Raw genomic sequence first — 72,089 nt, 5'->3', positions numbered from 1 at the left:
TCCGGTTGCTCGGAGGACATTCACAATGTACCAGTGACATCTTCAAGCCATCATCCTCTATCACTGTCAGTTCTCTTGATTTTGGGGAAATGCACACAGGTTCAATGACATTCAGATATACCAGTTCCTCTGTTGTTGCATTGAAAGAATCATCATGCGACGGGCAAATGCATAAGGGTTCTACATCATCCGTTTTGAGCTCTACATTTTCATAAGCATGTGCGTAAGTTAATTCTTCTGAAAAAGAAGAAAAGCTTGCATTTTTGTTTTTAGGTTTGACTTGTTTGGTCAAGTCAGATGGATTATGCACAGGGGAATGACACATATGTACAATATCTGTTTTAATGTCTGAATATATTTCAGCACTTTTATTAATTGATCTTTCTTGTGTTAAAGAAAGGCACAAAGGTTTGAGCTCTATTCCAATGTCTGGACATATTTCAGCTACTGAATTATTTACTTTGTCTTGCAAAAGAGAAAGACAAACAGGAACATTTTCTGTATTTACACTTTGACAAACATGTAATTCAGTTTCTGTGTTAGGCAGTTTTTCTTGCATGGAAGAGCAAACATGTGTGATTTCCATATTGAGATCTGATTGCGATGCATCAGGTAAATCAATGAATCCTTCATGCACCCCCTCAACAAAAGCTTGTATTGGAGGTAGTGGTATGCTGTTCTTGTTTTGCGTAGCAAACACTTTATCAACATCCGAGCTATCATTTTCATTCAGTTGGTCTGCATGTTCGAACAGCTTTTCCCTCTGTGAATGCAGCAAATTGAATGGCAAAGTGCAGGAGCTATATTCACCAGATGTTGGTTCTCCCATAATGTCACTGATATCCATGACAACCTCGATTCTACGTCCACCCTGGTAATGTGTCAGATCTGGATGTTTCAGAAATAGACACATCATGATCTTCTGGGTCTGCACTGTAATCAGAGAGTGAAAGACACTGCTTAAGTTGGTTGTCTTGGATAAGGCCCTTTTTGAAAAAGGAGCTACATTCACCAGATGTTGGTTCTCCCATAATGTCACGGATATCCATGACAACCTTGATTCTACGTCCACCCGGTAATGTGTCAGATCTGGATGTTTCAGAAATAGACACATCATGATCTTCTGGGTCTGCACTGTAATCAGAGAGTGAAAGACACTGCTTAAATTGTTTGTCTTGGATAAAGCCCTTTTTGAAAAAAAAATCTACTTTTTTGACAGAATTCTAAAAATTGTATACCTAGATAAACAGTCGTAACCCAATACAAAAAATGGTCAAGGGAGATACAGAATTATTATGTGTATCGCAATAATTCATAGAATCTAATCTTTCACATATTGAAGTATTTTGTGTGCAACATAACATAATCTTGCTACATAAGTGTCATGATACATCTCTTGCATGGTTTGTTAAAATACTAAATGTGATCATTTTAAAACAAGAAATACGTGTATGTGCAAAAATACAGACAATTAATTTTCTATAGTTATAAATGTGATTAATGTTGGATGACAGCTTATTATAAAACCACAAAATCAGGGGTCTCGCTAGTGGGCGAAGTGGGCGATTTGCTCGCCAAGGGAATATTTATGTCGCTAATTAATTTCATGAAGGCGACATAACTTCTCCACCTTTTAATTATTTGTTTGTGCCACACATTGACCATTAAAATCAACTTGATGTGGAGAATTGGAAACAGGAGAATTCTCAGCCAGAAGTTGCCCTATTTACAGGTCATGCAAAGTTGAACATTCAAATGCACAGGCGGGAGCTATTAGAGTTCTTAAAATTGTTCATAGGTGAAGCCTTGATTAATTGCCTTGTGCTGGCTACCAGTAACTATACTTCAGCAAAGCTAAATGGCCCATTATAACAATACAAAGGAATGATCAAATGGAAAGAGTTAACTAGCACTGGCAATAAATATAGGGCTCACTCACAGGTAAGATTTGGAATCTGTGCTGTAAAATGAGATTTTAAATGAATTTTTATTCAAAAAAAATTGTAGCACAATATAACATACATGTAAAATGAAGACCTATGACGCAACTGTACAGAAGTGACATCTCCTGAAACTTTCAGCTAAGCTTGACTCCAGGATGCAAAAGTACTACCATTTCTCCCTGAAAAGTTGCCACTTCTCCCTATTTTGGTCTTTGAGAGAAGTGACTTCTCCCTAAATTTTGAACCTAGCTAGACCCCTGAAAATAGGCATAAATTAATTAGCTTTTTATTTTTCACTCCGTTGACAATTAGCTAATTACATTTTACAGATAATTATATCTACTTAACATTCTAATGTCAATCCCAGCTAGGACATCAGCCTTGTTCTAGATTTATTTCATAAGGAGAGACAGCTCCCACAGAACATTATATCAGTTATGTGAAAAGGGTCTCTTACGTTACATGCGAAGCTATTACTAATTGATTAATTTAGTCATTAAAATGCATGTCTTTGTAATTAACATGCATGTATTTAACTTTTTATTTGACAACTGATATCTAAACCAAAATATGTTGCAACAATTTCAGATCTATATTTAATGTTGTTTGTTGTTGTTGATTTTTCACTCGTGTATTTATGTACCTTCACCTCATGAAATTAACTAATAGTATTAAATGTGTTGTTACAAAAATTGTGTCCCATATGTTTAATCCATTTGGCAAACAGCAGTGGGTAAAGATACATGTACAGATAGAGTGTCTGTGGTTATCGGCTAAATATATGTTGCAAAAACTATAGTAAAAAACTTCATAAAACTGCTTTTGTATGCTTAAAATGACCTTGAAATACCTTGTTGTTCAAACTGTTGTGTTTCCTAAAAATAAGTTCAAGTAAACATCTATCTTAATTTTGATGACAAAAATCTCTGCCAGCTCAAAAACTAGACCTTGTGGTAACAAAACCTAGACAAGCCAACACCAATGTGGTGTCTATGCTTATATATATTATGTAATATTCTTGACATTTTCTTCTGTGCTTATAACACTAGTGATAGCGTTTTATTTTAATTGTTAATTATTAGTTTTTACATAAAATTAGCTATCGATTAAAGGTGTTTCAGTAAGTTTAACACCATCTCAGACCCTTACCAGGTACAGATATCCTCAATATAACTAAGGATAACAGAAGTACAAGTTAAAAAAGAACACTTCTACAATGGTATTTACTAATAATATTTACAAAAATATCAGACACAAAACTATCAGACTGTAACTTGAATTTCAGTAAGTAACACTTTCCAGTTTCCAATGCCAAGTGGGTACTGAAATACCCCATCTTATTACTGGTGTACCAGGATGTTCACTAGGCAAAAATTCCATGGGTCATTGAAGCTTTGCTAGTAAGACTCTGCCATTTTGATGTGTATTGTTTACAGAGCTTTAACAAGTTTCCACCTCTTACTTTCGCCAAATTCAACAAGAGCTGTGTTTGTGAAACACAATGCCCCCTACTGCGCTATGAAGCCATATATTTGACCTTTGACCTTGAAGGATGACCTTGACCTTGACACCACTCAAAATGTGCAGCTCCATGAGATACACATGCATGCCAAATATCAAGTTGCTATCTTCAATATTGCAAAAGTTATGACCAAGGTTAAATTTTGGGACAGACACACACAATGACAGACAGGCCAAAAACAATTATACCCCCGATCATTCCATCCAGGGGCATAAAAAGTTGTCGCCACACTGGGGCTACATGTGGCAATGAAGATCATGTTATTATAATACAAACAAAAACTGAGCATTTTACAGTATGTTTAATAAATTGATATAATAGCAGTATTATTAATAATAACAACACATTTAACAAGTTCATTTAATAATAGCACAATAAATAAGTTGCAAGTCTGGTTGATTGACATATTCTTAGCAACCTGCATATGTTGCCACAGTTTGGGTGCTTCAGCAGCTTTCTAGTAATCTGAAAGTACAAAAATGGTATAATATTAAAGGGGCCTTTTTCTGTTTTGGTAAGTTGACAAAATTGAAAAAAGTTGTTTCATATTCGCAAATTTCTGTTTTAGTTATGATATTTGTGAGGAAACCTTAATACTGCACATTTACCATTCTCTAAAATAGCCTTTATATGCATCTTTTGACAATTTAAAAACCTGAAAATTATAAAGTGTTGCAACGAGAAACGAATGAATAATTTGGAGAGTTCTGTTGTTGTCGTTATATTTTGTGAAACTTTGAGAATCGCTTATATGAAGTATAAAAAACATCTTTCATTGATGAGGAAGGATGGCTGAGTGGTCTAATGCGTAGACTTTTTACCCCAGGACTCCAGGGGTCAGTGGTTCGAGTCCTGCTGAGGGTTACCTTTTTTTCTTTCTTTTAATTTTATTCTTGATTTTTTACTGGAGCTTATTAGATCCAATGTTTACATTTATCAATATAACGCATTAAATAAAAAAACTTCAAAACATGCCAAAATCTGTGAAAAAGCCCCTTTAATATAATACCAATAGTAATCACTTGATTTGTTTCTAATAATAATCAATTGATTTGTAGCATATAAATAGTGTAAATGTGTCCTCGCATATGACCTACTAGATAGAGCCCATAAAACAACACAGTCAAATAAAATAAGCATTTGTATACATCAAATGTCAAATTAATTTTCATGTTCTTAACCATGTTCTCCTTTTTTAACTCTTTCAGTGCTGGAACCGAATTTTGAAGGCCTTTTCAAACAGTTTGGATCCAGATGAGACGCCACAGAACGTTGTGTCTCATCAGGATCCAAACTGTTTGCTATTCTGAAAAAATGCTAATTTTAGAAATTCAGCAGGCGACATTTAGCAGACAACAAATTTCCCAGCATGCAAAGGGTTAAAACAGTACATCCTATAGTGAATGAATTGACTAGTCTTGAGGATATATAGAGTTCACACAGCATAGATTTTGTGTTGGAAATTATATTGAAGGAAAAGAAATTCTGCATAACAACTGTCTTCTTTTGTTAGCTGGTGAATGTATAGTGGTTTGCATTTTTGAAGGAGTCTAAACATTATCAGAATCTAAAGTTCACTTTCTTCAAGGCGTTATACACTCTGAACTTGCCATTTTGACGAATGAAACAGAGATCATGGCACGTTTATAGAGAAGCAAAAAAGCCAATATATGTAAAATGTTTAATTATTTCCTATAATTATACCAATTTTGCTAAAAAAAATATATACTTACTTTTTTTTGTTATGGTTGTCAACATAACAGTCTTGAATCTGCTTCATACACTGTGACAAACACTTCACATTTAAGCGCAAAGTCGGAATATTTCAATGTTGCCTTATCACTGAATCAATAAAACTGACTGCAATCAATTACATAACGACTGCCATAAAGTGGCTGGTAAACAGTGCGTCTTATGTCATTTTAAGGAAATACTAAGCAGAAAAGTGGGGATTTTCGAAAAATCCCCATTTGGGGAAATTTGTTGCCAAATTTTTTATTTAGTCGCCATGGCGATCAACAGCAGGAACCCTGGTTTAAATATATTTTACTGAAAGTTTTGTTATGATATTTATTATGGTTAAAGTGAGATTATACGATTTTTGTATATGTCTTAAATTGTAATTAATTGATAAAATATGTTACAATAACACAAAATAGGCAAGAAAAACTATACATTGAAGACGAATTTCATAAAATGCAGCAAAGACAAATAAGCGCCTCGAGCCGATTGTGATTGTGACGAAGATATTTCATACATATTTTCCTACAATAACCGAAGCATTCGTCTTTTTAGTTTGTGTGTTGTATGAATAGAAATTGTTGCAGGAATTTGAAATGAATCGTTAAACTAAATTTAGATTCACATCATACATGCATGATTTACATGCTGGCGAATTCGACTGTACAGACATTTTCGATTTTAGAATTAAATATCTGGCTTATTTCACATTTTTCGACACATATTCTTTTTAAAAAAAAATTAATTTATATTGACATCAAATATGTTTAATAAGTTTTTTACACATTTTAATGAAGTATGAATAATATTCGTGGAACTTGAATGTATTGCTTTCATATTATTACTAAATTTAAAAGTGCACATTTAAATGTAAAAATCACAAATAAATCAGGCCTCGACACTAACGGTGTCCCGGGAACCCGAGGACGCCAGATTTTGGCGAGGGTCACCAGTTCTTTCAAGCTGGTTGATCCTCCGGGACCCCTAAATTTATAGAACCACTTTGTATTGATTGACCATTTAAATACAGACTGGTTTTCTATATTTTTCTCTTTGTTTCAATGAAAGTGTTCGCACTTTGAACAAAAAACGAAAACCGGTCTGCACCAGAGCATGAGACATCGCTTGACCTTATTGTTATTGAAGCACACATGGCAGCTGGCCAATCAGCATTGAGTTTGCTCACACATAATATTGGGTCATTCATGCGCAGACACTCTATACTTGGAATACACAGTTGATATTGTCGTCCGCCAACAATATAGCGGCCGACGGCAAACGTTGTATTTAAAGAGAACCAAATGAAACTTAAACGTAACAGTAAATAAATTATTTCAAACTGATCACTGTACACCTTTCTGGGACTATTGATCTGAATTAAAGGATGATAATTAAATAATTAGTTCTATGTCGATGATGTTACACCTTTCTGCCGATTATCGTTTGAAATTAAAAGGTGATATTTAAGTTGTTTTTTTACCCACAAAATATGCTATTGTAAAGCAATTTGTCAACCAAATTGTATATTTGCTAGGTTACTGGTTTTCATTTTCTGCAGTCAAACGATATACAGAGCTCCAGATAAGGTTTTGTGAAATTCTTAAATTACTACTAGCTTTTCAAAAAGAATTCTTAATTCTGAAATTTTATTCTTAAAGTTACTACTAAGTTTTGGAAAATAATTCTTATTTTTTCTAAATGACCTAAACATAAATAATAATGGTTATTTTCATGCAAAAAAAAATCAAAATAAACATACTAGCTACTTTATTTATACGAGTTCAACAGTGTCTTTTCAGTATTATACAATTTTATTTTTCAAATACCTTCATATGCCCAAACTGTGCTTAGATTGCATGCCTTAGATGAATTTTTACATATTTCACAATTAAAACTGGTCTCCCCTTCAATCTTTTCAACGATTAGCCACGGAACTTGTCCCTTCCACTTGTTCAATGTTTTTGTGTGTTTAAGTTTGGACCCGTCGTGTCGCGTTTTTGTTTAGCTTTTTCGACTGTGTCGGCAACTGAACATACAACATCGTATAAGATCTTTTCTATAATGTCTCTCTAAACATTTAACTTCGGCTCACTTTGCATACAATATGTTAAAAGCGTGTTTTTGGACGTTTTGCAGTTTTTTAGGACGCTCTCTTGGCGCCGCCATTGTTTTATGACAGATAGACTGTATACGCCCCCCTTATATTGGAAAAAAATGCACTTTGTTAAACAAACCCAATAACCATTCTATATAAGCACCGCAACGATCTTTAATACGCGAAAAGAACTCAATAAAAATCGATACGAACCGATGTAAAAATAATATTCGTAACTTGATTTTGTAATTCTTAATGGTACGACAAGATTTTAAAATAAATTCGTAACGGACTTGAAAATAATTCGTAATTACGAAAATACGACCCTTATCTGGAGCTCTGGATATACATTATTTTTCGTCGATTATAATTTATTTTCGAAGTTCTTTGTAGAAGAAATAGAAGGACTGTGTGGTTTATAATATTTCGAATGGTATTCACTGCTGAAGATGATAATGCTGAAGATGATTATGACCAAAATGACCATGATGTTGATGAAAGACATGATATCCAAAGTTTACAAAACAAGGCTTATAAGCTATTAACCCTTAAAGCGCTGGAGCTGAATTTTAAAGGCCTTTGCAAACAGTTTGGATCCAGATGAGACGCCACAGAACGTGGCGTCTCATCTGGATCCAAACTGTTTGCTATTCTGATAGTATTCTTTGAAAAAAATTCGAAGAAAATGCTAATTTTAGAAATTCTGCAGACAACATTTTAGCAGACGACAAATTACCCAGCATGCAAAGGGTTAATGGGTCTACTTTAAATGGCAACTGAATTGAATATTGGAAATAAAAATGTGTACTAGTATGTTTCTTGTTCTTCTTTGCCCTTACGCTGTGCGTTGAAACAGGAGGGGACCCTAGTTTGGGTGAGGGTCACCAAAAGTTGAAAGTAGGGTTCCCTCTGGGAACCCTGTCAAAAAAGTTAGTGTCAAGACCTGTAAATAGTTCAGATTCAAATTGAATGACACTGAAACCTTCAATTAAACAATTATCAGTGGAAAAAAATAAATATCCATAAAAGTCATCCAACAAAAAGTTGCATGGATATGTTTTCACATAGTCCATCCGTTTGTCACATAAATTTCAGGGCTAGACCTCAGAAACATTACAAGATTTCAACATGAAATTTCACAGGTGTATAGATATCATACATGCCAGACGTCCTGATCTTGTCGTAATGTTGCCGACTTAAAGTGTCGCTATTTGTTAGGTTGCAGTACACCAATCTTTTGCACATTGTTATATTTAATGTAACCTAAGTGTATAACAATGTCAAACATTTACACTGTTAAAAATTATAATATAAAAATGTCAGCACGAAAAGTGTGTAGAAACATCTTCGTGTTTTATCAGGTTACATGCATCAGAAGGCTGCCATTCAGGTAAATTTAATGTGTTTTTGACGATTAATTACATGTATTTCTTTTCTTAATTGGTAATGAATGAAGTCTGTTTAGTGATGAGAATGAAATCTGTGAGCAGAAATGCGATTGTGTTTATGATGTTTATGAAGGGGTGCATATGTACTCCCAGAGCTGCCATAGCAAAAATTATCAAAAGCTTTTGATAACATTTATATATGCACTATTGCATAGTGCACTTGTGTGTTTACTTCCTGAAAATGGAGAATGTTTTTGTTCATGAAATTGTTTAACACATTTTTCATCCACAGGTTCTTCATTAAAAAAATTGTTGGTCCTTATATATATATATATAATAAGAGTAAAGGTATCCAACGATGTTTTCACAGGTGTATTGAATAACACAATCCAACAGCATGAAAGTTTAAGATCAAACAATACACACATATGTCATTGTGGTTGCCAGCAGGAGCGTTCATTTATGATAAAACACCTTTTATTTGATGAAAATCCACCAAGTATGTCCAAAACAGCTAAAAGTTTCAAAAATATGACCCCAAAATCGAAGTGTGTAATTCCCGACGTCCATATGGTCAGTAATAACGGAAGGCGATTTTCGGTCAATTTTTCACAATTAAACAAGAGATTTGCTATAAACTCCACGTACGTTTTTCATTTACTAAGTTTGCCTTCGAACTACATCGTACGTTAGTCCCAGTTGAATGGTAAAAAGATGGAAATTCAGAAGAAACAACACATTTAGCGTACTTTCACGACCATGATTTTGAGGCAGAAATCGGTGTTACGGAAAGAAGACCTTTCCATTGGTTGAAAATAAATTTGGTAAACTTGTTCTATAATTTACGACTCATTCAACCAATTGACAACAAGATAAAATTTACCGCTTTCCATCAATATAATGGCTACTGTTTGAACATTTAATATAATATTTGGTGTATTTTCTACTTTTTCTGAGTATTTTCGTTGTGCCATTACTAATGAATGACGTAGTTCGAAGGCAAACTTCGAAGGCAAACTTAGTTAACAAAAAACATATGTGGAGTTTGTAGCAAATTTCTTGTTTTATTGTGAAATATCGACCGAATATCGCCTTCATTCATTACTGACAGCTGGACGTCGGGAATTACACACTTCGATTTTGGGGTCATATTTGTGAAACTTTTAGCTGTTTTGGACATACTTGGTGGATTTTCATCAAATAAAAGGTGTTTTATCATAGATGGACGCTTCCTGCTGGCAACCACAACGAAATGTGTGCATTGTTTGATCTTTCATGATGTTGCATTGTGTTATTCAATACATCTGTGAAAACATCGTTGGATACCTTAACTCTTATTATATATAAAAGGACCAAACAATTTTTTTTCAATTACCTGACATGTGTTTTTCATCAATATTTGCCAGAAGTTATTAGTTTTTGTAAGTAATATACCAATTACTGACTACAGTAAAGGTGGCATGATTGATCGTTAGAACCTGAACAATTCTGGTATGCATGATAGATATCAATGAGGAGAAGATCCATGCACAGATCCACTACTCCCAAAACCCGGAAGCTAGGAATTTGAATGTTCCAACATTACAAATCAGTACACTATTTAGCACTTGGTTTTTCGCTATTGTAAACAGTTTGTTTCAGCAAACTAAAATAATTATATCATAAACCAAAAAGTATATTACCTGTTAGGACAATGCATGGCACATGACATCAACGCACATTGTCAGGTGATTAATCTTGATAAGAAAGTGTTTTGTTTATGCATGCAACGGCGGCCATTGTTTCTACAGATCCTGTACCCTACAGTGCGAGTCTGGTCAAAACGGTTTACTTGACCAAATGCCAGCCTCTCTTAATATTAATAATATGTATGTTTCTTCACTAAATAGGGGCCAGTCTACGCTTTACCTTTGATATAAAACGAAAGAAATAATTGAAGATTTCATCACCGTTTTGAGTAAATCAAGATATCGAATCTTTATTTGTATTCAATGTTTGAGCACACTTTGATTTAATTATATACATGCATTGACTGTTTTAGATTTATGTCAGTGACGGGTTATATAGATTATGAGGATTTTGCCTAGAAAATAAATTAAAATACAAATCATGTTGTTTACATTAATATGTATGAGTGATTATTTCTTTAAAAGCTTTCATTTTTATAGGCATTATATAACATTTAAAATGTATTTTCTGTGCTGTGTAAATTAGAAGGGAAATTCAGTGTACCAGAGGTTTGTCGATATTTTCTCCCTGTAGAGTACGCATATATGCAATATAAAATAATGGCGTTTCAGAAGTAATTGATATTATAAACACGGTGTCTAATATGAACCATGAAACATGTTTATGGAATAACGTTTCATTCTGTCAAAACATACTTCAGTAAAACAATCCCCAATCATGCGAATGCTAGCACTCTGTCTAACGTACAGGAACAGTAGGTTTACACTACTATTTTGTACGCATGGAAACTGAAAGCTCTAATAATTTACAATTCAACAATCTCTTTTAAAATGAAACCTTCAAACATATTGATATTAAGATGTATTCATTTCAAGATAATGTCAGTGTGTGTTATGTTTCATTTAGATCATAGACAAAGCTCTCATGGTAAAGCATCATTTCTAGACATAACAAACCATAAATTAAGCGCTGATCCCTCGTGAAATAAATTTCCTTTTCACACTGTTTTGTACTCCACCATATGGATTGATATAAAAATATTCATCGCATTTTCGTTGTAATCCGTTTGACCAACACTGCCAAATAATTTATAAGGGATTTTTAGTTGTTCGCTTGCTGACTTTGAAATAAAGTTTAAAAATCTACGTGTCTAAATAATTAAATTGAAAACAAAAGTTTAACTATTGTGTGTCTTCACTTGTTAGTTGCATATTCACCGCATGAAATGTGTGTTATCATTGTCAGACCACACATTAGTGTACGAAAGTAGATAAAAATTATATTAAGGGATTGCACATCATATGTGTCCTGGTTACGCATGCGCAATTAATTTACCGGTACTTCTATATTACATATAAAATAGTTGATGTTCGATATCAATTTTTACCTTGATCAAGCACATACCCACTATATCATCATAATCATTGGAAAGATAAATGCATAATCTTTTGACAAAATCCATGTCATTAAATTCTATACGCCGTAACTAAAAATATTTACCTTAGAATAGGCACACCGGCATTGACAGCTCTGCAGACGGCCATTTCGGGCTCAAATAGTATGACCTACTTTTACAAATATACCTTCAAGTTGATACCAAAACCAACCATTTGCAATGTATTTTACAAATCTAAGGCAGCATGCACTCAACAATGTGTGCTAAGTATCAAGTTGACTGCATGTAACCCTGCAAACAGGAGTTCCGGTTTGTGGTTATGTGACCTGCTCCCATGCCTTATTATGAGTGTATTTCTTCACATTCGAAATATATCGTAGGTTAATATTTGATTTAAATGTAGTTTTCTTTCGACACATTTAAATGACACTTACATAGCCGCGTCATGCGAAAAATGGGTCTTATGCGTTCGGCCAGCGTATCTTAAGCCCAACCTATGCATTTACGCAGTCTGGCCAGAGGCGATGTTGTTCGCCATAAAAATCAATGTGTTATGTATCTCCTGACCAGACTGAGAGGGCTATATATATATGATTGGCGCATATGAATAAGACCCATTTTCGCATTACGAGGGTCATTAAAATCTTATTGCGAATTATAAATACAAAATTGAATTCAAAATAGCAAACTGGTAAAAAAAGGGAAGCCTATCCAGGCGTTCAGGAATGATTTCCAGACGTTATGACAGAGTACGGCAAACATTTGTGGTTTGATAATTAAACGATTTTCCTTTTATGTTTGCATTATCTTATTTCGGTAATGTTTGTTTTCTCATCTTGAAAGCAAAACTGTGTTGAACGATGGTCCCGGAAGATTAAGTGAATGAGTACTGATTCTGAAATCCTGCGAGATGGATTTTAACGCGTAATTGTAACTGGGCCACAATTTTTATCGCTTGATTATACAGAGAGTAGTCCGGAAATTCTTACACTGAACAGTGCTACATCCTTTACGCTGAGCACAGACACAGTGATGTAGCCAAAGTTTAGAGGTTTTATTTCTCATCAGCCTATGAAATACTCGATTATATGTATACGTATCTGCTGGCGTTATGTAAAAGTCATTTCATGTGAAAAGCTGGGTAAAACAGCTATGCCGAAAAAGCGCATTAGTGCTCTATGCGAAGGTTATTGTCAGAGTTGTTGACACCGTGTTAACTGCTAGGGTAACAAGTAAAGCATAAACAACAAAGGACGGGTAAACAGGGCTGTCTTTATGACTACCTAATTCGTGTGTAAAGTGTATTGCTCGCAGATTTATTATTTATGTATTTTTATCAATTATCTTCGCAATATAAAGAAGTTAAACTCTAGCTGCGAGAGCAGTATTGCATTCTCAGTATAAACAACTAGTTCTATTTAAGACAAATGACCATTGCCAAAACAGTTTGCAACAGCAAAAAATGCGAAACGACATACACACATAGAAGAATAAAGCCGGGGTCATCGCATTGGAACTGACAATACAAGCTTTGGGGGTTTAAATCGGTTTTAGAGCGCTCAACCTCACGTTTGGCCCAGCAATATTCAAGTGTAAATAAAATTTAACCTCATAGCATTGAAACTCGAATTAAACAATAATAAAAGAGAATTAAACGCATTCAATTTAATTACCATTTAATCAATGGTAAGAATGAGACCAGAGTAACTGAGTTACAAACTTTTTGAGGAACGATGAAATGAAATCAAACATCAAAAGTTTTGTACAGGGAATTTCCATTATGAAATTATATTCTTAGTGAGATAGGTATTCGATATTCCAACAATATTTATTTAGTATGATGTTGATTGCATATTTTCTTTATATTCAGTTCTCATTACCATCTTCGTCATACATTCTATGCTTTCAGAACGTCAAAAAGGGCAATGTTGTTGTATTTTGTCTAAGTTATCTCTGTAAAATAAATAGAAGGATAAAAAGTGCACACACATCTCGACCCGTGCGGTAAGATACACTCGTTATAAATTTGAATGGCTTGCTTTCATTTCAAACTTGCGATTCATTTTGGAAAATGAGTTGCGTCTTAAATTATGCAATAGCGAACATCTTCAGTGCCTTCAGCGCTTTGATTTCCAGTTTTATCAGTTGTCGGTTAATTAATCATTCTAATAATCGATTCTTCCATTCTTGATGGCTTATTTGCATGCAACATTTAACATTGTCTGCGACTTTGTGTATCTGTTAAATGATTTATTTTCATTTATGATCATGCCTCGTTCACCGTCAAGTCAAGTCAAGTAATATTTATTTATAAAGTCGGGTATATCAAAACATGTTAACACAAGCTCTGATCGAAGAGCTTTTAGAGCCGACTTCTAAACTAAACATTTACATGATAACAACATAGCACATACAATTACATAACTTAAAACACGTTATTAAAATGTTAAACATTAATATTATTAAAATGTTAAACATGACAAAATGTTTAACATGACACAATGAACAAAACATGGCAACACAGTATTTTATAACACAATTGATTATTTATCTAACAAATCAGTTACTTAATTATGTAGATAATTAAATAATTATACAATCACCCAAGCAATCAGCTAAAATTGAAACTATACTCAAGCACGGATATCTACATGTAGATAAAGATTATGAAACAGCATAATAATTATTATAGTAGATTAACATACAAAATAAACTAACTAAAGTTATAGGGCATGGATATTTAAACAGGTTTAGCACATATAGGTTAAATATCACTTATTTCAATGTGTATTCTATGAAAATATAGAGCAATTATAAACGCATGTAGTATATTTCCATCCTCTGGAGAGGGAGGAGACTAAATTATAACAAGTTACATATAAATGCATATCACATTATTGTATGAGCTTGAAAGAACTTGGAGATAAATAAATTAAAATAAATAACACATAATTAGAAATTTAACTTAAGACGTGTTGGGTATCTGCTGATCTTGACCATGAAGGCCTAAAAACTGCTCTAAAAGGAAATGGACTAAGACGCTGAAGATTGAATATAAACACATAAGTGTGACCAATAAAAGGATTTTAAAACACTTATCCCGCCAAATCAGATTTGGAGAAAACTAATCAGCAGCTTCCCCACAGGAAGCTCAAATACATGACATTGCAGCTTAGGATTGGCTACCTAGCAGAATACCGTTTAGACTTGCCCTGACCGTCGTAGACCGTCTTGCCTTTTCTTTGAGGTAAATTGTGTTGGTGATTTTTTGTTGAATTGAGAAAAATGAAGACCAAAATACATCATCATTACTGAAACGATATTGGAAAGCATTATCAAAGAGCAATGATTATATATTTAACTAGCTGTAACACTTGAAATGCCATGTCATAAATGGTGTTTGGTTTTGTAAAGCTTTGTCGAGTTATTTGTTATTGTGTCCGGATACTCGTTTGTCCGATTTGTGTAGCATGCCCGAAGAGTCTTCTCAAAAACCCGAGGTTTTTAGCAGTTTGATTTACACAAAGATATTAAATATGTATTTATAGTGTGTTTCTCTAGTAGGTTATTAAGCTGTCAATCGATATCTTCACTGCCTCTATAGTCACTGTAGCTCGATTGGTCATTGTTGGCTCGGGTACTACAGTTTGTCAACCAGTTTTGGATAATCAGCAGTTCCGATTAATTTGTAATTAATTTTCCACAATGCCCCAATAAAAACAAAATGATAAGGGTCTTAGGAATGCATTAGGTAAAGGAATAAATTAACAAAGTTTTAGCAAGACAGCTTTTGTGCTTACAGGAAGATAAATGCTGCAAAAAGTTAACCGGAACTGATTGAATGAGTTATGTTTTGAAAGGTGCATATGCAGGGCTTTTCATCCTTATATAACAGAGGCCGATATTCGACTCCTTCCCAATTCTAAAAAGCCTTATTTTTTCCCAACTCTGGCTGAAAGACTTCCCAAAAAAAACGATTGAAATTCCCCTGAAAATAAAAAAAATAAACACAGCGGATAGTGTTTTGTAGCCAAGTTACTATTCGGTATAGTTTTACTGGTCTTGTAGATGATTGTAATTTCATTGAAAGCTTCCACGAGCGATAAACAAAGATGAAGGTTTATTTTGCGTAATTGTTGTCTGGTATCGATTTTTTCGCTACCAGTTCAGTTCAGGTATTTCCCCACTACCGCTAAGCCGAATTTTAATTGTATTTGTGTACCAGTCTAGAACAGAATATTGCGTAGTACGGGTTTTATTGTCGGTTTTTGCACGAGGGCCGCAAGGGAGGTCACCAGTGTCATCGCTGAATTTTCAGTTTGAAAATGTCACATAATGGTAAATATTACTGTTCAAAAACTGCTGTTACCTGTCGAAAAGTTTATCTGTTTGAAAATATACTGGCCAATCTTTGAAAAGAACATTTCCAGGTCATTAATTCATAACAAAAATAAAGTTCAAACCATTATTGTGACTGTTTAAAATTGATTAAATGATTTACCTGTGATGAAATGCTTTTAAAGTTTTTTTCCCAAAATGGCCATTTATCGCGCTTAAATTTCCCAATTTGCAAGGTTAGGGCTTCTTCCCAATTTCCAGATGAAAAGCCCTGATATGGATATAGAAGGCTTTATTATTTTCAAATTAACTATTTGCTGATTGAAAACAAATACCATGACAATGTTTCAAAATACTTATTCTGTAAGTTGAATGATTTTTAATAATTTTCCGAAGGTTGAACTTGTATGGCTTTTTTTGACAAAAAACTGTATATGCTGTCTGGCCTAACCTGTTATCATAGAAAATAAATTTAACCCTTTATTTTTACATCTTCTCACATTGACAATAAATCCTGAAAGAAATTATTGTGGTCAAAAGAATTAACGTTTTTTGCCGGGTTATTCTAAACTGGTTGAGTGACTGTACTTCACATGTGCTTAACTTACATGTACCCCGGGTAGAGCAAATATACTAAAGCATACCCGGAAATTTTAATGCTAAATCGTTAGTTGTCTGCTTTTTATTTTTTTTTATTATGTTCACATTTATGTCGATTTTCTGTTAAATTGCCTCTATATTATTGAAACTCATACTCAAAAAGCATGTTCATGCAGCTTTTTTAAGAGAAGCTTGTTTAAGATAAACAATATCGTTTTACTGTAATTGGTAGCACGTTTTATGACGTCGGATTTGGGCCGGGAATACAACTCGGGCACATTCTAATATCGACCAGGTACGTTTAAGTATATTTAGTATTTTTCGTACCCGGGATACATGTACTTAGTAGTACCCGAGCCGACAATGACCTACCAAAGTCACTCTATGCTCCTTGAAAGTTAAATGTTGTAACTAGCTAGGTGTTATACCACTATGCAATCTTATGCATAAGCATTTTCTTGTTTAAAGGTAAATTTGACATTTGTATAAACATTCATTAAATACTCTGTTACAAATACTAAATAATATTAGGCTCCAAAGTATCTTGAGGAAAATATCTGGTAATATTTACAAAAACACCTCTCGCTTGGTCCATTTTTGTCCAAATTGTGTCATTTTATTTTCATTATGACACCAACCCTGAGAGAATATGATCAGGCTTTTCCAGGGTGAAACTTATGTATGTATCTTTTGAATGGGGCCAATATGGGTTCCAATATATCACTAAAAATAACTTTGCAGTGCACTATTACAGTTTTAAAATTTTCATTTAGTTATAATAAAATCTTGGGTAATATAACAAAACTAATAATTGTTACCTGGTCGGCTACTCCATTTTCAACTTTAATTCCAGGGCAAAAAAAATAGTGAAATGAGTGATCAGTACCAAGGAGAAACCTTAACAGAAAACTATCCAGAAGTTAGTCCTGCACAGTCTCCATGCAATGGCCTCCTTCCATCTGGTAAGCTGTAATAATGTATACTTGATATCTGTAGGCAGCTACAGGGATAATATTTAAATTTGTATAGTTCTTACATGTATTTCAAAAGTTAAGTTAGAAAATCTTTAAAAACTCATTTTACTGTTTTACAAAGCCGGACAATGTTGATTGTTAGTTCTGTCAATTGTGTATGAAAGGTTTTGTAAAATATATTAATTGCCCTTTAAAATATTTCATGACAGGATCTGTTCATCGACCACATAGACAGTCCATTAGACGTGGCTCACCTTCCAAAATTAACCAGAACAACAACAACAAACTGGGTACTACAGATGTTGCTGTTTCACCAGTACTCCAGCAAGAATCAAGGGAATCCCCTGGTTTAGGTAAGATTTTTAGGGGTTGAAATTCCGGAATAAACCAGAAATCTGATTTGGAGGCTCCAAAACCATGAGTTTTGAGTTAGTAAATCCAATGATATTTTTCAGGGAGTCAAGGCGGTTAGGGTGTGTGTTTGCTTGTTCAAAGGCAATAACTGATTGTTTAATAATGCATTTGTTTAATAATGATGTGGTGTATATGGAATAAGTGACAACATGGAAAAATGCTTTTAATAATTGAATGTGTCAAAAGCTTGATCAAGTTTTAGTCTGTCAGTCAATGTATTTACTTCAACAATAAAACAAAATTTGACATAGAAATGTAACATTACAGGGGCCTTCATACAATGAGTGATGTATTTTGAGCTCACCTGAGCACAATGTGCTCATGGTGAGCTTTTGTGATCGCCTTTTGTCTGTCATGCATTGTGCTTCGTGCGGCGTCAACATTTGCCTTGTTAACACTCCAGAGGCCACATTTATTTCCAATCTTCATGAAATTTGGTCAGAGGATTGGTCTCAATGATCTCTTGGATGAGTTTGAAAATGGTTACGTTTGCTTGAAAACAATGGCTTCCAAGGGGTGGGGCATTTTTCCTTATATGGCTATAGTAAAACCTTGTTAACACTCTAGAGGCCACATTTATTGTCCAATCTTCATGAAACTTGTTAAGAAGATTCATCCTAATAATATGTTGGACAAGTACAAAAATGATGCCAGTTGGTTAAAAAAACATGGCCGCCAGGGGGTGCGGCATTTTTCCTTATATGGCTAAAGTAAAACCTTGTTAACACTCTAGAGGCCACATTTATTATCCAATCTTCATGAAATGTGGTCGAAGTTTGGTCTAAATGATATCTTGGATGAGTTCGAAAATGGTTACGTTTGCTTGAAAAACATAGCTGCCAAGGGGCGGGGCATTTTTCCTTATATGGCTATATATGGCTATAGTAAAACCTTGTTAACACTCTAGAAGCCAAATTTATTGTCCAATCTTAATGAAACTTGGTCAGAAGATTCATCCCAATAATATCTTGGACGAGTTCGAAAATGATGCCAGTTGGTTGAAAAACATGGCCGCTAGAGGGCGGGGCATTTTTCCTTATATGGCTATAGTAAAACCTTGTTAAAACTCTAGAGGCCACATATAGTGTCCAATCTACATGAAACTTGGTCAGAAGATTCATCCCAATAATATGTTGGACGAGTTCGAAAATGATGCCAGTTGGTTGAAAAACATGGCTGCCAAGGGGCGGGGCATTTTTCCTTATATGGCTATACCGGTATATGGCTATAGTAAAACCTTGTTAACACTCTAGAGGCCACATTTATTGTCTGATCTACATGAAACTTGGTCAGAAGATTCATCCCATTAATATATTGGACGAGTTCCATAATGATGCCAGTTGGTTGAAAAACATGGCCACCAGGGTGCGGGGCATTTTTCCTTATATGGCTTACCGCTATAGTAAAACCTTGTTAACACTCTAGAGGCCACATTTATTTTCCGATCTTCAGACCTGTTTACTTCTACGGATTCGCCGTAGTTACTATGGATTCTTTTGCTAAACTACGCACTACGGATTTGTACTGAAAACTACAGATCGGTCAATCAAAATGGTCAAATTTCAGTTTTTAATCGTACTTTCGCTTATTTTCGGTTATTGCGGGTAATTTGTCAATCATAATAATTTTAGCGCTTGCGTAGTAAGAAACGTAAAAATTTAAGCCTCCCGGGGACAATGCAGAATACCAGTGACCCCGCTGTTGGCATTTTAAATTCCAATATTGACACTCCAAAGAAAAAAGTTGCTAAAACAAACTCTCAAAAGTACAAAGAAGGCTATAGATGATACTGGCCATGCCTCGGGCCTTCTTAAAAGGAAAAACGAAAGTTCACTGTTCAACATGTAATATTGACTTTTCGTGCGCTCATGGAGGCAAAACAAAAATGACTGTAAGAGACACATTCATTTGCAGAGCCACATTAATTGGAAGAAGATCAAATCTTCAAATAAAGACATTTCCCCTATGATGCGAGGATCTAGCTTGGAGAAGGACTTGAAAACCACTAATGCGCAGGTCAATATGTGTGAGTTCATTGCACAGAACAACTTGTTTCTATCAACGGCAAAGACCTTGAATGAAACACTGAAAGTTATGTTTCCTGATTTGGAAATCGCTCAAAGAAGGTTATAGTTTAAAAAACGTGCATAAAGTTTATTTTATGAGGTACAGCTCTTTTTGAAATCGTTAATAAGCTGTATGAAACAAACTACAGCTTCGATCTCTATCATCCATGTTCATGTCGTACCCAGTCTTTTTTGGTACCAATTAATTTGGTATCTTAATGCCTCTAAAAAATGGTGTCAAAATGTACATGTATGTAGTGGTAATGGTTTGAACTTGTTTCCAATCAGAGAAAGCTGATACATGTTAGAGGAACAGTCAATTTGATCTCATCAACTTATCATTTGAGACAGTTCTTCAACAATTATAAAAGATTATTACTATCACTGAGATAGGGCAATCCTCTGACAACCCTGGGACTAACAAACTAAACACAGGTGAAACCTTTTGTTATAGTGTTGTTTAGAAGGGCAGTGTGCACATCCAATAAATAATAACAGTATAACGTGCTTAACAGATTAAATTATGAGGAAGTAAATTCATCTAATTCTTTATATACCGTTTAACTGATATGTGAACCAGTCATGCTGTTTTAATACTCTAAATGATTGAAAAAGGTAAAACTACTGACAACAGCCCAAAACTACTGACAGATGCCCTCCAAACTACTGAGAAGCAATTGGTAGGGTAAACAAGCCTGGATCTTCATGAAACTTGGTCAGAAGATTTGTCCCAATGATATCTTGGATGAGTTCGAAAATGGTTTCGGTTGCTTTAAAAACATGGACGCCAGGGGGCGGGGCATTTTTCCTAATATGGCTTTACTAAAACCTTGTTAACACTCTAGAGGCCACATTTATTGTCTAATCTTCATGAAATTTGGATAGAAGATTGGTCTCAATGATATCTTGGATGAGTTCAAAAATGGTTACGTTTGCTTGAAAAATGTGGCTGTTAAGAGGCAGGGCATTTTTCCATATATGGCTATAGTAAAATCTTGTTAACACTCTAGAGGCCACATTTATTGTCCAATCTTCATGAAACTTGGTCAGAAGATTCATCCCAATAATATCTTGGACGAGTTTAAAAATGATGCCAGTTGGTTGAAAAACATGGCTGCCAGGGGGCGGGGCATTTGTCCTTATATGGCTCTAGTAAAACCATGTTTACACTCTAGAGGCCACAGTTATTTTCCAATCTTCATTAAAATTGGTCAGAAGATTTGCTCCAATGATATCTAAAATGGAGTTCGAAAATGGTTTCAGTTGCTTTAAAAACATGGCCACCAGGGGGCGGGGCATTTTTTCCTAATATGGCTATATATGGCTTTGGTAAAACCTTATTAACACTCTAAAGGCAACATTTACTGTCCGATCATCATGAAACTTAGTCAGACGATTTGTCCCAATAATATCTTGAGTTCGAAAATGGTTCCGGTAGGTGGAAAAACATGGCTGCAAAGAGGGGGTGGCATTTTTCCTTATATAGCTGAATTAAAACCTTGTTAACACTCTAGAAGCCACATTTATTGTCCAATCATCATAAAACTTGGTAAGAAAATTTGTTCCAATGATATCTTGAGTAAGTTCGAAAATGGTTCCAGTTGCTTGAAAAACATGGCCACTTGGCGGGGCATTTTCCTTATATGGCTTCATGAATCTTCATGAAACTTTGTCAGAATATTTGTTTAAATGATATCTTGTATGTGTATGAAAATGGTTCTGGTCTGTTGAAAAACGTGGCTGCCAGGGTGTTCACTAGTCATGGAAGTTGGTTAGAATAATTGTTCTAATGACATCTTGGGCTGCACAGAACAGGTCAGTTCCTTTGAATCTCAGGTGAGCAACTTTGGGCCTTTCAGGCCCTCTTGTATACTTTATACAGTCTTGGCCGTAACCCGCTCGACTGTCGACCGGGTCGAGTGATTTTTGCGTCGGTCGAGTGAAAATTCCAAGCCGGTAGCCCGATGGGTCGAGTGCTTTTTTTTCATGTCCGAACTTAGTAACAAGTCCGAAATAGCTTCATATAGACGCTTATTCAAAACTGCATTGGTTGTTTCCCTTGTGCACTTATTGATTAGACGCTTATCGAACAGTGTTGTAAGACGATCTCGTGAGACGCTATAACAATTATTACTACTGGGTGTAGAACTTGCGGCATTCATTTATTTTACAGGGAATAATCTACATGTGCGTCCAGCGTCTATGACGCACAAATATGGAAATAGACGCATCCTTTTTATACGCCCGTATAAAATACGGGACGTATTATGTGAAACCCCTTGGCGGCGGGCGGCGGGCGGCGGGCGGCGGGCGGAAGGCATCACTTTGTCCGGACTCTAATTCAAATTGTATTCATCCGATCTTCACCAAACTTGGTCAGCAGTTGCATCTAGTTGATATCTAGGCCAAGTTCGAATATGGGTCATGCCGGGTCAAAAACTAGGTCATAGGGTCAATAAGTGCATTTTCAAAGGGGCCACTTTGTCCGGACTCTATTTCAAATTGTATTCATCCGATCTTCACCAAACTTGGTCAGCAGTTGCATCTAGTTGATATATAGGCCAAGTTCGAATATGGGTCATGCCGGGTCAAAAACTAGGTCATAGGGTCAATTAGTGCATTTTCAACGGCGCCACTTTGTCCGGACTCTAATTCAAATTGTATTCATCCGATCTTCACCAAACTTGGTCAGAAGTTGTATCTAGACAATATCTAGGTCAAGTTCGAATATGGGTCATGCCGGGTCAAAAACTAGGTCACAGGGTCACTTAGTGTATTTCAAGCATTTAGCATGGTGTCCGCTCTCTAATTGAAGTAGTTTTCATCCGATCTTCACCAAACTTGGTCAGAAGTTGTATCTAGACAATGTTTAGGTCAAGTTCAAATATGGGTCATGCCGGGTCAAAAACTAGGTCACAGGGTCACTTAAACCATTTCAAGCATTTAGCATGGTGTCCGCTCTCTAATTGAAGTAGTTATCATCCGATCTTCACCAAATTTGGTCAGAAGTTGTGTCTAGACAATATCTACATGTAGGTCAAGTTCAAATATGGGTCATGCAAGGTTAAAAACTAGGTCACGAGGTCACTTAGTGCATTTCAATCATTTAGCATGGTGTCCGCTCTCTAATTGAAGTAGTTTTCATCAGATCTTCATCAACTTTGGTCAGAAGTTGTGTCTAGATGATATGTAGGTCAAGTTCAAAAATGGGTCATTTTAAAGTTATCAAGTTGTCCAAAGCCTTAAAACGGGCGTATCTTGTGACAGTTTGGCACTCTTGTTAAATATGTGTGTCCATTCGGACGCATTGCTGAACTGTATCCGTTAACGCATACGCGAATCACGATAAGTACGAATCATCTTGTGTATGAGTCAAGAGTGTAGCAATGAACGCTGAGTTTAACCGAATGAGGCTTGAAGACTCCAACAAGTCTTTCCATTGGCTCTAGTCGAGCCGCTGCTGTATAATACAAATCAATTAGAATTGATCTTTTAAATAGAATGTGTTATGATATTTTTAGAGTCCTCGGATGAAAACCTGCTTTAACTTTGTGTAACTTAGTCATAAATAATACAGAAAAAAATGCCTCCGAAATAAGGTGTTGAAGCTAAATCCAAAACAAACAAATCTAAACTTTAATAAAGGTAGGTCAACAGCTCGCAATTCGGACGTAAACATAATATTATCAAGCTCGCAATTCGGATGTTAACAATAATATTATCATCGATTTGAATCAAGTTGAAATGTTGTAACAGGTCACATTCATGTAACAGATAATGTTAAAGCCTATGTGAAGGCAAACAAGATAGTGATAACTCAGAATTTGTTTTTTGGTTTCAACAAGTTTTTGAGATAATTAAAAGTGTAATGCAATTATAGTTATTGAGCTAGTGTGATTTAGACATATTTTCTTCACTACTTGGTATCTTGCAAAATTTGGGACCCATTCTTTTTCAAGGTGGACTCATTAATTTTGGCCTGTGACTCATTGGTCTAAAATCTGCGAGTTCAGGGACCCATAGATAGTAAATTCTAGATTATTCCCTGACTTTAATGTATTTTCTGTGTTATTTTGAGCGCACATCGCACAAACTTCAACCGCAAAATGAGAATGAAGGAAGCAACACAAAATATGAACAACTTAACGAAAATAATTCCAAACGTCATGGAAAAATAATCGGTCTTTGCTTCGTTTTGATGTCTCCAAGGAATTTGATTATGCGCCTGCATCGCTCACTTGCTGGTATGTGCATGTCATACATAATGTTAAAAAACAAATTAAATATCATGCACTTTGCAAGTATAGTTTTTTTGTACATATAAAGTTTATCTGTCAAGGTACAAATCCTGAAAGTAAATTCAAAGGTGTATTATACTGCATTTTAGATGCTGGTAAAATCGGCAAATCAGCGATAAACCATATGTGGCGATAGAACTACTGCTACAAATGTCGTTTTAGATTTAGAATACTCAGAAGTTTGGGAAGAAAAGTTGCACAGATATTATTGCTAGTTTGACATTTTATTTGCTTTATTCAGATATTTGTTTTGAAAACTTATATCATGTTATAACATTGTTTGTTTTTTTCAGGTCGCCTTAAGGAGCATACATAATATGTCAGACCTGGATGTCGGAGACTCAGACAATGACCATGATTGAATGGAGATGTCTGTTGACATTGTTTTATTTTTTTTGTCAGACATTAACTGTGAATAAAAACAGAATCAAGTGTGTATTTGTTTAATCTTTATTGTTCTACATGTATTTTTCTTCAATACAAACATACATGTTGTTATAAATGTAACAGAATTGTAACTTTTAATTCGGGCTAGTTAAAATTGATTAGGGCTAGTGAAATTTCAAAGCTGGTAGCCCAACCAGGCTAGTGCCTTAAAAAAATTAATGCCAAGACTGTTTATATAAGCAATTCTCGTAGTATCACAAAATATAACGACAACAACACAACTCTCCAAATTATTCAATTGTTTCGTGTTGCAGCGCTTTATAATATTCATGTTTTTAAATTGTCAAAAACTGCATATAATGGATATTTTAGAGCATGGTTAATGTTCAGTATTGCTTTTTTCTCACAAATATCATAACTACAACGAAAATGTGCGAATCTGAAACAATTTTTTTTTTATTTTGTCAATTTACCAAAACATGAAAAGGCCCCTTTAATAAAGATTAAAATATTTATTGACAACATCTTATACAGCTCTGTTGCATTCATTTTCTTCATTATGGTTGTTTTTGGAAAAAACATATTAAGGTATAAGGCTATAGGTGTGTGATTGGAAATTATAAGTTTTTGTTTGGTAGAATTCTGTTTAGGAATGATAATAAATCATTTTGATCAATATATTCTTTTTTCCCATTCTTACATTTGATATTTAGGAATTAAACAGCATTTATCTGACTTACCACTGTATGATCTGTTGGGCTAAAATTTAGCCTTATTTGCAGAAATGCCAACTATTATAATGCATTAATTAGTCATACGTTTTCAGACAATTCATACACTTATAAAATGCAGATAATTTGTTTTAAATCCAAAATGTTGATTTGGTGTTACTTTAAAAGGCTTCAGTTTCATAACGTTCTTTTCTTTGCAGTCATAAAATCTCATTACATTTGTCTCTTTTTTTATCAGCTTGATCAGCATAACAAAAAACATTAGTATCTAACAATGATGTCATTTCACTATAGTCTATTTAGTATAGAAAAAAAGGCAAATTATTTAAATTAATTTTTAGTTCGGCGTTTTCGGAGAAACCCCGCAGTATTGTCAAGGCCAGCTCGTCATCCGCGTCGTGCTAAACATTTTGTTAAGGTTTTGAACATTGGCTCTAGAATCAAATTGCTTCAACCTTGAAACTTCATATGTAGATGCATCTTGATGAGTTTTACACGCCACTTTTTTTTTGTCGCTAGGTCAAAGGTCAAGGACAGTGTGACCTTTAAAAGAAAAAAATTCTGACAAGCTTTCATTTATTCACGCCTGCACACGTAGCCGAGCTTGGCACCCGTTATGCGGTGCTCTTGTTATATTTTAATTTTCATACATTGTATACTCAACACAATTTATAATACTACAAATGGTAAATGTTTTATTTTCTTTCTTTATTATCCAACAAAAATATTTTTTAAGTTTTGTAATTTATAAAAACCTCCACTTGAAATATAAGCTATGATGGTTTGAGCTCTAAAATGCATGTATTCATACCAAAATAGTGGTAAATACCAAATAATTTTATGTTAAACCATTTTCCTTTGAAAATGCACAACTGAAAAGTACATTTTATTTGTGGTGGGTAATAAATTGTGCCTAGTTTATACCAGACCATACTTGTAGGTGATGAAGCAGCAGACGCTGTGGAGAAAGTGAAGTTTGTAAAGGAGTATGCATGGGTGAAGAATGAAATGTCCAGACCTGGAGCCCGCTCTGTAGCTGGTCACCTGTACCAGAAGAAACCCATAATGCTTTCCAGGCTAGACTATGAGACCATATGCCACTGCAAATGGAGACGTGAGGCTGTGGAAAAACTGCTGAAGAAGGTACTTTTCAAGGGAATATTCATTTTGAGCAGTTTTTACTCACTTTTTTAGCTCACCTGAGTACAATGTGCTTATGGTGAGCTTTTGTGATCCCCTTTCGTCTGTTGGCGTTGTTCGTTGTGAGGCGTCCACATTTTCCTTGTTAACGCTATATAGGCCATATTTATTTTCCAATCTTCATGAAATTAGGGTAGAAGATTTGTGCCAATCATATCTTGGACAAGTTTCAAAATGTTTGCGGTTGGTTGAAACACATGGCCGTTGGGGGGGGGGGGGGCATTTTTCGTTATATGGCTATAGTAGGAACTTAGACAATCAAAAAGTCACATTTATTGTCCAATCTTCATGAAACTTGGTCAGAACATTTGTTCTAATGATATCTTATATGTGTTCGAAAATGGTTCTGGTCTGTTGGTAGACATGGCCGCCAGGGGCGCAGCATTTTTCCTTATATGGCTTTATATGGCTATAGTAAAACCTTGTTAACACTTTAAAGGCCACATTTATTGTCTGATTTATGAAACTTGGTCAGAAGATTTGACCCAATCATATCTTGCGAAGAATTTCGAAAATGACACTGGTTGGTTGAAAAACATAGCGGCCAGGGGGCAGGGCATTTTTTCATATATGGCTATAGAAAAAACTTGTTACCGTAATAAGTCTATGTTTTCGGACACTTAAAAATAATAAAAAAAATTTGTGTCCGAAAACTTAGATACAAAAAATATTCACAAAATACAGGTGTCTGAAAACTTAGAGTTGAAAATTGAAATGTCTGAAAATAGCGTAAATTGTATCAACAACTACCGGTAATAGCACGCGCTTGTAAAATACCATGCCGTATTGTATAAATTACAGTGATATATGTTTTCACTGCATTTTAAATAATTTTAAATGCTTAATTTATTTGACAGAAAGTTACTACAAGGTTGTTCTTTGACCAACGAGTTCAAAGATGAGCATGTGATGTACCGATACTCGCTATAAGAAACTCGCTATAAGAACCTGTAATTAACAAAATAAAACTATGAATTCTTTGTTTGTTCATTTCCGATAGTTGTTGTCTAACACCTTCCTTTGTTAGTAAAACTTGCAATAGGGTGCATCACACTTTGAAGCTTTTAGTATTTGTCACAGTTATTTTACTGAGAAGGGGTACCGGTAGCACCATTGCGGTATATAAATTAACTGTTAATTGGCACTACCCCTGGTAATTGTCATAACGCTTAAGCTATCGGGCGAAACCAGTGTTTAATACCGGTTTATAAGGTTATTTACCCAATAACGCAAATGTAATGGTCCGTTGCCCTTATGCATGCACCTGCCATGTTTTATGATGTTAATCTGGTTGTAAAACCCCATGATCGAAGTGTCATTAGATATTGAAAACAGGACCGAAATTTGGTAAAATAGCGCAGTAAAATATACTGTCCGAAAACTTAGATACATTAATTATGGACGAAAACTCGTGTGTCCGAAAATTTAGAGTCACGAAAAATAATTATTTTTGCTAAAAAATGGGGTGTCCAAAAACTTAGAGTGTCCGAAAACATAGAGTAATTACGGTAACTCTTGAAGTTACATTAATTGTCCAATCTTCATGAAACTTGGTCAGAACATTTTTTTAGATGATATCTTGGATGAGTTCGAAAATAAAAAGGTTTCGGTCTGTTGAAAAACATGGCTGCCAAGGGTTAGGGAATGTATCTTTATATGGCTATAGTAAAACCTTGTAAGCATTCTAAAAGCTACATAAATAGTTCACTCTTCATGAAACTTGGTTAGAACATTTGTTCTAATGATATTCTTAGGCTGCAAAGAACAGGTTAGTTCCTTTGTATCTCAGGTGATTGACGTTGGGCCTTTCAGGCCTCCGTTGGGCCTTTCAGGTCTCCTGTTGACGATAAGCTAAGAGATTTGTAACAATGTTTACTTATGCAAACTGTAAGTTGGAAATTAAATTTTAGCTTAAATGCATTGAAAGCTTTTGCTGAAAAAGAGAATTTTGAGTTTTCTGAGAAGAGCCAATAGTTGGTCTTTTCAGAAAAATCTTGAGAATTCTCCCCAATTGGAGATAGATTCTGGGACCTCCTGGACACCAAGTCAAAATCACCATTGCAGATTGTTATCCACTCCCCCATTTGAAGAAGAAGGGGTACATTGTTTTGCTGGATGTGGGTCTGTCTGTCCGTCTGTCTGTCTGTCTGTCTGTAGACCTTTTTTCAAATCAATAACTTGTCAACAAATTAACCGATTGGCTTGATACTTCGCATGTACATTGGCATTGAACAGTAAATGACTCCTGTTGAAATAAGGGTCACTAGGTCAAAGGTCACTGTCACAATAAGTGTGAAAATCGTTTTGGATCAATAACTCAACAAAGAATTGACTGATTGGCTTGATACTTCCCATGTTCATTGATCTTAGACAGTAGATGACCCCTATTGAAAATGGGGTCACTAGGTCAAAGGTCATGGTCACTGTCACAATAAGTGGGAAAATCGTTTCTGATCAATAACTCGTCAAAGAATTGACTGATTGGCTAGGTACTTCCCATTCGCATCAGCCTGGGACAGTAGATGACCCCTATTGAAATTGGGGTCACTAGGTCAAAGGTTAAGGTCACTGTAACAATAAGTGGCTTGATACTTCATATGTGCATTGGCCTTGGACAGTAGATGACCCCTATTGAAATTTGGGTCACTAGTTCCAAGCCCTGTTTAGATGTCTCCGACCACGGAACTCTTGTTACATTGAATTTTTATAAAATAATAAACTGTGATAGTGATAGGTAACAAATTTATTGTGTATGCTCTGGTTTTAAAGCAGTTAATGCTTGTTTTTCAGAATCTGTGAACACATAGTCAATCTTAATTTGGTGTATGGTCGTTTATGTTTGCCTTCTTCTTTCATATGTGCCTCGCACTGGACAAAAATGGCTTAATGCATGTGCATAAAGTGTCACCACAGATTAACCTGTGTAGTCAGCACAGGCTAATCAGGGGTGACACATAGTCAGCACAGGCTTATCAGGGGTGACACTTTCTGCTTTTATGGAAGTTTTTTTTTGTTTTAAAGAAGAATCTTCTAAACAAAAATCCAGTCTAGGTGGTAAGTGGCATCCCTGATGAGCCTGTGGTCTAGGTGGTAAGTGGCATCCCTGATTAGCCTGTGGTCTAGGTGGTTAGTGGCATCCCTGATTAGCCTGTGGTCTAGGTGGTAAGTGGCATCCCTGATTAGCCTGTGGTCTAGGTGGTTAGTGGCATCCCTGATTAGCCTGTGGTCTAGGTGGTAAGTGGCATCCCTGATTAGCCTGTGGTCTAGGTGGTAAGTGGCATCCCTGATTAGCCTGTGGTCTAGGTGGTAAGTGGCATCCCTGATTAGCCTGTGGTCTAGGTGGTAAGTGGCATCCCTGATTAGCCTGTGGTCTAGGTGGTAAGTGGCATCCCTGATTAGCCTGTGCAGTCTAGGTGGTAAGTGGCATGTCTGATTAGCCTGTGCATATCTAGATGGTAAGTGGCATCCCTGATTAGCCTGTGCAGACTTTACAGGCTTATCTGGGATGAAACTGTACACTTATGAATTAAGACCCCTTTACCTAGAGCTAAATTCATTTCTCTTCTATCTCAGGTCCTTATGGGGTCAGTGGATTTAAAGAAGGCCTTTCTGGCTGCGCTACACAAGGAAGGTGAAAAACATATAGCTGAGAAACTGCAGACATGTTGTGTGACTGAAACAGAAGTTGAAGGTATACAGTTGTACAGTTACATGGCTAGAACCATGAAGAGATGTGAAGCTGAGATTTATGTTTCTTTTATCGTTATTGGTTTAAGTCCTAATAGATTTTACTCATACCTGTGGTTAAGACTTAAATTGCTTCTCTATTCTGGCATATCATATCATACCAATATTTCATTCACTGTACTTTGTTGATTGCTTAGTTGACCATTGTATTTACATGCATTGATTATTAACACATTTGTTTAGGCCCTATAGGGATGTATAGTAATAGTCAAGGTGGCGACGTCAATGCAGGTACAGTTATTTTTCGCCGTTTTACACCCATAACTACTTTTTTTTAATGCCGCTCATATTCCAGCCATATAAATAAGTGTTTATTTCGCATTAAAATTTGCTTTTAATCAAGACTTTACTCCCCATTAATTTTGTTAGTGGAGCTGTAATTAGTTTATTCGCTCAATTTTTTTACAGTGAGACCAATATTATTCATTGGATTCTAACTTTCATGCGTTTTTTGTTGGTCTGCTTCAGCATCAAAATCTGATATTAAATGGCAAAACTCTAATATAAGACATAATAAAAAGTCCACACATTTAAGATCCAGAGAAAATGCATGATTAAATGAATCCACAAAATTTCTTAGGCCAAAAAAAAAATAGTCTTGGTTCAGGGAACCCGACCGACCCTATATTTTGCCCCCGACCCTAACGATTTTTTGGTCCATGGAAAAAAATCTGATGGCGAAAATGCTAAAATCTCGTAAAATTTCATTGAAAACAGCCACCATTTAAACCTGGATTGGTTTTCTATATTTTTCTCTTTGTTTCAATGAAAGTGTTCGCAATTTGAACAGTGAACAAAAACCGGTCTGCACCTGTATACGAGACATTGCTTGACCTTATTGTTATTGAAGTGCGCATGCTAGCTGGCCAATCAACATTGAGCTCGCTTACACATGAAATAACGTTGTTGAATGAAATGTAAAAATGGGTGGAGCTATGGAGTAATATTCGGTAATTCATGCGCAGACACTGTGCACTTTGAATACACAGTTAAAATTGTCGTCTGCAAACAAAATAGCGGCCGGTCGCAAATGTCGTATTATTAAAGATTAAAAATGAAAAGAAGCGTGACAATAATTTAATTATTTCCAAGCTGTCTATTGATCTGAATTTAAAAGTGATAATTAAATAATTAGTTCTATGTCGATGATGTTACAACTTTCTGTCAATTTCCGATCAAATGAAAAGATGATAATTAATTAATTTGTTTGTTTTACTCGCACACTATGCTAACTGACATCAGCGTATTTTAATCAAATGAAAATGTGAAAAACACGCGCGGTTTAATTGTAATTAAAGTTTCGTATTTTTAACACATAGGAAGAGTCATTCATCTAGTTTACTATAAAATGGAATTAACCACTTTGTCTCTACAGTCGCTAACATGGCGTCTTTAACCTTAAAGCGTCGTTGGACGAAAAAGAGTCATAAAAAAAAATTAAAACACAAAACACTAGAGCATTCCAAGAGTCATGGAAACTTGACAACAATTGGCTTCGCTTTGATAATGAATCAAAATCAATGTACTGTGACACCCTTAGCCTGTACAAACCAATAGCAACATTCAAATTTATGTACACTGCTCACTTCCTGTGCGATGCGCTCAAACCCATTGCCATTTTATAAAAAAATGTACCAGAAGAAAGACTTGTGCTATTCTGAGGTTACCCTCCTTTTGACAGCCACTATTCAGACTCTTGAGCACCTGTCGGAGACTAGGTCAGGTCTCATGATGAAAAAAATTCTGAAGGTCACACCCCAAACACCAGAGACTGATAAAGATGGCTTGTTCACTTTTGAATATGAAGGTCACACTATTACAGACAGACAAACAAAAAATGGTTGGCTCAAAGAAATTTTGGGCCAGCGCTAGCCCTGAAGAAGTGCATAAAGAGCTAGGAATATTGAATAATATACAACGACTAAATACCACATGTGCAATGTTAATCATTTGGTAAGTGTTTAAACAATCATGGGTGCATTAACTGACCCTTTTTCACCCTGAAATCAGTCCACTGGTAAAAAAAAAAAAAAAAAAAAAAAAAAAAAGATAAACCTACCTACCCTCCTACATTTTTCTGGCCATGTTCCCTGAACCAAGACTATTTTTTTATTTGGCCTTATCAACAAAATAAAAAAATCCACATATATATTAGGCTGCAAAGTTTCACCTTTGCTTGTTATTATCCGCATCCATAGGCGGAGGGATATTGTTTTGGCGATGTCTGTCTGTCCTTCAGTCCGTCTTTCCGTCCATCCGTGCGGCACTTTTGTGTCTGGAGCCATATCTTGGAAGTGCTTTCGAGAATTTCCTTGAAACTTGGTATGAGTATATATATGGATAAGAGGATGATGTACGCCAAATGGCATTGTACACCATTTCTTAATAATGGAGTTATGGCCCTTTGTATCTTAAAAAAATGCTTTTTTAGCTGAGTGTCAAATATAACACTTTTGTGTCCAGAAGCATATTGGCGGGGGATATCAATTCACTGAATTTGCTGGTTTCATTTCAGTTTTTACAAAGTTGGAGAGATCAGCTCTAGAGCTCTGTGATAGACCAAATAACAACGAGCCTCCGCTCAAACTCTCAGAAAGCGACACTCAGACACTTCTCTTCCATCTATACGAAAAAAACTTCATTGATATCCTGAATGACAGTTTCCTGTCCATGTTCTACTTTAGTATTCGTGATCATAACAAGGTCTTAAACACGTCCATGGATGACGAAAACAGGGCAAAAACACTGATAAACACCATGAAGCAATGCCCTGATAGGATATTTCAGGACTTATGTAAAGTGTGTGTACAGCATGAGTATCCAGAGGTGGTGCAGAAACTAGAGCGGCGAGCGAGTAGGCCAGATTGCAGGCAGCGTCAGAAGAGAGCCATTATACATGCAGACAGTAAGGCCAAACAAAATACTTGTATACATGTACATTGTGAGAGCTTCTCTCTGTAAAAACGGGGTTAAATGTTTTTGGGTAAAGTGGCCTCCCAGATGAGCCTTTGCAGTCGTCACAGGCTAATCCGGGACGACACTTTTCTCGAAACTGTTTGCTTTTCTTGATTTTTACATTAAAAGAAGTCTTTGGAGAGCAAAACTCAAGTTAAGGTTGGAAGTGCACTGGCTTTTCAACATCTGGGACAAAACTTTACCCACATGTATTAAAAACCCTGTTTTGATAGTGAACAGCTCATTGTGTTTTGGACATATAAAAAAAAAACAGGTATATAAGGGATTAAGTGTTTTTGTAGTGTAAGACTTCACAAAATATGTGGAACAAATCAGGTGCCAATATGACATATAATGGAAGCTGTCATGCAACTTTCTCACTCTGTGTGCAGGGTTTTCATTAGGATTCTTTGTAGCAGGCTTTTTAGTTATTTGAGGAGGCCAACCTGCTAGGGGGGTCCGGGGGCATGCCCCCCTCCTTTTGAAATAAAGGTGCCAAATTGTTGCTTTTGAGCGATTTTACATGATTTTCCTCAGTTAAAATAGAGGATATAAATGTGAATTATTAAGTCCTCAGGTTACATCAACTCTCAGGGGTGTCAATTGTCCCAAATTTGAAATCCTGAAAATAAAATCTGGGTGCCGATAGGGCCCACGGCAGGTTCAGGGCACACCCTGGACAGGGGTCCAGAGGCCCTCGGAAGCACCTGCAATTTAGCTTCTTTGAAACAAAGAAATCACTTCTCCTGAGCTTTAAGACACCTGTATTTTTAAGAGATTCAAAACAGAAAAAAAATACTTTGGCTAGCAAATATCGCAATCTATTTCTTTAAATTTTCATGTAGATGCATGGGTCTGAGGTGGAATGTCTCCGTCGGGGGCGAAGGGCCCGGGCCCTAGCTTAATGTATAATTTCTGTGCAGTACAAAACATGTATTCTTTACAGTATTAATGAAAATCTGAATTAAACAAACACTGGAAATGTTAACATTTTAATAAGTTGTAACTTCCAATAATGACAATGACATTTCAAAATATATAATTAAAGCAATTTAAATGACTAGTCCACAAGTAGTTATTCATTGCAAATAAGAAGAAACAGTACAAACTGTAAACATCTTTATCACCTGTCAAACAATAACATTCAATATAATTAACCTCTACTTAACACGATCCCATTTTACGAAGAGAATCTGACTAGCAGTTCAAATAATATTACCAAAGGAGTAAGTTACCTTAAGAAAAATAAAGTCTGATAAACATCACAATAATTAAAACAATAATACTGAAGCATTTTATGAGCAAATACCTGAACATTTATAAGTAATACTGTGGTAAGAGTACACAATGACTGTCTTTTTCTGAAATAATTGATTATTCAGTTTATAAAGATTGTGTGCCTGTTGACATGAGAATAATTGTTTTTATTTGATTAATTTTATTTTTTGGAAAAAAAAATCGGGCATAGGTTGCCCCAGCTGATGCAATCTTAGGATTTAAATATTTTGCTGAGGAAGCTTCTTTGGGCCATTTTTTTCAAATACAAATTTGGACGTTGCTTAACATTGCAGTGCCAATTCAATATATTTAGCATTTAAGGCAACCAAGTCCAACCTTAATCATGAAAAAATAGGAGAGTTTGGGGCTCAAGAGTTTCATTTATCCTAATGAAAGACTCACCCTCCTGTAAAATGTGGTAACAAATAAATCCACTTACCGCTCGGAGGATCAAAACTCCGCGGAGAAACCAAACATCAACGAAATCTGTCGAAAATCGAATAAAAAACGAAATGTAAGTGTAGCAGGAAAGTGCATTTATCCGGAGGTGCCGGTAAATGATAAACGTTAACAAAACTGGAACAAGATAACTTCAACAGAGAACTATCGTTCTAACTCGAAACACAAACGAAAAAGTCGTTTATTTTTCTTTTTTTTTGACATATCCAATTGTTGACTTTGTCACAGTTTGTGACCTTTAATCAAAGTCGTACAGTCTCGTTACCCGCTCCGCGATTGGACAATTATATCGATACGACCAATGAGAAAGCAGTTAACATATATCGGTTAAGGTTGTTTACTTCCGTTTCAGACAGTTAGTATATCAACGAATACTAAATATCTCGTCATCGTCGTGAAAATTTGCAGATGTTTTTTTTTTCTTTCCGAATTTGAGCCGGCCTGAATAACATTTGAGGCGGTCAAATCGGCCGCCGGCCGCCTCCTAATGAAAACCCTGTGTGTGTATAATAAACGACAGACTTATAATTAAAATTGAATATCTTTGACAGTTTTAATGTAATGCCAGTTTGTATCTTACTTGTTAAATATGATTGTACACACTGTTATATTAATTTTAGTGTTTTTAGGTATTGGTATCTTATATTGAATCAAAGTTAGAAGCGCAGAATGTTCTAATTCACTTTAAATCACACTAGAAGTAAGAACCATTAGATCATGTATGTTCAGGAATACATGGCAGTTTAACTTTTCCAAATATTTAGATCAGAACGATGGAGAGGGTCCCTCTTCATCCAAGACAGTCAAGCTTCTGTCATCCGCAGATGAGCATAGACTGGTGTCGACGTTACAGAAATCATCTTCAGATGTTCAGCATGCTTTAGATGAATATGGTACATTAAATCAGAAAAAATTAGTTATTGTTTTATATGAACATTTAACAGCGAAGATGAAGCTTTTAGAATGAAACTTATATACCTTTTTAGCTCACCTGTCACAAAGTGACATGGTGAGCTTATGTGACCGTGTGATGTCTGGCGTCCGTATGTGTGTGCGTGCGTCCGTCAACAATTTGTTTGTGTAGAGTGTAGAGGTCACAGTTTTCATCCAATTTTTTTGAAATTCAGTCAGAATGTTTATATTGAAGAAATCTGAGTTGGGATTGTATTTAGGTCATCTGATGTCAAAAACTAGGTGACTAGGTCAAAAACTAGGTCAAATAATAGAAAAACCTTGTGTAGACAATAGAGGTCGCAGTTTTCATCCAATCTTTATGAAATTTGTTCAGAATGTTTATCTTGATGAAATCGGGGTTGGGATCGTATTTGGGTCATCTGAGGTCAAAAACTAGTTCACTAGGTCAAAAACTAGGTCAAATAATAGAAAACCTTGTGTAGACAGTAGAGGTCACAGTTTTCATCCAATCTTTATGAAATATGGTCAGAATGTATATATTGATGAAATCTGGGTTGGGATTGTATTTGGGTCATCTGGGTTCAAAAACTAGGTCACTAGGTAAAAAACTAGGTCAAATAATAAAAAAACCTTGTGTAGACAGTAGAGGTCACAGTTTTCATCCAATCTTTATGAAATTTGGTCAGAATGTTTATCTTGATGAAAACTGGGTTGGGATCGTATTTGGGTCATCTGAGGTCAAAAACTAGGTCAATAGGTCAAATAATAGAAAAACTGTCAACAATTTGTTTGTGTAGACAGTAGAGGTCACAGTTTTCATCCAATCTTTATGAAATCTGGTCAGAATGTTTATCTTGATGAAATCTGGGTTGGGATAGTATTTGGGTCATCTGGGGTCAAAAACTAGGTCACTAGGTCAAATAATAGAAAAACCTTGTATAGACAATAGAGGTCACAGTTTTCATCCAATCTGTATAAAATTTGGTCAGAATGTTTATCTTGATGAAATCTGGGTTGGGATTGTATTTGGTAAGTCAGGTGAGCGATTCAGGGCCATCATGGCCCTCTTGTTTAATATTCACATTATTTTAAAAATTCAAGTATGTAAATGTAAAAAATATTCTTCTAAATTGATCATGTTAGTGTCAATGCTTTATGATCATGTTAGATTTTAGCAAAACCAACTCATAGTTTCTTGGAATGGTTATTTTTTGAGGACATACATTATTTGAATGTTTGTAACCACTGTGGGAGTGGCTCAATGTAAAGTACATTTGTTATTATAAATGTTAGTGTAATAGTGCGTCATGCTGTCAACTAACCATGCCTCAAATATCTTTTCGGCACAGTTTCTTTGATGTTATAATATATTATTTATATTTTTTGTATATGTTTATATTATGAATCAAGTGTTCTTCAGGCTAAATTAACTGTGATCAAACTAATACTGACCTTACATGTATATCTGCATTATCCTAAAAGCTATTTGTATGGTTGTTGCTTCTGTAGCTTAAAGTATCTTTTTAAGGTTGATCCAGAACTGACTGTAATATCAATCTCCGCCTAGTAAAGGCAATACAGTGGAGCCTTGTGTATTTTTATGCCCTCCTTCGAAGAAGAGGTGGTATATTGTTTTGCACATGTCGGTCCGTCAGTCCACCAGATGGTTTCTGGATGATAACTCACAAACGCTTAGGCCCAGGATCATGAAACAGTCAAACTTCATAGGTACATTGATCATGACTGGCAGATGACACCTATTGATTTTCAGGTCACTAGGTCAAAGATGAAGGTCACAGTGACTCGAAATAGTAAAATGCTTTCCGGATGACTACTCAAGAATGCTAAGGCCCAGGATCATGAAACTTGATTGGTACATTGATCATGACTGGCCAATTACCCCTTTTAATTTTCAGGTCACTAGGTTAAAGGTCAACGTCATAGTGACTCGAAACAGTTAAATGGTTTCCGGATGATAACTCAGAATGCTTACGCCTAGGATCATGAAACTTCATTGGTACATTGATCATGACTGGCAGATGACCCCTATTGATTTTCAGATCACTAGGTCAAAGGTCAAGGTCACAGTGACTCTAAACAGTAAAATTGTTTCCGGATGATAACTCAAGAATGCTTACGCCTAGGATCATGAAACTTCATAGAAACATTGATCATGACTGGCAGATGACCCCTATTGATTTTCAGGTCACTAGGTCAAAGGTCAAGGTCACAGTGACTTGAAACAGTAAAATCGTTTTCGAATGATAACTCAAGAATGCTTACGCCTATGTTCATGAAACTTCATAGGTACATTGATCATGACTGGCAGATGACCCCTATTAATTTTCAGGTCGCTAGGTCAAAGGTCAAGGTCACAGTGACTCTAAACAGTAAAATGGTTTCCTGATGATAACTCAAGTATTATTAGGCCTATAATCATGAAACTTCATAGGTACATTGATCATGACTGGCAGATGACCCCTATTGATTTTCAGGTCACTAGGTCAAAGGTTAAGGTCACAGTGACAAAAAACATATTCACACAAAGGCTGCCACTACAACTGACAGCCCATATGGGGGGCATGCATGTTTTACAAACAGCCCTTGTTTATTCATTGCGCAGGTTTTATGCTTGACTCTGTCAATAACAGCTCAATTGTGCTGCAACTATTTAGTTATTTGTTGATTATTGCGCAGGTTTCAAGCTGGAGACTGTCAATAACGGCTCAATAGTGCTGCAACTATTTAGTTATTATGCCCCCCCCCCCCCCCTTGAAGGAAGAGGAGGTATATTGTTTTGCACATGTCGGTCGGTTGGTCCGTCCACCAAATGGTTTCCAGATGATAACTCAAGAACGCTTAGGCCTAGGATCATGAGACTTCATAGGTACATAGATAACAACCGGCAGATGACTCCTATTGATTTTCAGGTCACTAGGTCAAAGGTCAAGGTCACAGTGACTCTAAACAGTAAAATGGTTTCCAGATGATAACTCAAGAATTATTTGGCCTATAATCATGAAACTTTATAGGTACATTGATCATGACTGGCAGATGACCCCTATTGATTTTCAGGTCACTAGGTCAAAGGTCAAGGCCACAGTGACAAAAAACGTATTCACACAATGGCTGCCACTACAACTGACAGCCCATATGGGGGGCATGCATGCTTTACAAAAAGCCCTTGTTTGTTGATTATTGTGCAGGTTTCAAGCTGGAGACTGTCAATAACGGCTCAATAGTGCTTCAACTACGCCCACAGCAGCCAGATTCGTTCCAGAAGCTGAAGGAGAACTGTCGGTCCGGGAAGATCAAGGACTTTATACCGGTAGTGTACAGCAGGGAGGGGGTGCCTCTCCAGGAGGGAGAGTACAGGCTCAAATTCTTCATCTACCTGCTGCCCACTGCAACAGATAGCCTTGGTAGGTAGTTGGTTCTCTTTTTTGTGCAACCCAATGGAGGAAATATTAAAAGCAAACTATTCTATTAAATCTGTAAATCCACAATTTTTAGCTTACCTGATTGCTCAGGTGAGCTTTTGTGACCGGTCTTTGTCCGTCGTCTGTTTGTCCGTCTGTCCGTCCATCCATCTGTCCACATTTGTTCGTAAACACTCTAGATGCCACATTTATTGTCCGATCTTCATGAAACTCGGTCAGAAGCTTTGTCCCAATGAAATCTCGGTCGAGTACGAAACTAGGTCGTGCCGGGTCAAAAACTAGGTCATAAGGTAAAAAAAAAGAAAAAACTTGAAAACACTGTAGAAGTCACATTTCATGCCCAATCTTCATGTTACTTTGTCAAAATGTTTGTCTCAATAATATGTTGGTTGAGTTCAAAAGTGGTTCCGGTCCGTTGAAAAACATGGCTGCCAGTGGGCGGGGCAGCTCTCCTTATTTGGCTATAGAGAAACCATGTTAACACTCTAGAAGTCACATTTTTTGCCCAATCATCATGAAATTTGGTCAAAACATTGGTTTTATTGATATCTTGGACGATTTTGAAAATGGTCCAGATCGGTGAAAAAACATGACCGCCAGTGGGCGGGGCATTTTTCTCTATATGTATATAGTGAAAACATTTGAACACTCTAGAAGTCACATTTTTGGCCCAATTATCATGAAATTTGGTCAGAACATTTGTTTTCTTGATATGAGAGTAGAGTTCGAAAATGGTTCTGGTCAGTTCAATAACATGGCTGCCAGGGGTGGGGGTGCAGTTTGTCTTATTTGGCCATAGAGAAACCTTGGTAACATTCTAGAAGTCACAATTTTTTCCCAATCATCATGAAAGTTGGTCAAAACATTGGTTTTATTGATATCTTGGACAAGTTCAAAAATTGTCCAGATTGGTGAAAAAACATGGCCGCCAGTGGGCGGGGCATTTTTCTCTATATATATATAGTGAAAACATGTGAACACTCTAGAAGTCACATTTTTGGCCCAATTTTCATGAAATTTGGTCAGAACATTTGTTTCCTTGATACGAAAGTTGAGTTCGAAAATGGTTCCGGTTAGTTGAATAACATGGCTGCCGGGGGGGGGGGGGGGGGGGGCAGTTTTCCTTATTTGGTTATAGAGAAACCTTGTAAATATTCTAGAAGTCACGATTTTTTCCCAGTCATCATGAAAGTTGGTCAAAACATTGGTTTCATTGATATCTCGGACGAGTTCGAAAATGGTCCAGATCGGTGAAAAAACATGGCTGCCAGTGGGCGGGGCATTTTTCTCTATATGTATATAGTGACAGGCCTTTTTCTGCCTATCTCACGGGTCTGATAGTCAGACCCATTCCCAATGCCAAATATTGATGTTTTTTCCCAATTGTAAAAAAAAATTCCCAATTTCCAACCGAAATAATCAAAACTAAAAATGCGTTTCTCGGTAGGTACCGTGTTTTAAATAATCGTGCGCCGTGTTTTAACGTGCCAATGCGTAGAACGTCATCGTATTGAGTGTTCCATAATGCAATTTTGCGATCTTGAGACTTTAGACAAAATTGCGGCCGCTTGTGTCTATGCATTTCTTAAGACACATTTACGGTCATTTTGGGTCAAAATTAGCTTTTAAATATTGAAGTGCTGGATAATTCATAATTATCTGGTCTGTATACAACAAGTGATAACCATGTGAACGCATTAATTATTGTAAATTGGTTGAGAATCGAAATCAATGGTCTGAGGTAAATAAATGTGGACTAGTTTCACTTTCAATGCTACTGTGGTTCGAAAGAGTAGATTTGGGTAAACAAATTTGGAAATCGGATGCAGTCTAAAAATGTTGCATAATACGAAGTACTATCGAAGTAAAATACGAAAAATTGACCCGAAAGGCAACAAAAACTCAAATGTTTTGTGGGGAAATACTACCGCCAGTCAGTCTACGATTAACCCATAATTTAACTCGCCCATTAGCAAGCAAATGATGAACATTGGCCACTGCCAGATTCAGAGTCACTACCCTTTGTAGCTTCTCAACATTTCAATACTGAACATTTATGATGTTTTTCTTTACTTTTGTGTTTCAAAAAATGGTTGCCTTCAGACATTTGGCAACTTGAATTTTGATTAAAAATATGTTGGATACAGGTCATTCGACTGTAAATATTCATAAAAAATGACATATCGAGCTATGTATTTTAGTTGAACTTCAAGCATAATAAAGTCTGTGTTTTTTTATCATACATGTACTTACGTTAGCAGTGGACAATGACTGTTGCATGGTAAAAAACAGTTTAAAACTTTCTTACCATTTTTGGGCAATACCTTTGTTTGAAAGCATAAGATTTAAAAGAAAAAATCAGAAAAATAATTTCCCAAAAAATGCTTTTGTCGATGAAAATTCTTCCCAAATTGGAAGATTTGGCGACTCGAAAAATCCCAATTTTGCTAGGTACTTTTTCCTAAAATAATCAGAAAAAGGCCTGTAGTGAAAACCTGTGAACACTCTAGAAGTCACATTTTTTGCCCAATTTTCATGAAATTTGGTCAGAACATTTGTTTCCTTGATATTAGAGTTGAGTTCGAAAATGGTTCCGGTTAGTTCAATAACATAGCTGCCAGGGGGGGGGGGGGGGGGGCAGTTTTTCTTATTTGGCGATAGAGAAACCTTGTAAACACTCTAGAAGTCACATTTTTTGCCCAATCATCATGAAAGTTGGTCAAAACATTGGTTTCATTGATATCTCTGACGAGTTCGAAAATGGTCCAGAACGGTGAAAAACATGGCCGCCTGTGGGCGGGGCATTTTTCTCTATATGTATATAGTGAAAACATGTGAACACTCTAGAAGTCACATTTTTGGCCCAATTTTCATGAAATTTGGTCAGAACATTTGTTTTCTTGATATGAGTTGAGTTCCAAAATGGTTCCGGTCAGTTGAATAACATGGCTGCCGGGGGGGAGGGCAGTTTTCCTTATTCGGCTTTAGAGAAACTTTGTAAACACTCTAGAAGTCACAATTTTTGCCCAATCATCATGAAAGTTGGTCAAAACATTGGTTTTATTGATATCTCGGACGAGTTCGACAATGATTCGGATCGGTGAAAAAACATGGCTGCCAGTTGGCGGGGAATTTTTCTTGTATATAGTGAAAACATGTGAACCCTCTAGAAGTCACGTTTTGGCCCAATTTTCATGAAATTTGGTCAGAAAATTTGTTTCTTTGATATGAGAGTTGAGTTTGAAAATGGTTCCGGTTAGTTGAATAACATGGCCGGCAGGGAGGGGAGGGGGGGGGGGGGCAGTTTTCTTATATTTATATAAAAGCTTGTGAACACTTAAGAAGTCACATTTTTTGCCCAATCATCATGAAACTTGGTGAAAAGATAGGTTTTATATATATCACATAATTAATGCCATAATTATTGCCCTTAGATTGTCAAAATTTTCATTATATTATACAAAGTCCTTGTAAAAACTCTAGAGGTCACAATTTTGTTTCAGATTTTATGAATCTTGGTCATAATATTTATTTTTGTAAGCAAAGTTTGATGTTAGGTAAGGGGGGTCAACTCAAAATATAGGCCACCAGGTCAAATCTTACAAAAACAAAATCACTCCATATGCCAGAGTTTTGGTTCAATAATGATGAAACTTGACCAGGATGTTTGTCTGGACAATATCTAGGTCAAGTTTGACGTTTGGTAAAGATTGAATGAACTGACTCCTCTCAGGTGAGCGAACTAGGGCCATCTTGGCCCTCTTGTTTTTGTATACCCCCGGATCAAAAGATTGGGGGTATATTGTTTTTGGCCTGTCTGTCTGTCATTCATTCATAGTGTGTGTCCCAAAACTTTAACCTTGGTTAAAGTTTTGCAATAACTTTTGCATTATTGAAGATAGCAACTTGATATTTGGCATGCATGTGTATCTCATGGAGCTGCACATTTTGAGTGGTGAAAGGTCAAGGTCATCCTTCAAGGTAAAAGGTTAAATATATGGTTCCAAAGCGGCGTCCAAACTTTAACTTTGGTCATAACTTTTGCAATACATGTATTAATGATAGCAACTTGATATTTTGCATGCATATGTTTTTAATGGAGCTGCACATTTTGAGTGGTGAAATGTCAAGGTCAATGACATCCTTCAAGGTCAAAGGTCAAATATATACCTCGAAAGCCATTTTTCATCTCTGGTAAGCAGTCATAAGGCATTAATTTCAAGGTGTGAAAAAACAACACTCATATCAATCTGCATTGTTGTATCAACGTCATATCGTTTGTATGTGTATGATTGCAGTAACTGCCTTGGATATAGTAAATGCAGCCCACTGTGAAAAAAACATTATAAGTTGTTTAAAGGGTCTGTTTTTATTTGGGTCATTAAGGGGGCAATCTTCAAAATGAATTATGTCACAGTATGTATATGTCTGTTTCTTTGACTGAGAATGATACTTTCATCAGACCAACCTTCTTAAAATTGGTCATGTTGAGTACACTGGATGGACTGTTTATAACTCATAGTAAAATTAAATATGTCTTTTTTACAGAAGACAAGAAAGTGATGTTTCATTTAGAGACAGATCCAGAGAAATCCACTGGTAATACCTGTTGTGTACGGTTCCATTTTTGATAAATGACACTTGATAAAATATAAAATTTTGCTGTAAAAAGTTTATATTTTCTTGAATAGTTGGAATTTTTATCATTCTAAATTGTTCAAGGTATTAACTTGTATAATAGCAAAACATTTAATTTTAAGCCTCTATAACGCTCAAAATCAATGAAAATTTCTTAAAGTATTTCCTAAAATAAAGTTAACACTTAGACAATGCTTGTAGTTCCTTATACATGTAGCAATAGCCAAAATTTCAACGCTAGATGTGGTATGATTACATAGATTTTTGTAGATACAAAATGCTCGTTTTTATTTTTTTGCCACAATTAATTCCATTTTAATTTCCCGCGAATATATCTATTCATACGACACAAACACTAAAATGGTACCATGTTAGTGTTTGTGTGTCGTATGAATTGATATCGTTGCAGGAAATTAAAATGGAATTAAATTTGCAAAATAATAACAAAAACGAGCATTTTGTATCTACAAACATCTATTTTACCATACCACATCTGGCGTTGAAATTTCGGCAGTTGCCACAAGGAACACTGATTTTTAATTGTTTAACTTTATTTTATGAAACATTGTATGAAATTTTTGTTGATTTTGAGTAGTAATGGGGCTTTAATATTAAAGCATACAATTAAATAAATTCAATGTTGAGTGTTCCTTTACAAATTGTATGTTAACATACTTAAAGCAAAGTCTTCCACTCAAATATTGTTTTTAATTTAAGAAAAATTGTATGGGTACAGGTACAGAAAAGAAGCGCCCTGTCCAATCTCACCATGACAACCCAATTGAGGAGCACATGAAACTCCTTTGCGAAGAGCTGGAAATCTCCAAACCCCTGCTGGCTCATTTGAAGGCAGAGAAACTTGTTGATGGCAACATCAAGGATGAAGTAGACAAGAAAAAATCAAGAGTCGAGAAGATCAGATTTGTTTTAAAAGAGCTGAGCAAACATGGAGAGAAAGGGTAAAGGATTCCTTTGTAGAAGAGTAATCCTTTTAATGTATGAACGATTCATACAGTTTTAACCTTAATTAATATATTTTGTAGATATGTTTGTTAGAAACACCATCTAATTGTTTGAGTCTTGTTTGAGCCATTGCTGTACTGGTAAGCATTCATGGTATTCATGCAGTCTTGTTTGAGCCATTGCTGTACTGGTAAGCGTTCATGGTATTCATGCGTCTTCTTTGAGCCATTGCTGTACTGGTAAGCGTTCATGGTATTCATGCAGTCTTGTTTGAGCCATTGCTGTACTGGTAAGCGTTCATGGTATTCATGCGTCTTCTTTGAGCCATTGCTGTACTGGTAAGCGTTCATGGTATTCATGCAGTCTTGTTTGAGCCATTGCTGTACAGGTAAGCGTTCGTGGTATTCATGCAGTCTTGTTTGAGCCATTGCTGTACTGGTAAGCGTTCATGGTATTCATGCAGTCTTGTTTGAGCCATTGCTGTACTGGTAAGCGTTCATGGTATTCATGAGTCTTGTTTGAGCCATTGCTGTACTGGTAAGCGTTCATGGTATTCATGCAGTCTTGTTTGAGCCATTGCTGTACTGGTAAGCGTTCATGGTATTGATGCAGTCTTGTTTGAGCCATTGCTGTACTGGTAAGCGTTCATGGTATTCATGCAGTCTTGTTTGAGCCATTGCTGTACTGGTAAGCGTTCATGGTATTCATGCGTCTTCTTTGAGCCATTGCTGTACTGGTAAGCGTTCATGGTATTCATGCAGTCTTGTTTGAGCCATTGCTGTACTGGTAAGCATTCATGGTATTCATGAGTCTTCTTTGAGCCATTGCTGTACTGGTAAGCATTCATGGTATTCATGCAGTCTTGTTTGAGCCATTGCTGTACTGGTAAGCGTTCATGGTATTCATGAGTCTTGTTTGAGCCATTGCTGTACTGGTAAGCGTTCATGGTATTCATGCATAAATAATTCTATAATTTTGGACTTGCTTAAATACATGTGTTACTAAAAAGAACACGTGTATCAATTGTTTTTATTAATCAGGTTTTCCGAAGGGAACAACTGGTTATTAAATTGGTGAATGTCGGCGGGCAGGCGGAACAAGCTTGTCCGGGCCATAACTTTGTCGTTCATTGTGAGATATTAAAATCATTTGGCACATTTGTTCACCATCATTAGATGGGGTGTCGCGCGAAAGAATGATGTCAATATCTCCAAGATCAAGGTCACACTGAGTTCAAAGGTCAAAAATGGCAATAAATTAGCTTGTCCGGGCCATAACTATGTCATTCATTGTGAGATTTAAAATCATTTGGCACATTTGTTCACCATCATTAGATGGTGTGTTGTGCGAAAGAATTACGTCAATATCTCCAAGGTCAAGCTCGCCGTGACTAAAAAATAGATTGATTTTGAAACAAGTTGGGTAACTTTGAACAATCAGTAACAATGCACATTTTTAGTTGGTCTCCCTTTATAAGCCTTTTTTAAGGTCACCTTAGCACAACGTGCTCATGGTGAGCTTTTGTGATCGTCTTTTGTCCGTCGTCCGTTGTGCGACGTCAACATTTGCCTTGTTCACACTCTAGAGGCCACATTTATTGTCCAATCTTCATGAAAATTGGTCTTAATGATATCTTAGATGAGTTCAAAAATGGTTACGTTTGCTTGAAAAACATGGCTGCCAAGGGGCGGGGCATTTTTCCTTATATGGCTATAGTAAAATCTTGTTAACACTAGAGACCACATTTATTGCCCAATTTTCATGAAATTTGGTCAGAAGATTAATCCCAATAATATTTTGGACGAGTTCGAAAATGATGCCAGTAAGTTGAAAAACATGGCCGCCAGGGTGCAGGGCATTTTTCCTTATATGGCTATAGTAAAACCTTGTTAACACTCTAGAGGCCACATTAATTGTACAATCTTCATGAAACTTGCTGAGATGATTTGTCCCAATGATATCTTGGATGAGTTCAAAAATGGTAGCCTTTGCTTGAAAAACATGGCTGCCAAGGGGAGGGCATTTTTCCTTATATGGCTATATATGGCTATATTTAAATCTTGTTAACACTCTAGAGGCCACATTTATTGTCCGATCTTCATGAAACTTAGTCAGAACATTCATCCCAATGATATCTTGGACTAGTTTGAAAATGATGCCGGTTGGTTGAAAAACATGGCCACTAGGGGGCGGGGCATTTTTTCATATATGACTTTAGTAAAACCTTGTTAACACTCTAGTTATGTTATAAAGTGCTGCTTTAATGTATTCTTACAATGAAGACAATGTTAAGTTAATATCCTTCATATTTTGCATATTAAACTTGCAATAAACTATAGATTCTTAAAATTTAATAACACCATTAATTCATAACCTCTTTAAAATTATTTATTTAATTCAGTTGCCCAATCTTCATGAGCTTTGGTCAGAACATTTGTTTCCTGTGTAGTAAAGTTTGGTTTTATTAAGTCATTATTATGTACCATTAACTGTATTATTTAATTTTTCATAACACAGAATTTTCATAATTAACATAACTGTTTTAGTCATTATTACTTATGGTAAGCCTATCAACTAAGAGATAGCTGAAAGAAAGACAACATGTACATAATTTTGAAGTATCTATCTCCCTTGTTTAACCTGCTGAGTCATGTGTTCCAATCTATTTTTACTTCTGCTCTAGAATGTGTTAGACCCCTTGGTTTCAAAACACTTAACGGGTAAATACTTCAAAATGCATATTTTTCTAGTATAATGACATTTTTGGCTAAGTTGTAATTTCTTGTGTAAATCTGCACTTATTGTTATGTCACATTTGTTTGTAGCAAATTAATCTATAATGGGAACTATTACTGAAGCCATCTTTGAGAAAGTCCCTGCAGTTATTGTTCATTGCAGTGTGTTACTTTTTACCACTCTGCTTTCTGAGCCAGGTAGTGTCTGATACAGTTAGAAAACCAGCATGAGTTGCCCTGAACAAATTGATAATGACCACAGACTGACAGAATCATGATTCCTAGGTACTTAATTTCTCTCTCACTGTGCTCTATGCCAGATGTTAATATCAGTGGTCAGTAATACAAGCTAGTTGTGAAGTGTTTGAGATATTTTATTTCACAGAAGGAGTATTAAATGCATGTTTGTAACAATTAACAAAAAATATGTAATTTAAATGGGAACTTCATATCAAAACAAGATTCCATAATAAATCACTATATAATCATATTTAAGATATGTTAACACATATCAAATGGATACTCTATGAAAACAATAAAGAAATAATTTCAATTATAAGTTTCTGGAGATAGAAATCAGAATCAGAATAACCTTCAAAGTCAAGATTTACCTTCTTATTTGCAGAGTTCATTAATCAAGATTTAATCATTTTCAGGCTTTATGTATTAAGACGATGTCAGATAATTGAAAATAAAACGGTAATGATACACAATATTAATGAAATGAAATATAAAATCGATACATTTTCATATTTCTAATTTTTTTAGTGTAAAACAGCCTACTGTTGAATAATATGTTTATAAAATTATATTTAAGTAAACGGCAATACCTTTAGTTAATTGTATTACAACCAATCAGCGGTGTCATCCTGACCCGAAATAAGCGTTTGTCGAATAAATATTTCCTCATTACATAAGTGCTCATAAAGTAACCTAACCTGTAACCATCCCGTGACCGGTTCATTTGCATAAGCAAACGAGACAGCAATACCACACCTGGATACGACAGTTGAGTTCAAAAATGGTTTGGATCGGTAAAAAAACATGGCCGCCAGGGGGGGGGTCTTTTTCCTTATATTTATATAGTAAAAAAGCTTGTGAACACTCTAGAAGTCACATTTTTTGCCTAATCATCATGAAATTTTGTCAAAACATAAGCTATGTGGATGTCTTGGACGAGTTTGAAAATGGTCGTGATAAGTGGAAAAACATGGGCACCAGGTGGTGGGACAGTTTTCTTTATATGTATAAAGTGAAAACATGTGAACAGTCTAGAAGACACATTATCTTCATGAAATTTGGACATATCTTGGAAGAGTTCAAAAATGGTTCAGGTCTGTTAAATAAAACATGGCCGCCAGGGGGCCATTTGTTGTTCATTCTTCATGAAACATGGTTAGAACATTATTGTGTTTCATTGATATCTTGGGCTGCAAAGAACAGGTCATTTCTTTTTATCTCAGGTGAGCGACTTTGGGCCTTTCAGGCCCTCTTGTTTTCAAATTGAAATCAAGGTCGCCACGAGTAAAAAAAGATTGAATCTTACACAAGGGGGGTAACAATGCACATTTTGAATTTTCTTCCTTTATCAGACTTTTTTTTCAAATTGAAAACCTGGTTTTGTGACAATTTTGTCCCTTGTTTACCTTGCTTGTGCATTTATTATTTTGCAGATATTCAGCCTTGAAAGACTTTGTCAAAGAAGACAATGAAGACTTGTACAAGGAACTTATTACCAGGGATAAGGTAAAGGTCATTGACAGCAAGCTGGATACCATGGCAAAGGTCACCAAACACCCTTCAACTACCAGTGAAAATAAGAGGGCTCAGAAGGAGGTGTTCTACTCTGGAACTGTTATCCTGTTAGTAAAAAAGAAAGGTAAATGTTTGTTCATATTTCCAGTGCAGTGAAATTTTAAATGCTGCTATGAATGCAACTCAGGTGAAGGCAACTTTTATGGGTTAAAGATAACTTACAGAGCATTCAGCAATACTAGCAATACGTTATTGTTTGTCCCAGTTGTTATGAGCTTGGACATTATAGTTGTGTGGGATATTACTTTTTGATTAATAGACTTATTCTTGTTTCCTTTATAGAAAGAGCGTTCAGTACACGTGTTTCACATTTTAGCTAGTGAAGTTAAAAATCATATTAGAAAGGGTATGGCAGGCTTAAGGGTTGAGTTGCATGAAGCAGACAATTCCTGGCCAATAACTTAAATTTACATGAATGTTGCTGAAACTATGGGAACATGGTAGCTAGCTAGCATCTAGCCTTGGCTTGGGATTGTATTAAGGGCTAGTCAGGGTTGGTCAAAATCTCTGTAACAACAAAAAGGAAAATGGTTTCCTTTCATAAACTTGAGTTTTGATAGAGGTATTATGATGAAATTATGTTTGTAGGTAACTTACATGCATACTTAAGTTAGGCTTCCATTTGTGTCAAGGTCACTGCTTCTTAACCAGTTTAAACTCAATAACTTGAATTTGGACGGATTTATTGCGCTGAAATTGTGTGTGTAGATAGCCTACTGACAGAAAATCTTACACGTGTATGGAATTTCCATTTATCTTGTTTGTTTTTTTTTGTTTTTGGCGGGAGGGGTGGTTGCAAACATTTTATTTCAGTACAACCTTTTACACAGAAATATATTCGTTGTTTAATATGATGTTTATTTCAAGAAAGCGCTTACTTTACTTACATTATAACCCTCATCCTTTTCAAAAAAAATCTTTCTTTGTGAGCTATGGATAAAAAGAAAAAAATATCAGCAACTAAATAATTTAGGAACCTAAATTGTTTGAATGCAGACACTTTGATTACATTTCATGTGTGCAATGCATGATTGAAAATATAGCTTTTGTTTCAGCCGCAGTGTCCAAGGGAGACAACATTGAAACTGACTGTACAACTTCAGACATAGAAATTACCTGTCCAGAGATTATTGATCCCCAGTGTTTTTTCACAGAATCTGGTAAGAGTAAACACTATCTTTTCTCTTATGAAAATAGTTAAATGTATATTTTTAAACGCAAAAAAGATGTTAGGGGAATTTGGTTTGACATTTGCATGATATTGTCAGAGAACACTTATTACTCTTTAAGTGCCATTGGTTTCATCTGACATTAGCCACACTTTATGGGCATGTTTGCATTACCAGTACATTCCTTGCAAATGTTACTTGTATATGAACAGCTATTTTGTTCCATGTATTGTAAAATAATCGTGGTGTTATGTTCTTCTATTATCAAAATTTACTTAGGGTGTTTAATTATATAAACTTCATATAAATATTGCAAAATAATATTTTACAATTGTTTCCTTTGAAACCACAAGGTCAGAAGGGTAAATATTTGCTATGTTACACCACTCTGACAAGATTTTCTAGTTTTGAGATCAGAATGGTGATTGAAAAATATTCAGTTGTGATTTATTGTATAACCTATTTATAAGAAATAATTATGTTACTTTAATAAAAATGAAAATAAAAGTGCAATCTTAAACTTTTATAATAAATATGTTTCACAATTGTCAAAAAAAATGAGTGTTTTTTGCTATTACAGTGTCTAAGTGTGACAGTGTCAGCAACCAGACTGGTGTTACTATGGTAATAGAAGAGGACTGGAGTCTGGTCGGCGAAAAGTCAACCTCAAAAAGGGGTATGTTGTCATGGAGTAACAGCTACATTTTTATAGAATAAGAAAAAAACAGTCCATTTTCACAAAATAAGAAAATAAAAGTTCCGTTCTCACGAAATAATAGAATAACAGTTCCGTTTGCCCAGAATAAAAGGTCAGTTTGAGAGGATAAAAATTACCCAACAAGTAATTATTTTATTCTGTACATCAAGGTATTTGCACCATTTTATAAACACAATTTATTTGGCGGGGGATAGCAATTAAACAAATTTACTTTTAAACGTATGGATCCAAAAAGAATTATATGAATTTGTTTGTATTGTTTTCTTAATAAGCATTACAAATATGATTGTAATTCCAGGTTTTTTTAATTGGTTGGGTAGCAGTAATTTTACTTGGTTGGTCAAAGTAGGGGACACAAACCATACCCATAAGGAAAATATAAGCTAATTGGTCGGAGATGGGTCAATGGATATTTGATTGGCTTAGAAAGAGGAATACTTATTGAATGTCCATATTGGAACTTTCCAAAGAAACTTTAGTATTAGAGATCAATTTATAGGTAAAATAAAGCTGAATGCAACCATCATTTCTGTCTTATACTGTCTCCCTCTGTTCCTTCCTGAAGACTTTTCTCTTTAAGTGGGGAAATGTCACGCAATTACCAATAATATTTTATAAAAAAACTTTTTCAGAAATCTTGACTGGAAAGCGGAAACTATCAGAGAAGCTTGGTATGTCACCTATTCTTGCTTGATTTATAATGCATAGTTAAAGAAGAATACTTTTCCAAAGATAAAAAAGATTTATCTTTAATTTGCTTCGAAGCATTGGCCAAAATTTATATTTAATACTCTTACTGGTGTCTATATTATTGTTATTTCATGTATACACCCTGTACAGAGCAAAGGTGGTATACTGGAATGATCATGGATGTCAGTCTCGCAATTTTTATGATCCTCTTTAAAATTTTCAACATTTAAGTCAATTTTCGACAGGTGGCATGGGGGCGTAATCTTCATCATTTTTGTAAACAAGCTCTTGATGGCACTATTTTATTCTTAGATTTGTTTTTAGAAGAACAAAACACCATGTAAGTGAATTATATGGATGCTTTTCTTCTATGGCATTTCCATGATGAAAATTTTACTGTAATTAAAGCCAACTTGATATTGTCAAAAATATTTGTGTACCTTGTTGTTCCAAATATTTGTGACCATAAGGCATCTGCATTTCAAAATATTGTTATTTTGCAAATATAATAACAGAAATATAGCTGTTACAATAACAGGGCTGAGTTAGTGAAAATGCAGAATTTCTAGTGTTTTATTAAACAAAAATGTTTGAAATAACACACATTACGAAGTTACATACACCTGTTTTGGCGATTAATATTTTCTTAAATTCTTTGCATAAACTAATACATATGGCATGTGAAGATATATGTAAATATATATTGCAAATATTTCCATCACAAAAACAGGTCTTAACAAAAGAATAACCTTGGTACTCCTTAGTCATAAGTTGCTATTTTGACACAAATAATGGCCATATAAACTGAAGTTTTTTCAGTCCTATTTTAAAGTATTCAATAAGTTTTGCTGTATTAAGACACTGGCAAGAAGAGGCAGCTGTCCCCAGACGAAGATGTGGGGGTTGAAGCAAGCTCTCGGAAGGTGAAGAATACTGACTGTAAGTATTTGAGACATGTGACTTAGGACTTCAGATTGGACATCTGCATGTGAACCTAAGTTGGATAGAACTTGAATCTATAAACATGTCATTGTTTCCCAGGCCTTTTTGTTGTATTGAATGCATTGTCTGTACCTGGTTTATTAGAAATTTCGAGGTACAAAGTTTTGCTCGCCAGGATGGAGTCCCTCACTTGACAGTGCAATCTTTATTCAATCATTTCAGATGAAAGAATTTTAGACAGCCTGGTATTATTTTATGCACGTGTTGATTTTGATGTTATGATGAGTTTTTGTTGAAAGACATGTTAAATGTGTTAAATTTAGTAGACCTCTCACAAATATTTGAGATGATTAAAGTTAATAATTAACATGTGACATAAACTAAAAATTCAATAAACTCATAAAAAACTGGTAACATGTAATTCAATTGACAAATTTGTACTTGTACAAATCATTTGTAGATGTAAACTGATTGCAGACTGTGTTATAGTTATTCATATTTGTAATTATTTTCTTTTCCCTGTTTGTTTTCTCTTTATTCTTTTGAAGTTACTGGTGATTTTGTTGTAATTATACAAGTTTGCATATAAAATCGTATTAGTTATTGCACTGTAAGAGTTACATGTGTGTGTGTTAACATGTGTCCACAATAACATTAAGTTGATTGTAGCGTTGATGGAGAAAATAATATGTTCACATTTCTACCAGTAGACCTGCACCTCAGAATGGGAGTAGCAGTGCTTAGGTTACAGTACATAGTGACCAAGCACTTATTGCCACAGTAAATAATGCCTAACACTGAATAATGTCCTTCTTTAAACTTTAATGCATTAAATAAAATGTCAAAAATAAGGTTTGACATAAAAAAAATTCGCTCTTAATCTGTTCATACTAGAATTTATGTTTTTTTTAACTGTTATATTATAAAAGATGTTACACACTGTTATGCTATTAATTGTTCCCTACCGGTTTCATCGGAGAGGACTTATGGTTTGCGCTCTGTGTGTCAGTGAGTCTGTCAGTCTGTCACACTTTTCTGGATCCTGCGATAATTTTAAAGTTCTTAATATTTTTTCATGAAACTTGTAACATGGACAGAAGGCAATATGGAGATTATGCACTTTATTTCATTTTTGTTCCTATGTCAATAATTATGGTTGCTATGGCAACAAATAGACTAGAAATACTGCTGAAAATGGTGGATCCTGCACACTTTTCTGGATCCTGGGATTACTTTAAAAGCTCTTTATATTTTTTCATAAAACTTGAAACATGGATAGATGGCAATATGGACATTATGCACGTCATTTCATTTTCTTCCTACCTCAAAAATTTTGTCTGCTATGGCAACAAATTATATATATATATATATCAGGGATCATATTTTCCCGCTACATCAATCGGTCTGGATTTAAATGGGGAAAGTGTCCGAAAATTCATATCCGAAATCATGACAAATTACGTTAACATATATACCATTGATTTTGCCATTCATGAAGGTGGTATAATAAATGTATAAGTTTAATTGCCTTTTAAAAAACGGAACATACGAGTTCTCTCAATTGGTTTTATGATTTTTGTTCTCTTTTATTGTTGTTTCGTGTGCTGTTGTATCTGACTTTTTTCATCGTTGTCAATATTATTATCTGTGTAAGTCTATACCGATGTTTTAAATCGTTGTCGACTCGATAATAGCTTACATACATGCAATGAACCTAACAAATGTCTGTGCGTAGGTTGGATACTGGCAACAACAAAACCAAATAGTTGAGAAATAATTCGTGTACGTTATAGTTTGTTGTCAAATAACCGGGATTAACCCACGGCCGATAGTTAAGATCCGTAGGGATTAAAGGTTACAATACACTAAATACTTTTGGTGTTCAATGCTATACCCTCTAAAAACAAAATCTTCATTTATTTGAAGACACAATTCTCTGTACGGGCACTTGCCATGACTTTATTTTTGAATATTTCTGTGTTCATGTGGTAGGGAAAACATTGTTGTATACTACAAATTCCCTGTTTTGCTTTTAGGTTGGAGACTACATAAGACTTTGACAGTTGGCGGGAAACCATCATCAACTGGAGAGATGCCGGTAAAAAGATGGCCATAAAACAGTGACCGCTGATTCGCATTGAGTTCTTTCTTACATATTGGATGACCTATGTTTTTTATTGTTTAAATCATTGCGGCTTGGAATGCTCTTTAAGAAAAGGTATGGTTATGGGGGTGTCTACGCGCAAAAGTTTGACTTTATTTTTTGTTAAAGTTATTGCTTTTACATTGAATTTGTGCAGGAAATCTTTTGGTATGTTGTGACCTAAACTAACTTATGATAAAAATGAAATATCATCTGCAAGTGCAAAATATGACTGGGAAAGCAGATTTTTGGTCATTTCTTAGCAAAAGGGAAGAAAATAAGTGCATTAAATGCATGAATTCAGATTATTTGACCTGGAATAGTTGTTTTTCAAGTTGACCCCCCACCCTTATATATTGGAATAAGGGCTAAATTGCTTTCCGACTTAAATTCAACCGCATATTGGTTGACCGTGTCGCGTTAATGTGTTACATGAAGTTAGAATTCAACGCCAGGGACTCCGTGATCGAGTAACGCAACTAAAACTTTTGCGAAAAGCATGAACATTCAAACAGAGCCCCATTTCACCGACATGGAATGGCAGGCATTTTTACAGTATGGACAGTGCAGCAGATGCTTAACTGAGCCAGCCTTCATATTTAGTACAATCATGAATTGAGCAAGATTTTATCACTTCATATTATTCATAAAAGTACACTTAAAATACATAAATGCATGTTTTTGTTTCATTTTTTTATCTTTTTCTATTGGGTATTTTGACTTTTTCAGGAAGAGGAATGTCTGCGACTAAGTCAAGGGCCACTGGATAAGGGTTGTTGATGGCAAAACAGGTAATAATATCATTTTGTTATCATGTACACAAGCAAATAAGCATATATATGATGCTTTAGGTGTGAAAGACTGTCATAATCAGGATTGTGGTCACTCACACCCTTGCCGTCATGTAATTCTCCTCGCAGTTTGTATTGATAGTTTCGCGTCCTGACATGTAAAGCTCGTGCTTTGTTGGCAGCTGAAGTTGGCACTTAACAGGGTTATCCTTGTTTCTGAGCATGTGTGCAGTACAGCTGAGTTGATTTGCTACTTGTTACCCTACAATTAGCTTGTTTTTGGTATTGTTTTCTCACAATATGCTTATATTCATGTTTCCGGCTTAAAATGGTGTCGCGCCTTACTTAAACATAGGATTGTTATAGCAAGTGTCCCCTTCATCATTTACCTTAGAGGGATTTTTTGGACAAAATTTGGCACTTTCAGCAACTTGTTTTGTTTTTTATTTGGTACATGGTTCTCTCATTCAGTGATTTAATGACAGTATTGTCCTTATTCTTTTTTCTTTGCATAGAAAGGTGACATGAATCATTGATATTTGTTGTGTTGAGAATTCTGCAGGAAGCTGTGTCCCCAAAAGAAGTACTAGAAACCCCTTTCAGGACACTGCCTTGATCTGAACTGCCTTTCTACCCCTGTTACTACATGGAACATCATTGCTAAGCTTATAATGCTTGCCTACATATGTGTTTTTTGTTCAATTTAACTTTTCCTTCCAGCTTAAACCCTCCCCCCCCCCCAACAAATGAGCATTGTATTGTTTCGCTTGGTTACAAACTCCCATTTGGACCAGATTGCCACCATAAAAATAGCCTAAAGTACTTATTTTGTGTCCAAAATATGAAAATTTGTATTGTCTTGAACCTCTAAATGAGAGCTGGCAATGCATTTTGACCATCTGCTGCAGTTAAAAGGCACCCATGACATTACATGCTAGAATATTTCATTGGCGGCTGGTAAATAAATGGTCACCGATCGACAAGGCGCTTTCAAGATTTTACACTTTTATTGGTGTGAAATAACAAGTTATTGGAAGCTTATTGATTTCTACACTTCAAAGTATCTTTGATCTCTCATTTTGACTAATTAGTTTATTGTCTTGGATGAAATTGGATTGTTTTTGCTTTGAAATTGGCATTTTTGGGATGATTAAAAAAAAACACACAAAAAAGACATTATCAAAATTGCTTAGAGTGAAAATATCTAACAAATTCATTCTTTCCCCACCACACATTAGCCCCACTTGCATGTCTTTTTGGTTTGTTTTGGTATTTTATTGCAGATATTGAACACAACAGCTTTAAATCTTAAAGGGGCAGTTAAGCTTTAACAGGCCTAATATCGCCTTCTTCGGACTGAAAACACCCGCGTGTGAAAATATGATACAGAATGGCCAAATGGACAGCTAATCCAGCCAAACTTAATATATTGGTGCAATATGGATGGGATGATAATAATATGAAAGAAAAACACATTTCAGTAAAAATAAATTTCTCTTATAGGTTACAATACACTAAATACTTTTGGTGTTCAATGCTATACCCTCTAAAAACAAAATCTTCATTTATTTGAAGACACAATTCTCTGTACGGGCACTTGCCATGACTTTATTTTTGAATATTTCTGTGTTCATGTGGTAGGGAAAACATTGTTGTATACTACAAATTCCCTGTTTTGCTTTTAGGTTGGAGACTACATAAGACTTTGACAGTTGGCGGGAAACCATCATCAACTGGAGAGATGCCGGTAAAAAGATGGCCATAAAACAGTGACCGCTGATTCGCATTGAGTTCTTTCTTACATATTGGATGACCTATGTTTTTTATTGTTTAAATCATTGCGGCTTGGAATGCTCTTTAAGAAAAGGTATGGTTATGGGGGTGTCTACGCGCAAAAGTTTGACTTTATTTTTTGTTAAAGTTATTGCTTTTACATTGAATTTGTGCAGGAAATCTTTTGGTATGTTGTGACCTAAATCACGAGTGCGAACCACGCATCTAAACTTCCGGTCGTGAGTTATTCAATAACAAACAATCAAGTTCACGAATTATTTTGGTTCTAACATGATTTTTACTAAAGATTTATACAATGTATATTATTTTTCTTGCGTACTATTTTATGTGAAGTTCCGCCCATAAAAATAACTTTCGGCTGTTCTGTCAATCAGATCCGCAACTTTCATTTAGTTATTGCCAGTCAGTTCGATGGTGGAAAATGTATCGGCATGTTTTGTTTAGTTACAGCGCGTGTTTTCAGTGTATAAGGTCCGCCCACAATAATATGAATTATTGCAGAATATCCGATTTTCTTTGTTTATATGAAAGTTTACTGTATGACTGTTTACTGCATGAAATGCACACTTTCCACGAGGATTATGAAGTTTTCATCTCCTAAGTAACTGTCAACGATTTTATCGTGACGAGTACATATTTTGGACCGATTAGTGTGCTAGGTATAAGCCAGTGAAATTATCGATTGATATTGACACGGGGTTATTCACGCATGACTAATACACAACCGCGCGAATTTTCGCTGCTTGGGGTCATACTCTGATACTAGTCGGCTGACACGCAATAAACTGGTCCTGACCGGTTTAGAGACTGCAGTGAATGGTACAGATAATCGAAATACTAGTTATTAGGGTATGTTAGCATGTGCACTGTGTAATCGATTTCATGACATGGGAATTTTAGCTCACAGAAACGGACCGACTGTTTGGGATTTTCAATCGGTCTTTCATGACCCCAATCGGTCTAGGACCGACAAAACCGAAAAAAATATGATCCCTGTAATATATATATATATATATATATATATATATATATATATATATATATATATATATATATATATAATCTGACAATGGTGGTGCCGGTAGGGGACATATATTGCTTGGCATTAGTCTTGTTTTCTCTGAAAATGTACCTTTATCTCAATCATATATGGATAATTCTGATAAAGTGATATGTGCACTCAGATCATTGAATTAATATTCTTGACGTATGTTCATTAAAATCCACATTCATAAGCACACAGTTCTTAGAAACAGTCTTTCTTTGTGTGCCAATGTACATACTAGTCCTGTACTGTGATAATATACAAGATTTCTTTCTAGAGGAGATGGAAAGTTAGAAAAAAGAACAGAAATCTTTTTGTTTCTTTTGCCTCTTGGATTTTGTTTAATTATTTCTAATGTAAAGCTGAACTCGCATTCAAAAATTTATGAAGAGACAACTTTATAATTTTATGTCATTAATTCTAGGTCTGTTTAATTCAATGCCATCAGACGTTATAATGTAAAAACAATTGTTAAAAAAACAGGTTGAATTGAATGTTCAGCTTGAGTACTGATTTCCATTAGGAGCTTTGTCAATGGCCCTGCAGAGCTGGCTCGTGTCATGGAAGCCTTTTCTCATCCTTAGTTGTTTTGTCTTCTTGCAGTAACTAAGAAATCAGACAATGAAGACTTGGTCACAGCCAACAGCGGGAAAACAAAAGAGGCCAAATCACCTGAAAAGTCTTGATTCCTGGGACGAGGCGTTTCTCATCTGGATAGTTCTTAATGACCTTGTTCACCACTCTGTTCAAGCAATTAAACAATTGTGTCTTGTTCTGAGAAAACTGGGTTTAATGCATGTGCGTAAAGTGTCGTCCCAGATTAGCCTGTGCTCAAGCTAATCAGGGACGACACTTTCCGCTTTTACTAGATTTTCGGTAAAAAGGGGTTTCCTTTAAACGAAAATAACCATTAAATCGGAAAGTGTCGTCCCTGATTAGACTGTGCAGACTGCACAGGCTAATCTGGGACGACACTTTATGCAAGAATGCGACTCAATTATGTATTTAATTTTACAAAAAAAATACACAAATACATGTTTGGAAGTCAGTTGGCTTGGTCTACCCATGTTGCCCATTCATAATATTTATGAAACTCAATATGCCATGATTTTAAGGGTTAAAGAACACCAAAAGTGTTGTAATAATTGTGAGTAATATATTAATATCTTCTTCAAGATGAAGTGCTGCGTTTTGAATTCCATGTAAGAATCAAGTTTATGTTGTTCTAAAAAGGAGACAGTTTCAATAATAATCTTCGGTCTAAGAATTTGTTGGTGAATATGGCATGCTTGAAACAGTATTGAATGTATCTAAGTGCTCTTTAAGTATTTTTTTTTCTTTCTTGAAAGCATTGTAAAAATGGTTTAAGTGATCACAGCGATGTTTTTTTCTTGTGTAGTTAAATGGGCTTGGTACTTTTCATATATTTCATTCACCGGTACTATGTGTAGTCTTAAATTTTGTACTTTGGTATATCGGAAACAAATCAAGTCCTCATGGAATATCAGCACAGTCGACTAGATGCTCAAAGTTCAGGTGTTAAAATGATTAACATATTTAACATTTATAATCAACTGTGTTATTGCCTCACAATGTTTTGATATTGTATTCTCCGATTTCATCAACCATTCTACATGTATCCATGATTGTGAAAAATTGTTGTAGGCAAATTCATGCTTTACTTCTAAGTGTACATGATCTGATCTCAATGTTTTTGTGTTCATAACTGAAAGAATTGTTTTTAGATTCTAGGTCTCTTAATGCTTTAAATTTTAAACGTTGTTTGGTTTGCGCCAGTGTTTGTGTACTTGTTTCAATGATTTGTTTGATTTTAATTGCAAAGTATTGAATATGTACGACAGTTCTAAAGTTAATTCACTTATGTTGTAGAATAGATTCATCATACAATGTTATGACACTCTTGTTTTTGTAAATGTATTTTGTATAAGAATATAACCTTTGTTTTGTATCTATTTAGATGATTTTAGTCAATTTGTGTAACTGTTTGGGCATTTCAGGCCCAGGTTTTATATTTCACCATTATACATGTTTCTTTAATGATTGCAGTTGGAATTCAACATGTCATCCAAGTACATGTATATTAGTGTATGCTGTTGTAGGTTTTGTCTGTGTTCAATTGTTGTCTTAATAATGGCACATTGATGCATTCTTATTTATTCAGCATCTTGATATGGCAGTCTCTGGCTTATGGGTGGGCAATAATTTTGTAGTAAGTACATTATCTAAGGGCATTTCAAGCAAAAACAACAGAACAGACAGTTTATTAAGACGTATACATAAGTACATCGTCTTTAATGCATATAATTATAAATAAAGTAATGTCATGTATCAGTTTACTATAGTAGGTAACCAAATCAATATATATATATATATATATATATATATATATATATATATATATGTATACAGTCAAAAAACTAAGAACAGAGGTCAGTCAAGGAAAATGGCCAAAGTGACCATTGTCGACAAGTGGCCGCTATTCTCGGATCACCACTTTTTAGATGGTTGGTCAGTTGGTAGTATTGCCACATCGTTATCCCACCCAGTCGTTTACACAGTTCAAAAACAACACTTCTCTAGCTAACATATAGTGTTTTTGTTATTTTACTCTTCATATCCATGAAGAGTCGTAGGTAAATACTACGTGACCCATCAATACATAAAAATCACTGTTTGTGAAAAAGCTGTATGAATCACCTTTCAAAGTATGTTATAAGTACATGTATGTACTGGAGCACACTTTGCAAAACCAGTCTAACATGGGACAAATCTGAATTGCAGTTTAACTTTGTCAGACCATGTCTGATAACACATTGGAAAACTAAACATACATGAAAGATTCATGAAAAATTGATTAAAACCCTGAAAACATTCCATTTTAATAATACAAAAAGGTTTTACTGGAACTTAGAATGTTAGGCTAAGTCTACTTTTAAATCCAGGTCTTCATTGATACAGATGGACTATTGGGGTTGTGAGGATGTTGTTTATGATGATACAAACATAAACTTTAGTCTCCACTGCATGTGTTGTAATAAAAGTATGCCAGATAAATGAAGGGCAAGCAAGATTTGTGCACATGTATGTTAGAAATGTGCTTGGACTGGTGACTGGTAAACACAAGTTGGTCAACTCACGAACAGGTCCACTGTCTCTGTTATTGTCTCTTCCCTCTTTTAATTAAAGGTGTGCGTTTTTTATGTGCTTTCTATTTCAAGAATTCAGGGAATGCTTTCAGTAGTCTACTTTTGTAGATGTCTTTTCCAAATGTATACCTCAGATTAAGATGTCACTTTAAATATCCTTTAATTTTGTTAACAGTGTTCTTCACATAAAGGCACTAATCAACCATAATGCGTTTTCATTTATTCAAAGTACAATAAGGGAGGTGCAGCAGATATAAACTGTTTATCTGAACCTTATACTAAAAAAGTTATTCTTTCAGTTTTGGCTGGCACCTAGGTCTAACATTTCTCAGTGTGTTGTTAAACATTATTGGTGTACATGTAACTGATCATATTTCATGTAAGGATCTAGTGTGAAGCAACAAAGTTCTGCCTGAAATTAAATTCTATTGCCATGCATATAAAAGGTCAAATACCATAAAACATGTGATGTGACTATGTATGTGTTTGAAATAACTTGACAATGAGTGGAGGGATTTTTTAATTACTTAGTTCTTTTAGCACTGTTTTTTTATGAGTTGTGTTGTGTACATTAACATGGGTACTTAAGTCATTTAGATGTCACGTCCCAACACTGGCACTGCTTCTCTTGGCAAATACATTGGCATAGATTAAGAGACTTGAAATAACCTGGGCTGAAATGTTAGCCTCATGGTCAAATATTTAATTATTTCAACCTAATTATGGCACCTTTGCTTGTCCTTTCGTTTTCTTAGCAATTGATGAAGCAGATTGTTAAAGAAAATGCCAAACATCAGTATTTTTGATTCAATGTAATTGCATGACATACATATAAACAAAGCTCTCAACATGCAAACAGTCAAGTGGGCATTTTTTTTAGCCTGTAGCTTATTTTATTTGACATGCATAGTTAATATGTTTGGATTGAGTTATACTTCTTTGTATAGTTTGGCTAGTTACATTAATGAAATAACCGTCCATAATGCAACTCTTTATTTTCAGTATTAACTCCATGTTTCTGAAGAATTAAAGGACGTACGAATAGTTAACAATATAAGCCTCTTGCAAGAGCAGTTTGATATTATTTCGAATCAATGCTTAGTATGCGTGCACTTTAGTATAACGTGTTTTTATGCCCCCCGAAGGAGGGCATATAGTGATCACACTGTCTGTCTGTCCGTCCGTCTGTCACTTTGCGTTTAGGTTTCGAAAAATGCTCATAACTTCTATGTCTCTTCAGATGTAACATTCATATTTGGTATGCATGTGTATATGGACAAGGCCTTTCATTACGCACATGCTCATAACTTCTATCAAAGCGTTTATATGTTATCCTATGGAGACAGCTCTTGTTGTGTGATTTGTTTGGTGGCTCAGGTTTGGAGATGCACTATGGGTATAAGAGCTTTGATAAGACTAACAGGTTTCATGTGTTTGAATAAGTCCATGTAGGGGACATAACGAAATACCTTATCAATACCATGAATTATAACATATACAAGTTACATGTGAATTTTGTTAGTGAATTTCTTTACTATTTTGTTTTCGATCATAACGATTTACTGGTTGGATACAGTTATTCAACTTTTGTTCTTAATTGTTTGTTCAATTGTTCATGTTTGTGTTTTGAAAGCTTTTAGTGTAAACTGTGTTACGTTCTTTTTTCTACGCAATATTGTGATTCTGTGTGAATAAATAAAAACACTTGCATTATGTTCACTTTGTATTCCTATCATGTCATCGGTATTTAAAAAAAACATTAAAATTGTAATGTTCTCAAGTTCTTGGCAATACATTGTCGTTTATTTGAATTAGAAGCACATTTTTAACTAACAATAAGTTTGCCCCCTTCAACAAAGTGGGTGTATATAATTAATGATTTGTGCCTGATTTTCGATCGATTACTTGGAAGGAAAAAAAGAAGCCTATTGATTTTGAGGTCCACAGGTCGAAAGTCAAAGCCGAAGGTCAAAGTCACAGAGAGTGGTATCATGTAATTTGTGTCCACACGATAACTGGAGAACGCTTTGACTCACGGCATATACACTCCCGCTGAACTACGTTACTATGAGAGGTGCGTCAGTACGACAACGCGATACGGCGTCATAAGTACAACGGTTACAGCGTCTTGACAGTTATAGACATACGCTTGCGTTTACACAGGTAATTTCTTTGTTTAAACTTATACGTGAAACGGGATATGGCATTTATTTTCATGTATTAATGTTTCTTTACTCGCTTCTTAAGCTATCGAGACATGTTCTAGCGTGAAATCATAATAAAAGAAAGAAGTTCAAGCTCAAAACAGAAAATCCAATTAATTCGTTGTTTCTGGCTTGCAGTTTCTGTCACGATGATTATTTGCAATGATTTGTATCAAGTTCACTCTTACAAACGTGATAACCATGTGTATACTATTATTGGTGATTTCTATCCGATTTTGCAAAATAGTTGTAGCATGCCAACTCCGTGTACATGTTACGGTATCTTCTCTTACGACTAAGACATGTTACGGTGTCTTCTTTACAGCGTTACAGCGCCTGCGAGAAGTCAAATCTACAACCATGGAGATTTCGTTCCACGATAGTAGCATTTTGGACGTGCGTATGTATACATGTATAAAAATTAAATAAAAGAATAAAAACTGACTTATATTATTAAAATGTTTCTTCAATGTTATATATTGCATGTTGTAAATTATGTAAATGTATATATGTATGTATAAATATTAAATAAAACAATACAAATATCATGAGTTTATTTTCTTTCAGGCACAATTTTTTAAAAGTGCATTCCTTCAATTTAGTAAATTGAGTAAATCATTAACATAATTACTCAGTTACTAATTACCTCAAATACTGTAAAGAATTTAACAGGAATGTAGAAAATATTTCACGAATCTGAAGTGAGGAAAATAACATATTAAGGTCATTTAAAAGCAATACTTTATTTGGGTAATATTTATTTGTATTTCTTTTTTTAATCAATCAGTAATGCATTTTTTTAGATTTGGTACATTTATTTTTAGATAAAATAAGTTAAAATATTTAATTAAATACTGAATTTATTTTAAAATCGCAAATTCATTAATATTTGTTTATGCTTTTTTGTATAAATCAGTACAACAATATTTTACAAGACTTTGAACATGTGTTAACAGCATTAAACTAAATTAATGATCTTCTATGAATTCAGCCTTAAAATCAACATTTATTATTACTATTATTTTTTTTATAAATGCACCAAATCTTTAAAATTATAGTATTGATTTATTTAAATCTTAAATTTACTTTCAATAAAGTTACATTTTAATACAATCTACATTTTTTGGGTTGGTACCTAAAAAGTTTTTTTTTTAAAGTTCAGTGGTAGCACATTCATGCCCCTAAATTCTTTGCTGTAGGCATTGCATTAATGAATCAATTAAAAATAAATCACCAGTTTATGCCCCTGATGAAAGCCAATAATAGGTGTCATTAACACCTCATTTGAGACAGATTTTGATAAGATTGATTCAATATTATTTTCTTGCTTACGTTTGTTTGCATTTTTTTCTGTTTAATGTCAGACTTTGAATTATATTCCTATGATTTTATTAGTTGTCAATACAGGTCTGTAAATCTTTCATTTTTTCGATAACATAGAAATAAATTACATGGCAAGCTATGATAGAGGAGAATATTATCCGTATTTAAATAAACATTGGCTTACAAATACAAAAAACTATTCAAAACTACCGTTATTTACCATTTATTTTAGCAAAGTCCCGTATCGTCAACAAACTGTGGAAAGACGCCGTAACCGTTGTAGTTATGACGCCGTATCGCGTTGTCGTACAGACGCACCTCTCATTGTAACGTAGTTCAGCGGGAACTGGTTTGCTGGTTACTTTGCTGGTTTGCCGTAACATGTCCATTAACTTTTACATCACCAGGTCAAAGGTCAAATCAAACGGTCTGGTTAAATGAAATGAGTTTCTGCATGATAAATGTAGAACATGTTGAACAACATTCATCCAAATTATTATTCTGATTACTCAGGGGGGGGGGGGGGGGGGATTAGGCGCCTTTAAATGTCGATGTCAACCAGCTAGAGACCAAGGTCACAGAGGTTTAGAACATGAAAATAGTTTCTACACAATGAATAGTAAACGCTTAAAATCGTACAAATCATGCTTGGTAAGTCTTGATAGACAGATAACCCATATCGATTTTAAGTTAAACAAGATGTGTTTGTGAAACACAATGTCCCCCTATATGATGTTTGACCTTGTAGGATGACCTTGACCTTGTGAAGGATGACCTTGACCTTTCACTTCTCAAAATGTGCAGCTCCATGAGATACACATGCATGCCAAATATCAAGTAGCTATCTTCAATATTGCAAAAGTATTCATAAAATAAGCGATTTGGACCACATATATTTGACCTCTGACCTTGAAGAATGACCTTGACCTTGACCTTTCACCACTCAAAATGTGCAGCTCCATGAGATGCACATGCATGCCAAATATCAAGTTGCTATCTTCAATCTTGCAAAAGTATTTATAAAATAAGCGATTTTGGCCACATATATTTGGCCTCTGACCTTGAAGGATGACCTTGACCTTTCACCACTCAATATGTGCAGCTCCATGAGATACACATGCATGCCAAATATCAAGTTGCTATCTTCAATATTGCAAAAGTATTCATAAAATGAGCGATTTTGGCCACATATATTTGACCTCTGACCTTGTAGGATGACCTTGACCTTTCACCACTCAAAATGTGCAGCTTCATGAGATAAACATGCATGCCAAATATGAAGTTGCTATCTTCAATATAGCAAAAGTTATTGCAAAATGTTAAAGTTGGCGCAAACAGACAGACCAACAGACAGACCAACAGACAGGGCAAAAACAATATGTCCCCCACTACTATAGTGGGGGACATAAAAATCCAAGGTCACATGGTCAGTAATAAAAACAAAAATACTACAAGCGTGAATTTCGTATTTTTGTGTAAATTTGCCATATACATTGTAATGGCTTTAACAAACGAGAGCGCCGACGGCGTTGAACGTCCATTGGCAATTACCGGGAAGTTTCTGCTGAAGTTATTGATAAAGGAACAGTTAACTGAATGAAAATCTAAAAGGCTTACAAAAAGAAAAGTGTTTTTTAGAAGTATAAGTACACATAAATGAAACGAGAAGTGGTAAAATATTGCAAATCGTACTATATCAATCGGAAAATGGGTTTTGTGCAATATACGACAAGCGTAGCTAAGGCCCAATCTGCACATAATGAAACCTTGCGTGTTAGTAGCGGACAGCACAGCTTCTGACCACAGTACGCTAGCCGAAGCGCCATAACACCCATGTTCGCATGACGCCGCTCTGAAATTATGAATTTTGCTTGGTTGAAAGAAAACTGCGTGTTAACCAAATATTAAAATGCCATATATTTCGATGACATAAAATGAAGTCATAATAAGCCATGCGAGGACACATATGATGTGAGCTCCCGTAGTATAATTTTTATTTATGAACATTTACGTATAGTTTGAATACACGTCCAATTTATAACACACATTTCATGGGGTGAATATGCAACTCAAAGGTGATAAAAACACCAATAATATAAACATTTTTCTTTAAATTTAATTATTAAAAAACATATTTTTTCTATTTTTATTTTAGAGTCAGGATATTATATTTCAGCATTTTTGATCGCAAAATCTATGGCGATTTAATCTTTCACCTGGCAATATAAATTGAAATGTAAAACAAAAGAGCGATTGCCAAAACAAATCAATGTCTCTACTTAAATGTGTCTGTATTCCCTACTTATTAACAAACTGAACACTTGTGATTAGAATTCTATGTTTACTGCTGACACTGTACAAGAATCTTGGTTATTTTTCAAAGACAAATTTTTGACAGTTTTGGATAGTGTAGCTCCAACCAAAGAAGTTCGTTTAAAGCAGAGAACAGAGCCATGGATGGACTCTGATATTTTAGAACTAATTAAAATTAGGGACTATTTTATGTACAAATTAAAAAAAACTAATAATAAGGATTTTTTTCAAAAGTTTTGTTCATATAGAAATAAGGTCCAAAGGTCTGTGAAGAAAGCAAAGGCAGAATATATTTGTTATCAATTAGAAGAAAACAAACACAATCCTAAAAGTCTGTGGTCTCATTTAAAATCGTTAGGTCATAGCAATAATAGTAAATCCTCACCCAATGTTGTTTTGAATGTAGAGAGCAACCTATGTTTTGAAGCTAAAACAATAGCCAATCATTTAAACTATTTTTTCACAACTGTTGCTTCAGTACTAGTTGATAAGCTTCCTACTGCTCCAAATCTATTTAATACAGCATCTAACATTTTTAAATCGTTTTACAAAGACAGAAATCCTGCTCACAATTCTTTTAAACTTCATACAGTTTCTGAAGATTTTGTTTACAAAGAGTTAAGCAAATTGAATTGTTCTAAGAGTACTGGGTTAGACGAAATCCCGGCCAGATTTTTGAAAGATTCTGCTCTTATATCAAAACTCATATTACATTTTTGATAAATAGCTCTATTGTTAACAATGTAGTTCCCACTGATTTTAAAAGTGCTAAGGTAAAACCACTGTTTAAGAAAGACAATAGGTCCGAGGTTTCTAATTATAGACCGGTTAGTATTTTGTCCATTGTTTCAAAAATATTAGAGAGAGCTGTATACAACCAGTTGGAATCCTTTTTAGTGAAGAACGGTCTGTTGTATGAGTATCAGAGTGGATTCAGGGGGAATCACTCCACTGACTCCTGTCTTATTCACCTGTCTGATCATATACGTGGACAAACCTCTAATGGCTTGTTTACTGGTATGATTATGTTAGATCTACAGAAGGACACTGTAGATCATGACATTCTGTGTCGGAAGCTTCGTGCGATGGGAGTGGAGTCTGTGGAGTGGTTTCGCTCGTACCTAGCTGATAGGACGCAGTCTGTACATGTTAATGCCGCTTAATCGGATTTCAAATCGGTCGTGTGTGGTGTTCCCCAAGGGAGTATACTGGGTCCTCTTTTGTTCTTGACCTACGTTAATGATATGAAAACAAGTATATCATCCAACAGTAAATTAATACTCTATGCTGATGACAGTGCAATTTTGTATTCACATAAAGATCAAAGTACCATCAGTCAAGTTTTAGGCAAAGAGCTCGAGTCCTGTAGTAAGTGGTTAATTGACAATAAGCTATCCCTCCATCTAGGCAAAACAGAATGTATTCTTTTTGGTTCGAAACGTAAACTCACCAAGGTGGACAATTTTTAGATACAATGTAATGATCATGATATAAAATCTCAGACGTATGTAAAATATCTTGGTTCTATTCTAGATGCTGATTTGTCCGGTACTTCTATTGTAAATAATATCGTCAAGAAGGTTAACTCTAGACTTAAATTTTTATATAGACAAAGTGATTTTATAAATAAAAGTCTTAGAAAAAGCTTATGTAAATCTTTAATACAATGTCATTTAGATTATGTATCCTCTTCGTGGTATTGTGGACTCACGAAACAGCTTAAGCACAAGTAACAAATAGTCCAAAATAAAATGGTTCGTTTTATTAACAATTCCCATTGTAGGACATCACTTGTTGTATCGCATTTTGAAGATCTTGGTTTATTGAACGTTGAGCAAAGATGCAAGCAATTTCGGCTTAACCACATCCATAAGATGTTCTACAATAAATGTCCAAGCTATATGAAAGACAATTTTGTCAAATGTACAGATGTCCATCAGTATGGGAATAGATCCCGATTTAATTTTTATGTACCTCAAGTTGATGGCTTTACTAGTTCTTCATTTTTTTTTATTTTTTTATTATTATTTTTTTTTTTAATAAGAAAACTTTATTTACCTCGTCAATAGGTGTGTGTAGGTCGAGGCCATCCTACTCCATACCTTACAAAAATTATGTGTTAGTAGCAATTAAATACAGCCTGTGTTAGTATACAACTAAATGATTTGCACGTTTATAAACAGCGGATGCAAGTTTATATTTAGCAATGTACAATGTATGCATGTATACATAGATACATAGTAGATGACAAACTTTGTGAAAGCACAGAAAATACAAGTAGCAAATATACTTTCTATATAACACAGGGATCTTCATACTTAATATGGAGATTTGTACTACACATATCATTGTTTTCTTTTGTAAAAGGTAAAGAAAGTGTAGATTTGAACAAACAAAATATGTGAAAACAAAACCACAGTGTATAGTTGAAATCATTCATTTCAGTGCACATCAATGTAAAGCAAGTACATTTTAAGTTATGGGTTCATTGATTAATAATCTTACAACTGACCAATTTGGAAATTCCGATCCTTGGCAAATGGTGTGCTTTTGAATTTCCCATGCTAGTTGAAAACTATTTTTTAGCCCTGGTACTGTTGGGATTTTACTATGTTTTTTACAGATAAAAACATACCTTTTCATTTCAAGAAATAAAATATTAATGGGGGTCATTTTTTCAGAACCAATCCCAAGTAGAACATCTTGGCAAGAGATGTTGGGAAAATTGATGTTGTTTAGATTCATTGAATATTTTATATAGTTGATAATGGGTTGAATGTGTTCACATTCCCAGAAAAGATGAGTTAAGGTTTCCTCATGTTTTTTACAAAAAGAACATAGATTGTCGTTAACAATTTTCATTTTATATAACAGAGATTTTGTACCCAAGATTCTGTGTACAATTCTAGTTTGAAGCCATTGTATATATGTATCTCTGGAGTTTTCAAAAACAAAGTTATGTACAAACTTCCAGTCAATGTTATTAAATATTTCATTCCACTTATTTTGACATGTAGGTTTTTCTTTATTAAATGTATATGTGCTATATATTGATTTATTTGGTTTTGCTTTAAAAACAATAACATTCAGATAGGAAGAGAAAAATACTCCAGTGGTGTTTGACTTGTTAACAGTAGCAAAACTTGATTTTTTAATAAAATCTGATACAGTTCTTTTAACTCCTTCATAGAATAAAAAATTTAGCACTTTTCCAGTGTAATTCTCAATATCATTCTTGGTCTTAAACCCTCCAGAGGTACATAATATGTCTCTAACAAGTCTAATTCCTCTTTCATACATGTTCTTATCATAAATGCAATTCATACCAATTTTAAAGTTGTCATTGTAAAATAATGGCATATTTAATACATCATCAAATGTACAAATCTTAAATGTGTTAACATATATGCTATAGTAATTAAGAACATCTTTCCAAAATGTGTTAGTTAATCTTTTAACAATTTTTTGCACATATGCATTACCCATATTTAACATTTTTTTAACATCAAACAGTGAATAGACTAATACAAAGCATTTACCTGTACATAGTGCAAGTTTCTTTATCCATGTTAGCTTCATACTTTTTTCAAATGAGTATATATCTATCATATTCAGCCCTCCCTCTTCATAAGGTTTGATAAGAATATTGTGTTTGATTTTTAAAGGACCATCCCATATGAAGTTGTAAAAACAATTATGTATTTGATTTAATATATGTACTCCTGGACTGGGAAGAGCAATAAATAAATGAGTGAAAAGGGGGAGTAACATGGATTTAACTACAGTAATCTTTCCTAAAGGTGAGATATTTCTCCTTTTCCAAAAATTTATGATATTTTGTAACATTGTCAATTTGCTAGAATAATTATAATCAATCATTTTCTCTAGGTTGACATCAAATATGATACCTAGTACTTTGAAATTGGTTGAACCCCATATAAGTTTGTATTTAGTTTTTATTGAGTGTGTACTATATTTCTTGGAGCCTATCCATATGAGTTTTGTTTTGTCATAGTTAATTTTTAGTCCAGATTCCAGGGCAAAGGTATGCAATAGGTCAAGTG

The 72,089-nt window shown here is 35.0% G+C and overlaps 2 protein-coding genes and 1 long non-coding RNA gene across 12 annotated transcripts in view; 2 read left to right on the top strand and 1 right to left on the bottom strand.

The window, feature by feature from the left end:
- LOC127841629 (uncharacterized) overlaps positions 1-10,483 on the bottom strand; it is a 20,126-nt gene extending 9,643 nt beyond the window's left edge. The window contains exons 1-3 of one of the 3 annotated variants that reach the window (XM_052370607.1): positions 10,371-10,483; positions 1,056-1,134; positions 1-853 (exon numbers count right to left, since the gene is read on the bottom strand). The exon at positions 1-853 is cut by the window's left edge and continues 1,896 nt beyond it. In XM_052370607.1, the coding sequence (XP_052226567.1) occupies positions 1-853; positions 1,056-1,134; positions 10,371-10,399 (961 nt within the window). In that variant the 5' untranslated portion in view covers positions 10,400-10,483. Of the gene's footprint in view, positions 1,135-10,370 lie in introns of all 3 variants that reach the window. The other 2 variants (XM_052370606.1, XM_052370608.1) reach the window with 2 other exon arrangements.
- Positions 10,484-15,015: 4,532 nt separating this feature from the next.
- Positions 15,016-63,893, top strand: LOC127842490 (uncharacterized). 8 transcript variants are annotated; one of them, XM_052372020.1, is made up of 20 exons: positions 15,016-15,273; positions 16,944-17,006; positions 17,565-17,673; positions 17,895-18,038; positions 26,522-26,724; positions 30,355-30,472; positions 33,044-33,433; positions 35,985-36,113; positions 39,342-39,557; positions 44,124-44,174; positions 44,950-45,172; positions 49,585-49,790; positions 50,782-50,886; positions 51,476-51,571; positions 52,246-52,284; positions 53,162-53,242; positions 55,282-55,343; positions 56,118-56,179; positions 57,865-57,926; positions 59,622-59,693. In XM_052372020.1, the coding sequence occupies exons 3-18, from the start codon at positions 17,583-17,585 to the stop codon at positions 56,166-56,168; spliced, it is 2,205 nt and encodes a 734-aa protein (XP_052227980.1). In that variant the 5' UTR covers positions 15,016-15,273; positions 16,944-17,006; positions 17,565-17,582; the 3' UTR covers positions 56,169-56,179; positions 57,865-57,926; positions 59,622-59,693. The 8 variants fall into 8 exon arrangements, with proteins under 8 accessions (XP_052227980.1, XP_052227978.1, XP_052227983.1 ...); XM_052372018.1 differs by lacking the exon at positions 16,944-17,006; XM_052372023.1 differs by lacking the exons at positions 16,944-17,006; positions 59,622-59,693 and adding an exon at positions 53,468-53,490.
- LOC127842500 (uncharacterized) lies at positions 22,472-23,207 on the top strand. Its single transcript, XR_008031672.1, has 2 exons — positions 22,472-22,920; positions 23,078-23,207. It is a non-coding gene; the product is annotated as an uncharacterized LOC127842500 (long non-coding RNA).
- Positions 63,894-72,089: the final 8,196 nt, after the last annotated feature.

This window comes from Dreissena polymorpha, chromosome 8 (assembly GCF_020536995.1).
Source record: "Dreissena polymorpha isolate Duluth1 chromosome 8, UMN_Dpol_1.0, whole genome shotgun sequence".
Lineage (NCBI taxonomy): Eukaryota > Metazoa > Mollusca > Bivalvia > Myida > Dreissenidae > Dreissena > Dreissena polymorpha.
Note: the sequence above shows the minus strand (reverse complement) of the source record. Positions and strands in the feature narration are given on the sequence as shown.

What these genes read in the sequence shown, in the direction of transcription:
- LOC127842490 (XM_052372018.1), top strand. Translation starts at nt 15,244, where the DNA reads ATGCCCGAAGAGTCTTCTCAAAAACCCGAG. An exon ending in AAGGGAATCCCCTGGTTTAG is followed by an intron (nt 18,039 to 26,521) that starts GTAAGATTTTTA and finishes CCATACTTGTAG; the next exon opens with GTGATGAAGCAGCAGACGCT. An exon ending in TGGAAAAACTGCTGAAGAAG is followed by an intron (nt 26,725 to 30,354) that starts GTACTTTTCAAG and finishes CTTCTATCTCAG; the next exon opens with GTCCTTATGGGGTCAGTGGA.